Source organism: Cannabis sativa, unplaced genomic scaffold, assembly GCF_029168945.1.
Source record: "Cannabis sativa cultivar Pink pepper isolate KNU-18-1 unplaced genomic scaffold, ASM2916894v1 Contig2, whole genome shotgun sequence".
Classification (NCBI taxonomy): Eukaryota; Viridiplantae; Streptophyta; class Magnoliopsida; order Rosales; family Cannabaceae; genus Cannabis; species Cannabis sativa.
The window spans coordinates 940,290-1,011,184 of NW_026870038.1; the positions used below are offsets into that span (position 1 = coordinate 940,290).

General features: G+C 32.9%; 7 protein-coding genes across 20 annotated transcripts in view; 5 read left to right on the forward strand and 2 right to left on the reverse strand.

Annotated features, from left to right (window-relative positions):
* The first annotated feature begins 1,717 nt into the window (after positions 1-1,717).
* On the forward strand, positions 1,718-2,818 carry LOC133033070 (uncharacterized). Its single transcript, XM_061107628.1, has 2 exons — positions 1,718-2,471; positions 2,610-2,818. Exons 1-2 carry the CDS (start codon positions 1,718-1,720, stop codon positions 2,816-2,818), a joined length of 963 nt encoding a protein of 320 aa, XP_060963611.1.
* Positions 2,819-21,195: 18,377 nt separating this feature from the next.
* On the forward strand, positions 21,196-24,217 carry LOC133033037 (6-phosphogluconate dehydrogenase, decarboxylating 1-like). 10 transcript variants are annotated; one of them, XR_009685503.1, is made up of 5 exons: positions 21,196-21,625; positions 22,325-22,816; positions 22,898-22,998; positions 23,584-23,631; positions 23,925-24,217. XR_009685503.1 is itself a non-coding variant. In XM_061107571.1 (4 exons), the coding sequence occupies exons 2-4, from the start codon at positions 22,333-22,335 to the stop codon at positions 22,939-22,941; spliced, it is 294 nt and encodes a 97-aa protein (XP_060963554.1). In that variant the 5' UTR covers positions 21,197-21,625; positions 22,325-22,332; the 3' UTR covers positions 22,942-23,392. The 10 variants fall into 10 exon arrangements, 2 of the variants coding, with proteins under 2 accessions (XP_060963554.1, XP_060963555.1); XR_009685500.1 differs by having other exon boundaries at positions 21,197-21,625; positions 22,325-22,812; positions 22,898-23,197; XR_009685501.1 differs by having other exon boundaries at positions 21,199-21,625; positions 22,325-22,812.
* Positions 24,218-29,141: 4,924 nt separating this feature from the next.
* LOC133033066 (WAT1-related protein At1g25270-like) lies at positions 29,142-33,003 on the reverse strand. Its single transcript, XM_061107623.1, has 7 exons — positions 32,801-33,003; positions 32,019-32,081; positions 31,278-31,391; positions 30,969-31,203; positions 29,962-30,120; positions 29,724-29,875; positions 29,142-29,593 (listed from the first exon to the last, which is right to left on the reverse strand). The coding sequence occupies exons 1-7, from the start codon at positions 33,001-33,003 to the stop codon at positions 29,473-29,475; spliced, it is 1,047 nt and encodes a 348-aa protein (XP_060963606.1). The 3' UTR covers positions 29,142-29,472.
* Positions 33,004-34,227: 1,224 nt separating this feature from the next.
* On the forward strand, positions 34,228-34,655 carry LOC133033056 (transcription repressor OFP4-like). Its single transcript, XM_061107602.1, has one exon. It carries the CDS (start codon positions 34,244-34,246, stop codon positions 34,640-34,642), a length of 399 nt encoding a protein of 132 aa, XP_060963585.1. The 5' UTR covers positions 34,228-34,243; the 3' UTR covers positions 34,643-34,655.
* A 165-nt stretch (positions 34,656-34,820) lies between these two features.
* Positions 34,821-40,982, reverse strand: LOC133033055 (WAT1-related protein At1g09380-like). The gene is made up of 7 exons (XM_061107600.1): positions 40,395-40,982; positions 40,225-40,290; positions 37,784-37,900; positions 37,443-37,683; positions 36,224-36,382; positions 35,669-35,820; positions 34,821-35,116 (listed from the first exon to the last, which is right to left on the reverse strand). Exons 1-7 carry the CDS (start codon positions 40,586-40,588, stop codon positions 34,867-34,869), a joined length of 1,179 nt encoding a protein of 392 aa, XP_060963583.1. The 5' UTR covers positions 40,589-40,982; the 3' UTR covers positions 34,821-34,866.
* Positions 40,983-59,242: 18,260 nt separating this feature from the next.
* Positions 59,243-62,210, forward strand: LOC115716185 (protein OSB1, mitochondrial). The gene is made up of 4 exons (XM_030644928.2): positions 59,243-59,711; positions 60,153-60,291; positions 61,392-61,473; positions 61,620-62,210. The coding sequence occupies exons 1-4, from the start codon at positions 59,383-59,385 to the stop codon at positions 61,898-61,900; spliced, it is 831 nt and encodes a 276-aa protein (XP_030500788.2). The 5' UTR covers positions 59,243-59,382; the 3' UTR covers positions 61,901-62,210.
* A 1,015-nt stretch (positions 62,211-63,225) lies between these two features.
* Positions 63,226-70,895, forward strand: part of LOC133033057 (probable LRR receptor-like serine/threonine-protein kinase At1g07650) — a 9,524-nt gene continuing 1,854 nt past the window's right edge. Inside the window, exons 1-22 of one of the 5 annotated variants that reach the window (XR_009685509.1) lie at positions 63,226-63,446; positions 63,542-63,710; positions 63,865-63,936; positions 64,477-64,545; positions 64,637-64,708; positions 64,791-64,862; positions 64,961-65,032; positions 65,120-65,191; positions 65,798-65,869; positions 65,964-66,035; positions 66,117-66,188; positions 66,367-66,435; positions 67,119-67,184; positions 68,069-68,134; positions 68,218-68,253; positions 68,342-68,376; positions 68,451-68,830; positions 69,575-69,770; positions 69,880-70,020; positions 70,107-70,225; positions 70,506-70,716; positions 70,815-70,895. The exon at positions 70,815-70,895 is cut by the window's right edge and continues 258 nt beyond it. Coding sequence is in view for 4 of the 5 variants with exons in the window: in XM_061107603.1 (XP_060963586.1) it covers positions 63,299-63,446; positions 63,542-63,710; positions 63,865-63,936; positions 64,477-64,545; positions 64,637-64,708; positions 64,791-64,862; positions 64,961-65,032; positions 65,120-65,191; positions 65,798-65,869; positions 65,964-66,035; positions 66,117-66,188; positions 66,367-66,435; positions 67,119-67,184; positions 68,069-68,134; positions 68,218-68,253; positions 68,342-68,376; positions 68,451-68,830; positions 69,575-69,770; positions 69,880-70,020; positions 70,107-70,225; positions 70,506-70,716; positions 70,815-70,895 (2,362 nt within the window). In the remaining variant the exon portion in view is untranslated. Of the gene's footprint in view, positions 63,447-63,541; positions 63,711-63,864; positions 63,937-64,476; positions 64,546-64,636; positions 64,709-64,790; positions 64,863-64,960; positions 65,033-65,119; positions 65,192-65,797; positions 65,870-65,963; positions 66,036-66,116; positions 66,189-66,366; positions 66,436-67,118; positions 67,185-68,068; positions 68,135-68,217; positions 68,254-68,341; positions 68,377-68,445; positions 68,831-69,574; positions 69,771-69,879; positions 70,021-70,106; positions 70,226-70,505; positions 70,717-70,814 lie in introns of all 5 variants that reach the window. The other 4 variants (XM_061107603.1, XM_061107606.1, XM_061107605.1 and 1 more) reach the window with 4 other exon arrangements.

Here is a 70,895-nt window from a genome sequence, read left to right on the forward strand (position 1 = left end):
GTAATCTTGTTTGTTGTTGTTATATTTAGTTTAGAATGTTGTTTTGATGCTTGATCTGTGGATTGTTCTGTTATTTTACTGTTTTTTGTGTTAAAATGTTTGCTGCCTGTGAAAACTGGATTTTTCCTAGTTTTTAGAATTTTTTTCGTCTGGCCCGATGGGGTCCGATGCTGGTCCGATCGGGGGCCCGATGCCCTGTCAATATAGTTGAAAGGGGTGAAGGCCCAATGGGCCCGATATAGGCCCGATGGTGTGCCCGATGGTACCCTAAAATTTTTCATTTTTGTGCCGGGGTCTAATGGGCTCGATGGGAGGCCTGATGGTACCCATAAAAATTTCATTTTTTTTTGTTTTTTTGGGGTCTGGGCCTGATGGGGGGCCCGATGGTACACATAAAATTTGATTTTTTTGGTTTTTTGGGGTCGGGCTCGATGGTACCCAAAAAAATTCATTTTCTCGGAGTTCGGGGTTGGTTCCGATGGGCCCGATGGTACCCCAAAAAAATTTCATTTTTTCATTTTTCGGGATCGGGTATGATGGGCCCGATGTGTGCCCGATGGTGGGTTCGATGGGACTCCAAAAATTGGTTTTTGTTTAATTTTTGGGATCCGGCATAATTTTGTCCGATGGTAGTGTCCGATTTTGTCCGATTATTTTCATATTTATTGAAATGAAAGATTTTGGGTAACTTTTCGGTGAGATTTTTGTTTTAAATTATAATTGTATTTTTTTAAAATGTATGTGATAGGTTCAACTGTTAATGCGTGTGTTATGTATAATGGTGTTTGGAAGCTTGATGGTAGAGATTGGGTTTATAAACGGGGCAAAAATTTGATATTTGACATTGATCCGAACCTAAGCTACTCAGGTTTGATTGATGTTTTGTACGAAGAACTTGATGTTGACAAAGTGGAGTATGACTTGAAATTGGAAGTAGATTACAAGTACAGGAAAGGCTATGAGTATCGCCCTGGAGTTATTGGAAATGATAAGCGTGCAAGGTACTTTTTATCTACACTTGCGAAGAAGCCAGATGAATTTACTCCTTTGTTTGTGACTTTGTTAAAGAAGAATGTTTGTGTCGATCCTAGTCCCACACCAAGTTCTGTTAAGGATAATCGTAGCGAGGTTGGGAGTTTTGTTCCAGAAACAAATCCAGAGGTGTTTGTTGCGGATGTATTACCTGAATTAAACACTATGATGTCGAGTGCTGATATTGTAGCACAAATGCCCTTCATTGATGGTTTTATTTCATGGTCCAGACCCTGAATGTTATGTTGAGGGCAATGATGGCGTAAGAGACGACCAAGGTACAGAGGCCCCTGTTGCTGTAGCTTTGAACTTGACTCTATTATCGTACCAAATACCACCAAGGCCACCGACACGGAAAAGAATACCTCGTAGAGAAAATTGTCAAACACCTGGTACTAGTAGTAGTCGTCCAGGCGAAACTAGTAATGCTAGAAGAACTACTGACAGTACAGGTCCTAATAATAGTAGAGAGACTAACGATATTAGTGGTCCTACTGATGCTCGAGGGACCAATGTGACTGGATTGAGCGATCCATTTTCTTCTTCGACAAGTTACGGTAAATTCAAGGAGAAAATGTATACAAGAGAAGACATCGAGGATCATAGTCATTATATATCTACGGGTGGCACAGCAGGCGGGGAGTTACATGTGGGAAATTTTTTTAGAGACAAAGAGCATTGAAAGATGGTTGTTGGCTTGTATGCAATGAAGAAAGGGTTTGACTACAACGTTAGGAAGTCCGGTACTGATATTTGGTACGTCACATGTAAGGATACAGATTGTGGGTGGAGATTAAGAGCGAAGAAGTACGTACTTTCTAACATGTTTGAGGTGAGTACATTTCATAATGTACATACATGTTCTCTTAATCTTCGAGGAAAAGATAACCGTCAAACATCACCTTTGATTGTTGCCCATCTAATTAAGGATAAGTTCGCAACTGACGGCTCAGATCACTTGGCCTATGATATAAGAAAAAGTATGCACAAGGATTACGGGATCCAAATGAGTTATGAAAAGGCATGGAGGTGCAGAGAGAAGGCACTACACCTAGCTCGGGGTACACTTGAAGATTCGTACTCGAAATTACCTAGTTACTTGCACATGCTACAGTTGAGAAATCCAGGTACAATCACGGATTTTGTGGTAGAAGATGGTCGCTTCAAGTATTGTTTCTTCTCTCTGGGTCCTTGTATTCGGAGGTTTCGATTTTGTCGACCTGTTGTATGCGTTGATGGGTCTTTCTTGAAGACTAGGTATGGTGGGCAAATGTTGTGTGCAGTGGCACTAGATGCAGGGAGTCATATCTTTCCTATAGCTTTTGCTATAGTTAACAGTGAAAACCACAATTCCTGGACCTATTTTATGAGAAAATTGAAAGAGATTGGTGATATTGAGAACTTAGCATTTGTTTCAAATAGGCATCAAAGCATTGTTCGTGCTTTGGATATTGTGTTCCCTGATGCACACCACGGTGCATGCTACCACCACATTATTATGAACGTCAACCACAAGTTCAAGACTGACGTCTTCACGAATGACATTTACACGTGTGCCTACACGTATTCAAGATTAGAGTTTCATAGAGAATTTGAGAATATTCGGGCAATGAATGTTGCGGTTGCACAATATCTTGAGGAAATTGGATTTGAAAAATGGGTTCGGTCGTACTTTCCAGGGGTACGTTACAATGTAATGACGAGCAACTGGGCTGAGAGCTTCAACAACACAACTAAGAACGCAAGAGGCTTCCTGATTAAAGTATTCTACTATCAAACAGTCTGACTTTGCCTTCTCTTCAACCTCAGCCTCAGTAGGTCCACGTAACATGTTAAGCCCAGTCACCAGGGCAAACTCAGCGCGGGCGAATCGACATCTCTTCTTTGCAATGTAAAAATGCACCTCATCATCCTTATTTGATTTGATCTTATGCATGAAGAGCTGATGGATAAGTGCACCCAAAAATGCTAATGACTCTCTCACAAAAAAATGCTTGAAAGGAGAGGGATTCCTCCTTCACCCTTTCCAATAACTGCATTTCCATAAACTTAGCTTTCACTTTGGGGTAATACCAACTACTGCCCCGCCAAGTCACACGACCAGTGTAATGTTTTGACACTGGAAGTAAAAGCCGTGAAACTTTGGAAGACTGCAAAAAATACCAGAAAAAATAGCTGCAAGTAAAAATTTGGTTTTCTATATTTTTTTTTTATTAATTATTGCAAGTATGAATGGATTATTTATTTGAAAGTCAATTCTAGAACTCCATAATATTCAATAAACTTTTATGTTTTAATATAAATAATAAAATTGCAAATTACAACCCCATAAAATAAAACATTATCTATTCAAGAAATTTATTTTGACCTAGTAACAACTTACTAACTAATCAAAATATTAAGTATAATCACTAAGTGTTATAAATTATCAAAGTCATGTCTCAACCCACCAGTATATATTTTTAATTAAACAAAAAAAAATATTAATTAAAAATCGAATATAACAAAAAAAATTAACAATACACAACATAATCGAGCAATAAAAAAAAATTAAAAATTACTGAGGGTATTGGGCCATATATCAGGCCCTATCGAGCCCTGGGCCAACACTAATTAAATAAGAAAATTTTACATATGAACACTTTAAAATGTAAATATTTACAAATATATAAGACACATTTTATTATACTCATATTTTAATATTAAATAGTCTAACTAACCAATTTTATAATAACTATCATACCATTAATTACCATTAATTACTTTTACTATAGTAATATTTTTTTTCCTAAAGTATCAATAACGTGATTTTTAAAACTTTTACTTTATTTTCAGTTTTAGTTTTATCTTTTTATATTAAGTATTATCTAAATATTTTCTTTAGAAGATTTTTTTCTTTTTCATTTTATTTAAAAGTTGAATCAAATCGGCTGTTTAATATGATTTTTTTGTTTAATAATATATGTGGTCTTATTTTTATCTACTTGTTAGTATTATATTATGATACTTATTAGTATGATATGTAATTTGGTACTAATTGGTATCTAAAGTAATGATATGCAATTATATATTTCATGGTGTCATATTGTACTAATTGGTATCTAAGTATTTGGGTGAACTACTTATTGTTATCCAAATAATAATAATAAAAAGAACTACAAATTAGTATCTATTTGCATGCTTAAGTTTCATTACTACTAAATTGTATCTAAAATAATTACTTATTTGTTATCTTTTTTTTTTTGAATTGATATTGAGGAGAGTTGGTATTACAATAATGTATTATAATATAACTGTAATGATAATTTTTAAATCTAATGTAATATGATATTAATTGTAAGATACTAATATTAGCAAAATTATATATATAAAGAAAGTAGTTTTAAAGTGTGTAATATTTTATTTAACTTTATAGCTAAATTTCGTCATATATAATAATAAATTTAGGATTTGGGCATATAAGAAAAGTAGTCATATATAATAACCATCGGACCCTATCGGTCTGAGCATCGGACCCATCGGGCCCGATTCTATTTGAGACTAAATGAGACCATCAGACTTCTATCGGTCCGAGCATCGGACCCATCGGGCCCGATTCTATTTGAGACTAAATGTGACCATCGGACCCCCTATCGGTCCGAGCATCGAACCCATCGGGCCCGATTTCCATTTTGAACAAACCGACACCATTGGACCCCCTATCGGTCCATCGAACCCCATCGGGTCTTCCTCTTCCCCAAGAAAAATAATACCCATTTCTTAGATCCGACAAAAATTTCTCTAAATCTAACAAAATCTTAAGTTTCACAAACACAATCACAAACAAACTCAATCTTTAACACTTTCTCACAAAAAAAAAATTAAAAAATTAAAACATACTTTGGCCTTGGACATTGTGTGGGAGGTGGTGTTGGGTCTCCGTCGACGTCTCGGTAGGAGTGGGCTGCTGTGGGTCTTCGTCGGACTGGTCTCGGTCAGAGGTGGGGGTCGACTCGTGGTGGGAGGTGGCATTGGCCGTTCGGTTCGTGCAAGGTGCGAAGTGGGAGCAAGATGAGATGAGAGATTTGGTTGAGATGAGAGAGAAAGGGTTAGAAATTATGAGAAGGGTATTTTAGGGTTTTTGTAAAAGTGTCCTATTTTTAAAATTACCTTAATTATTAGTTCTCCTAACCAATTATCCCTTATAAAATGCATAGAAATTCAAATTTTCCTTTTCATTAGAAAACATACTGGAATAAAAAAAATCATTCATAAATGAGTAAATGACAGTAATATATATCGGGAAATTTGAATTTCTATGCTTACATTACTTTAAAATTTCTTTCCTAAACTTATACTTAACAATATTTTTAATATACGACAACTTTATTGTTTTCCCCAAAATACCCTCCCCCAATTACATCAACTCCTCTCTTCCCATCTTTTCCCCTATACGTAAATCGGACCCATCGGACCCTCCTATATCGGGCCATCGGGCCCATCGGGTTGTCATCTTCAACCTCCAGCCATGCCCCCACCCCATCGGACCCGACCATCGGACGGGCATCGGGCCCCATCGGGCTCGATTAAAAAAATTCCATTTTCGACAAATCTCTTCCTAATCTTCCTAAATCTAACCTTAACTAACACATTTCACACAAAATTGCAACATATTATTCTATTTCATGAATTTAAGCACAAAAAATTAAAGGAAAAAATTGAAAAAAAAATTATCTTAGACATTTTGCGTGGTCTGGGCGGTCGGCGTGGGTGATATGGGATGAGGGGGCGGTCGGCCGTGCGTCACGTAGGGCGGTCGGCCGTGGGTGGTCTGCCGTGGGTGGGTGGTCTGCGTGTGTGGGTGCGGCACCGAGCGAGAGAGAGAGAGAGAGAGAGAGAGAGAGAGAGAGAGAGAGAGAGAGAGAGAGAGAGAGAGAGAGAGAGAGAGAGAGAGAGAGAGAGAGAGAGAGAGAGAGAGAGAGAGAGAGAGAGAGAGAGAGAGAGAGGGCAGCAGGTTTCAAATGGGGGGGGGGTATTGTGGGAATTAAGTAAATGTTATCCCATTTTACCAATACCCCCTGTTTTAAGTTTAGGGAAAAAAATATCCCCTAATGCATGCATAGAAATTCAAATTTCACTATATATCTACCCTATCATATTTACAGATAATACCAATATATTTCTGACACTTTTATTTATATTGAGTAATGAGATAAACTATTTCAGGTAAAAATAACGGCTATTTTCATCTAAAAAATAAATTTCTCTATCCTATTTTGCTCTACAGCTAATAACAATATATTTCTAGTAAAATTCCTCCTAATTATTGCAAATTAAATATATATTCCTATCTCTTACCTTATATATTAGGCAAAAAGAATTAATTAAAATTTGAAAGGTAAATTTGAATATCTATGCATTAATTGTGGGATAATTTTTTCCCTAATTGAATACATATGAAAATTAAAAATATGTGACAATTTTATCTAAAACCCAATACTGCCCCTCCCATAACTCAACCCCATCTCTCTCTCTCTTCCTCATCTCTCTCTCAACCGACCGAACCACAACCCCCGATCCCCCTCACCACCGCCCAAAGCGCCGGCCCCTCACCACTGCCTAAAACGCCGGCCCCTCACCACCGTCCACAACACCGTAAACACACATCGACGGAGACCCAAAGCACCATCCACGAACCGAACCCACGCACGCACGCACACCATCTTGATCGAACCCACGCACGCACGCCGGCCGAACACCACCGGAGAAGAAAAAGGTCCGATGCTGTGCAAAAATTTCAATTTTTTTGGGTTTTAAAGGTCGGGTCCGATGGGCCCATCGGATCCCATCGGAAGGGCATCGGACCCATCGGACGGGACATCGGGCCCCCGACTTCAAAAACCCAAAAAAACCCATCGGGCCCACGGACGGGCATCGAGCCCATCGGACCCGATTTCAAAAACCCAAAAACATGCCCTATCGGGCGAGCATCGGGCCCCATCGGACCCAACCCCTTAAAAGCCCAGAAAAATTAAAAAAAAAAAAGAGTTTTTGAGAATGTTATTTTTGGGGTTTTGGAAAAGTAGTCATATATTTTCAATGTAAAAAAGTATTAGTTTAGGGAAAAAATATTAGGTATATGTAAGTATAGAAAATCAAATTTCCCATGCGAAAATCCCCAAGTGCATCAATTATATATGTTATTATACCAAAAAAAAAGATCTTTCACTTTTATCAAAACAAAATTCAAACCTTAAACATTCCAATTGAGGAATTGTACAAGCTGGATTATATGTGTACTTACCTAAAGAAGAATAATTTTTTGCCATTAAAATTTAAAATCTCCTCTTTTTATAATATATAAAGTGCATCTGATTTTTAGCTATAACATTGGAAGGGTTGGTTAGTACTTTTGTGACAGTCAGTAGTCCCGTGATCTGTAAGGGGAAATACCGGGTAAGCTGTGCAATCTCACATCGTATGGGGAAGGTCAAGTGAGATGATTCTGAGACTATGTAGGTATGAGACTACATAGTTGAAGAGAGCTTAAATGGATTGATTGGTACTACCTATATCAACAAGGTGCATCTTGTTTTCTGGTAGCCCATCTCGAAAGAACTCCACAGTTAAGCGTACTTGGCCTGGAGCAATTTCAAGGATGGGTGACCTCTTGGAAAGTTTTTCCAGGATGCGTGTGAGTGAGGACAAAGCACGCTGAAAACACTCGTGTTGGTCTGTATGGTCAGTCATCAGTCCATGAAGTAGCTAGAGTGACGTACTCGTGTATAAGAGCCATTCATTCCGTGGGTGTAAGGGCCCAATGGAAGCTTGAAGCGGGGACGTTACAACTTTATTGGCTTTAGTAGAAGTAATGAGACTAGTGAGAATAGTGCCTATGAAATTGCCACTCTTAACAAGTATACATAACATTATCTATATTTGTATACATATAAAAAGTGTTATAATAGCTTATATCTCTCTCTTCTCATTCTATATAGCCATGTTTCATTCTCAACTTTGTTTGACTTATCATCACACCCTTCTACACCCAACCACTAACCAACCCTTTTCTTCTTCTTCTTCTTATTATTATTATTAAGAAGAAAAGGGAAATAATCGAAAATGGGGTTGGGAAAGAAATGGTTTTTATGGTCACAAGTGGTGATTGGAATGTTATTGGTACAAGCATTCTTAACTGGAATGCAAATTCTATCAAGAGTCATTCTTGGTGAAGGAACTTTTGTGTTTGCTTTGATGACATATCGTTATTTGGTTGTTGCACTTTGTGGTGCTCCTTTGGCTTTCTACTTCGAAAGGTTCTTCTTTTACTTCTTTCCCCTTTCAATTTCAAAATGTGTTTTCTTTTGTATATAGGGTCGTTCCTAGGCATAAGCGGGTTAGGCCCGTGCCTAGGGCCCACACTTTTCGGGGGCCCAAAATAAAAAGATAAAAAAAAATTAGACTTTTATTTAAATAAAATTTAAGTGTATTATAAGCAACAAATATTTATAGCATAGTTGGTTGAGGTGGATGACATAATGTCCAAGGTCATGGATTTTAATCCCATAATACTCTTTTGTTATATTTTTTTTTATATATTTTTGAGGGCTCTAAAATTTAATTCGTCTTGGGCTCATATATTTTCAAGGCTCTATTCGTTTGTATATATGTATATATATATATTTATATATGTGTGTGAATTGTTTGTTGTTGTTGCAGAGTTAGTGAAGTAAAGAAGTGTAGTAAGAAGGTTTGGTTTTGGTTTTGGCTATTTTGGAATGCTTTAGCAGGGTAAGCCAATTTTGTTTTGGTATTGATTTTTGATACATTTTCATATGATTTGCTTTTAAATTTATCTTGTTTGCCACTTATTTTGATCAAATTAATAATATTCTCGTTTGATTCAAAAAAATTGATTGTGATTTTTCACTAGTTTTGATTTTGATCTTGTAGGAATTTTTAAGATAGGATTTTACTATCTTGTCCCCTACACCAACAAACAAACAAATCAATTTCCCAGGGTCAATTTCGACCTTTCCCTGTTTCCCTGACTTTTCAAAGTCAGAGGTCAATACGACCTTGTTTTGCCTTTGAACAAAACCTAAGAAGGGATCGAGAACCTTCTCATTCAATCCCTCTCTCTCTGAAATGCTAGAAACCTTAGCAGAGAGATTCTCAAGAGAAACTCGAACCCTAACCCTTTGTAAACCCAGAAAATCAAGCCCAAACACAACACACAGATCAGATCTACAATGATCTGATCTGTACACAACCACACACACAAATAGAAACAGTTTAGAGTTAGAAAACACCAGAAATTTTCCCAAAGTTCACCAATAAATTGGCTACGTCTCCGTTTGAGCTGCTCCTCAAAAATGAGAGCTCGATTCCACTAGATCTTGCTGTTCAGAAGTACATCAGAGGAGATTCCAAGTCACAGGTAATTTCTTCGACTGGTAATCTCAGTTTAATACAAGTTTTAGTGTTTATTCTCTCTTCCTAACAAAGTCTAACTCTCTATTTGTTTTCTCGTGCATGCGAGGTACTTTTCATCTCCTTCTTCAAGTTCAGAACCTCTGGATCTTGAAGTAATCACTCAACCGTGTTTATCTGAGTTTGAGTGCAGGTATATATAGATCTAGGGTTCCTTGTTTTTATTTCTGCATGTGTTTAATTTGTTAGTTACAGAAATTAGTTAGGTGTGGATTTAACCAAATCCATTCTAACTAATTTCTGTTAGGGAAGTAGAGGTCGAAGGCCAACTTAGGGCTTTACTTGTATTTACTATTCTGTCCTTGTGTTGTTTTGTATTAAGTCTTAATATCGGTGTAAGTGGAGGTTTATTCCAACAATTTCCACCTAAACCTTCACTGAGCTGATAATTTAGTGGTCGAGTCATTTCTGAGGGTCATAGCTCTGTGATCCAAAGGATCACATTATCCTTGATCCAACCCTATTAAGTTTAAACAATGTTTAAACTTAGATAGGGTGATCACCTTAGTCCCCATGTCTGCAGGGTTTTCTTCTGTAGGTACTTTGTCAATATTTATGTGTCCCTGTGTCACTTTGTCTCTGATGAAGTGGTACTTTATCTCTATGTGCTTGGTTCTGTCATGGAACATAGGGTTTCTGCATAGATGCACACAACTCTGGCTGTCAGAGTAAATAACTGGTTTTGAGTCTAGTAGTTTTAGCTCTTCTAGGACTCCTTTAACCCATATACTTTCTTTAATAGCTTCTGTAGTTGCAATGTACTCTGATTCAGTTGTGGATAATGCCACAACAGGTTGTAATTGGACTTTCCAACTTACACAATTCCCCCTTAGTAATAGTATGTAGGCTGATGTAGATTTCCTACTATCTCTGTCCGCAGCATAGTCTGCATCACTGAAGCATTCTATTGCTGTGCTTCCTTGTTGTTTCTTGTACTTGAGTCCTAGCTTAGTTGTCCCAATTAGATACCTTAGTAACCATTTCATAGCAAGCCAGTGTGTCTTACCAGGATTTGTCATGAATCTGCTAAGTACACTAATAGCATAAGCAAGGTCAGGTCTAGTGCTTACCATTAGGTACATAACAGATCCAATAGCATTAGCATAGGGAATTTTACTCATTTCCTCCTTCTCAGCTTTGCTCTCAGGGCATTGCTTCTTAGATAGTGTAAACTGTGTAGTTATAGGTTGGCTAGCAATTTTAGATCCCTTCATTGAGAATTTCTCAATTATCTTGTGTATGTAGTCTTCCTGAGTTAGGCTAAGTGTTCCTTCTGCTCTGTTTCTCTTAATAGAGATTCCCAAAATCTTAGTAGCTTCCCCTAGGTCTTTCATTTCAAACTCAGTCTTGAGTAGGCCCTTCATTGTGTTTACTCTTGCTCTTTCCTTACTGATTATAAGCATATCATTTACATACAGAAGTAGATATATGACTTTATTAATATCAGTTCCTTTGTAGTACAAACAATGGTCATAGTAACTCCTAGAAAACCCTATTTTTAGCATAAATCCATCAAACCTTTTATTCCATTGCCTAGGTGACTCTTTTAACCCATACAGTGACTTAACTAGCTTACAGACAAAGTTTTCCTTCCCATTTTCAATATAGCCTTTAGGTTGCCTCATATAGATCTCCTCCTCTAGTTCACCATGTAGGAAAGCAGTAGTAACATCCATTTGGTCTATTTCTAGGTTGTATTGAGTTGCTAGACTTAGCATTATCCTTATAGTCTTGTATTTTGCAACTGGTGCAAATACTTCATTAAAATCTATACCCTCTTTTTGTGTAAACCCTTTGGCCACTAACCTGGCCTTATATCTTATAGGTGCATTCTTAGTTCTGCCTTCTTTCTCCTTGAATAGCCATTTGCAATCAACTATGCTCTTGTCTTTAGGTTTAGGTACCACAATCCAGGTTCTGTTTTTCTTAAGAGATTCCATCTCTTCATCCATTGCACCTTTCCATTTCCTGGAATTTGGTCCTTTAATGGCCTCTTCATATGATTGAGGTTCATTATTGACCATTTCCAACTCACTCATAAAGGCATATGCAATGTCTTCATCCCATATATTAAAGCTGTACTTAGGATTAGGTCTTGGTACCCTTCTACCTCTGTCCCTGACCAATTGGTAATCCCCCAAGTCTTCTTGAGTCCCTTCATCAATAAGGCCAGTATTATCATCATCAGGTTCCACCTGAACCTGGTCCCCAGGTTCCACCTGAACCTGATCTCCCTGGTTCTGTTCAGGTGTGTTCACTGTTTGTTCCACCTGAATAGATCCAGTTCATTCATTTGCAGTGTTACCTGCATTTTCAGTGTCTTTTGTACCTGCACTAGGGTTAGAAGAAATAGGCAAACATGGAAAAATATCTTCCTTAAATATTACATCCCTGCTATTGATGGTTTTAAATCCTCTTTGTTCCCAAACCCAAAGCCTATATCCCTTAACTCCTTCTGGATACCCCAGAAAAACACATTTCATAGCCCTATGTTCTAATTTTCCAACACTTTGGTGTGCATATGCTGCACAACCAAATACTCTAAGATTAGATAGGTTAGGAGGTTTACCAGACCATTTTTCCTCTGGAGTTTTGAATCCATTTGCACTGGATGGACTCCTGTTGATTAAGTACACAGCTGTTAAAGCTGCTTCTCCCCAGAAACCTTGTGATAGTCCAGATTGCAACAGTAAGCATCTCACTTTGTTGAGAATGGTTCTGTTCATTCTCTCTGCAACTCCATTCTGTTGGGGTGTAATTCTAACTGTCCTGTGTCTCTGTATGCCATTTTCTTTACAATAATTGTTAAACTCTTCATTACAAAATTCTAATCCATTGTCAGTCCTTAGAGTTTTTAATTTTTCATTTGTTAAATTTTCCACAAGTGTTTTCCACTGTGTAAACTTAGAAAAAGCCTCATTTTTATGTTTTAACAGAAAAATCCAAACTTTCCTTGAAAAATCATCAACAATAGATAGAAAATATACACAGCCACCATGAGTACTTGTTTTCTCTGGTCCCCATAGATCAGAGTGAACATACTCTAGTATTTTCTTAGTGTTGTGTGTGCCAGTGGAAAATTTCAATCTATGATGTTTTCCAAGCACACAACACTCACAGAAATCTAGTTTACATACCTTGTCTTTACCTAGCAGATTCTGTTCACTCATTAGTTGCAGTCCCTTTTCACTTATGTGTCCTAGCCTTTTGTGCCATAGCATTGCATTTGAGTCATCACTGTTGCTGTGAGCAGTGTAGTTACAAGGTACAACAGGTGTGCCTTTTAAGTAGTATAAACCTCCATCTTTGTGTCCTTTCATGATAGTTAGGGCTCCTTTGCTTATTTTCATTTGGCCAGATTCAATCTTGCTAACAATGCCTTGGTCATCTAGAACACTTAGTGAAATTAGATTCCTGGCTAGGTTAGGAACATATCTAACTTCACTTAGAGTTCTGACCATTCCATCATGCATTTTAAAACTAATAGATCCAGAGCCTTGTATATCACAAGTCTGATTGTTTCCAAGTATAACTCTGCCCCCATTTGATTTCCTGAAATCAAACATGAAAGTTTTATTATTAGTCATGTGGAAAGTGCAACCAGAGTCAAGGATCCATTCATCTTTGATGGATGGTCCAACTTGGTACACTTCACCACTTTCATAACCATCAGTAATATTAGCATCATGCATATCAGATTTAGGTTTAGAGTTAGAGTATATAGAATCTCCCTGTCCATGTGGTTTTTGTTTGTTAAGAAATAACAATCTCTTTTAAAATGCCCTGGTTTACCACAGTTGTAACAACCATTAGTTTCATCAGAGTTTCTAGGGTTAGAACTTGATCTGCCTCTTTGAAATCCTCCCTGTTTGTTTGAACCTCTGCCCTGACTTCTACCTCTGTTATTCCAAGGTTTTCTTGGACCTGGTCTGCCCCTACTCAGGTTGACTTCACCATTTGAATGTCCACCTTTCTCTGTCCTCATCTCTAAGTCTTTAGATTTGAGTGCTGAAATCACCTCCTCTAGGGTTATAGATGTCCTACCATACTTTATTGCAGTTTTAACTTCTCTGTAGGATTCAGGTAGTGAGTTTAGGATAATTATAGCCTGGTTTTCATCACTTAGTGCCTCATTTTCCCCAGAATTTGCAAGTTCAATGTGCATCCTTAAGAATTCATCCAAATTTTGATCAAGAGATTTGGATGAACTCATTTTAAAACCAAAGATCCTTTCCTTCAAGAAAATCTTGTTGGTTAGTGATTTCTGTTGAAACTGTTCTTCCAGTTTCTTCCAAATCTGGGCAGGAGTTTCTTCCTTGTCAATTAGCCTGATAATGGCATCTGATAAGTTAAATATCATGATACCAGTTGCAGTTTCCAAGTATTCTTCTTGTTGAATCTTGGTAGTCCCTTCTGGCCATTCTATAGGGTCATTAAGTACTCTTAATAGTTTCTGTTGGGCCAAGAGTGACTTAATCTTTCTCCTCCAAATCCTGTAATCACCAGAACCATCAAATTTGTCAATGTCAACCTTTAAATTTCTCATAATTAATGAAGTTAAATAAAACCAGATAAAATAGGTAATAATAAGCAATTTAGTTATAAAGATTATTAGAAAATGTCCCAGAAATCCTTTGTTAAAGATTTCAGATTGATCTGGTTGAGTTCTTGAATTTCTTGTTTGTGTTTCTTGATTTCTTGCTTGAGTTTTTCTCCTTCTTGATAAGTTTGAATGTTGATCTTTTCCAGCTTTAACCAAGCTCTGATACCATTGTAGGAATTTTTAAGATAGGATTTTACTATCTTGCCCCCTACACCAACAAACAAACAAATCAATTTCCCAAGGTCAATTTCGACCTTTCCCTGTTTCCCTGACTTTTCAAAGTCAGAGGTCAATACGACCTCGTTTTGTCTTTGAACAAAACCTAAGAAGGGATCGAGAACCTTCTCATTCAATCCCTCTCTCTCTGAAATGCTAGAAACCCTAGCAGAGAGATTCTCAAAGAGAAACTCGAACCCTAACCTTTGCAAACCCAGAAAATCAAGCCCAAACACAACACACAGATCAGATCTACAATGATCTGATCTGTACACAACCACACACACAAATAGAAACAGTTTAGAGTTAGAAAACACCAAAAATTTTCCCGAAGTTCACCAATAAATTGGCTACGTCTCCGTTTGAGCTGCTCCTCAAAGATGAGAGCTCGATTCCACTAGATCTTGCTGTTCAGAAGTACATCAGAGGAGATTCCAAGTCACAGGTAATTTCTTCGACTGGTAATCTCTATTTAATACAAGTTTTAGTGTTTAATCTCTCTCCCTAACAAAGTCTAACTCTCTGTTTGTTTTCTTGTGCATGCGAGGTCCTTTTCATCTCCTTCTTCAAGTTCAGAACTCCTGGATCTTGAAGTAATCACTCAACCGTATTGATCTGAGTTTGAGTGCAGGTATATATAGATCTAGGGTTCCTTGTTTTATTTCTGCATGTGTTTAATTAGTTAGTTACAGAAATTAGTTAGGTGTGGATTTAACCAAATCCATTCTAACTAATTTCTGTTAGGGAAGTAGAGGCCGAAGGCCAACTTAGGGCTTTACTTGTATTTACAGTTCTGTCCTTGTGTTGTTTTGTATTGAGTCTTAATATCAGTGTAAGTGGAGGTTTATTCCAACAGATCTCACAACACATGTTAGCTGCAAAAATATTGAGAATATATTGTTTTTGATTTGATTAATGTGCTCATCAGATTGAATTGCTCTTCAAAAAGCAATCATATCAATCTCATTACATATATATACAAAATGTATTATTTGTTGTGACTAGATAAATAGATATTATTGTGTTCAAAAAGCAATGATATCAACCTCATTTATTAGGTATTTTAATGAAATTATGTAACCTTAAGTAAGGTTAACACACACAATTAACTTTCATCTTACAATTAATGCTATATTCTCTCTCTTGATTCAATAACAAATATTCAGTATTTAGTAAGATACTATACTTCCCTCTTTACATCAATTGTGCCTACAGTTGAGAATATTGAAGATTTGGTGCAATCAGTGGGACAAGTAGTTACAGATGAGATGAATGAAACATTGGTAAAGCCTTTTTCTCTTAAGGAAATTGAAGAAGCAGTGTTTAGTATGCCAGCAGATTAAAGCCCGGGGCCAGATGGGATGAGTGCAATGTTTTACCAAAAGCATTGGGACATTGTTGGACCTTTAGTATCTAAAACAATTCTTGATTGTTTATCGGGAGTAGCTGATATGACACTTATTAATGATTCTTTGATTACTCTTATTCCTAAAGTCAAGAATCCTGATTCGATTAGTGATTTTAGACCGATTAGTTTATGTAATGTTTCATATAAAATAATCGCTAAAATGCTAATTAATAGGTTCAAGATTCTTTTACCATTAGTTATAAGTGGGAACCAAAGTGCCTTCGTTCCTGGAAGACTCATTACCGATAGTGTTCTCATTGCTTATGAATGCCTGCACAACCTAAAAGCGAGGAAAGATGGTAGGCGATGTTATGTGGCTATGATGTTATGTTGAAGATGGGTTTTAAGGCAGAATGGGTTCATATTATTATGAAGTGCGTTTCAACTGTATCCTACTCCTTCCAATTTAATGGTACCATTTATGGAAAATTCATTCCAAATAGAGGGTTAAGACAAGGTGATTCATTATCTCCTTATCTTTTCCTCATTTGTGCAGAAGGTCTCTCGGCTTTAATTAAGCAGGCAGAAAGCAAGAAAGAAATATTTGGTCTAAAAGTGGCGAGAGAAGCTCCCTCTATTAATCATCTATTCTTCGCTGACGATAGTTTACTCTTCTTGGCGGCTAATGAGGGATCATTGCATTCAATCCAACAAATTTTTGGAGTTTATTCAAGGTGCTCAGGATAGGTAAAAAGTTGGTAGTATGGGTAATTGGAATTTTAATTCATTATTATATTAATTACCAAATGTTATTTGCTTTAAAAGTTGGATAAGTAACTTTATGCTTTGATTCTTTCTTTCGAATTTATAGGTAATAAATTTCAATAAATCTATTCTCTGTTTTTCGTCAAATACAAAGGAAGAAATGAGGAAACTGTATTCAGAAGCCTTAAATATGCAGACAACGGAGGCCATTGAAAAATATTTGGGTTTACCTATGATAGGTGGAAAGAACAAAACTGAGATTTTTAGACCAATAAAGGATAAAATATGGGCAAAACTTCATGAGTATCAGGCAAAACTTTTTTCACAAGGGGGTAAGGAAGTACTGGTCAAAGCTGTTATCCAAGCAATGCCCACCTACCAAATGTCATGTTTTAAAATTCCAGAGGTATCGGGGAAGAGATAGAAAAATTGATAGCAAGATACTGGTGGGGATCAGTTGACAACAAACATAAAATTCATTGGAGAGCTTGGCATAAGATTTGTAAACCAAAGAGTGATGGAGGTTTAGGTTTTAGACGGTTCAGCCAGTATAATCAAGCTCTTTTGGCAAAACAGGCATGGATGATCTTAATGAACCCCAAATCAATATTGGCTCAAGTTTTGAAAGCACGATATTTCAGGCTCACAAATATTCTAGAGGCAGAAAAGGGATCATATCCGTCACCAACTTGGCAAGGAATTCTATGGGGTAGAGATTTGTTATTAAAGGGTCTTAGACGGAGTATAGGAAATGGTAAAGATACAAGGACATTCAGAGACCCATGGTTACCAAGACCACCTTCTTTCCTTCCTAGCTCAGCTCAAGCGTATGAGGTGGCAAGAGTGTCAGATCTTATTGGGTCGCCTGGATGTTGGAATTTTACCGTAATACATCAGCACTTTAATCCTCCAGATGCAGAATGTATTTCATCCATCCCGTTGAGTCCATTCAATCATGAAGATGCGTGGTTTTGACATTATACTAATCATGGTAATTATTCTGTAGGCAGTGGATATAACACTGCAATGACTTTGGATAAGTCATTACCCTCATCAGCTAGTGATGTGTTCTTAACATGGTAGAAGCAATTCTGGGGATTAAAAATACCCAGGAAAATTTTACATTTTGCGTGGAGGGGTTTCCATGAAATCTTGCCAACGCGCATTGGATTGGAAAAAAGAAAAATAGTTTCTAATAATTCATGTGAGTTATGTGGATTTGGAGGAGAGTCTAATGCTCATGCTATTTTCTGGTGTCCCTTTGCACAAGAAATTTGGAAACTTCTGGAGTTTACATTTCTACATGAGGTGAGAGAGGTAATTGATTTTAAAAATGTGATATTATATGCTGCCGAGGTGGTAGAAAAGGATTTGTTTGAGAAAACTAATATTAGTGCTTGGGTCATATGGACGGAGAGAAACAAAATTACTCATGGTCAACATTTAGGACAACCACAACAGATTGTTAATTGGAGTGACAGTTATTATGGAACTGTTGTATCTGCTCGTGATGGAGCCAAGGTTAGTAGCCTTCCTATTCAAAGAAATAGAAATAATTCAAAAGTTCTACATAGGGATCCTCAAGAAGAACAGAGACATACAATACTTATGGTTGATGCAGCAGTACTGAATAATACAAGTTCAGTTGGCTTAGGGGCTATTATCCTTTCAGAAGATAGAAGGGTGAGGGCAGCAGTTTGCAAGCCTCTCAAAGGTAGACAGTTCTTTATCTTTAAGGAAATTTTTTCGATTTGTATTAACCTTAAATTTTATAGCATAGTGTTTGGAACAAGTTTCCAAACGTTATACATGGGGCGGTTTTATGTTTGAATAATATTAGGTTTGGTTCTATATGTTTCAGATGATGTAGGGTCTTTTTATATCTTAATTGCTAAAAGGGCTAGGTCTGATGTAACAAGTTTTAAAATATGCTTCTAGCTAAGTGATTGAGCAGTACTTGGTGGTGTTTATATAATGTGGATAGGTATTTTTAGACTGATTAGTTAATCATTGGTAGGCTAGTTTTGGAGTGCACTTGTATCAGGCTTGAATGTATCAAGACTTATATGTTTTTGCCCTTTTTGGGGAAAATGTTTATTTTATGTTTTATGGTGTTCTTTCACTAGCCAAAGGGTTATCCCTTTGGCTAGTTTTTTCCTTTTATTCTTTTTTAGCATTGTTGATTTTATCGTTTTGGGGTTGCGTCTCTTGTGGTAGTTTGCCTTTAACTTTGACTCATAATTCTCATTTTGGTGTTTTCTGGGTTGTTATGTCTTCAGGAAGTATCTTTGTTTTACAAGCGGAGACCTTGGCACTTTTGTTTGGACTTAATTGGGCTCTTTCATGCGGAATCCAAATTAAAGAGGTTTTTTCCGATTCTCTGTCTCTAGTCACAGCTATAAACAAAGGAAAGGTTTTTTTCAACGAGCTGGGTGTGCTTTTTGAGGATGTCATAGCTTTATTGTCTAAACTCCCGGGAGCAGTTTTGTCCCATGTGGCTCGAAATACGAATTCTGCAGCACATGGTTTGGCAAAACATGCTCTTCGGTTAGACAATGAGCTATCCTGGTTCGAGGAGGTGCCGCCGCCGATTGTGGATTGCTGCTTTGTTAATCATGTGTGATCTGGATCACCGCGTCAAAAAAAAATATTCAGTATTTAGTATATTTCTATTTTTTTAACAAATATTGTATCTATATTAATTAATTTAACAACTTTATTTGGTAGGTACACAATTCTTCTTAATATGCAATCTGCCCCAGCTACCCGCAGACGGTCTCGGTTTAGATTTGAGAAAATGTGGCTTCATGATCAAGACAATGTTGATATTATCTCTAATTGTTGGTCTCAGAATTCTAGGGGAGATGTTATCTCAGATTTTTTGGGTAAATTGAAGACTTGTGCGGATCAACTACAGACCTGGCATGTTCATAAATATGGTAAATTGAAGACTGATATTTCCCAAGCCCAAAAGAAGGTTCATAATCTTCATTCGGCCCCTGCTAGACAGCAGTCTCTTCACCATTCTGATATGAATCTGCAGCACAGTCCACAAAATAATATTCAACAGGCCGAAAACATTTTGGGTGATCTTCTTGCTAAGGAGGAGCTTTATTGGCAACAACGTTCTCGGATTGACTGGTTAAAAGAGGGAGATCGCAATACCAAATTTTTCCATGCTAAAGCCAAAGCGCGGAATGTTAATAATAATATTACTTCGTTGGTGGATGATCATGGTCACACTGTCACTTCTAGGGAGGGTATTGCTGATATCATTTCTACTTATTTCACTACCATTTTTACTGCTCAAGAGGAGGATCATTGGGCTCTCTCTCATGTCCTCTCAACTATCCCCACTACTGTTCAGGATTCTCATAATGAATATTTGTCAAAGGAGTTCACTGAGGCTGATGTTCTTTCGGCTTTAAAAACAATGGGATCGGATAGAAGCCCTGGGATAGATTACATGTCAGCTATGTTTTACCAACACCATTGGCATATCGTGGGTGAATCTGTGTCGAAAATGGTTCTACATGTTCTTAACGAAGGAGGTAACCTAGCTGCTTTTAATAAGACATTATTAACGCTCATTCCTAAGGTCAAAAAACCAAGATCGATGAAAGACTTTCGGCCTATCAGCCTATGTAATGTTATCTATAAACTCATCTCTAAGATGCTTGCCCTTCGGCTTAAGGATATCCTTCCAATGGTTATCTCTGAAACTCAAAGTGCATTCCTTTTGGTTCGGTTGATCACTGACAATGTCCTCGTTGCTTTTGAAATGATTCATGGTATTAAACATCGGAAGAAAGGTAGAAAAGGGTATGCTGCTCTGAAGTTAGATATGAGTAAGGCCTTTGATAGAGTGGAATGGTCGTTTCTTGCTGCTGTTATGGGTAAGATGGGCTTTAATATTCGCTGGATTTCTCTCATTATGACATGTCTCCACACGAACACCTTCAGTTTTCTTCTTAATGGGACTGTTATGGGCTCTATATCTCCACAACGAGGCTTGCGACAAGGGGATCCCTTATCACCTTACTTTTTTTTAATTTGTTCTGAGGGTCTCTCAAGGCTGCTACAATATGAAGAAAGCATAGGGAGGTTAAAGGGATTTGCTGTGGCTCGCCGAGCTCCTTCTATTACTCATTTATTTTTTGCTGATGATAGTCTCCTATTTTGCCAAGCAGATGATCGGTCATGTGGAGCTATTAAGAGAGCTCTGGATATTTATCATTGAGCCTCGGGACAACAACTTAATTTAGTCAAATCTATATTGTCTTTCTCCCCTAATACCCCTGCTGCCGTCAAGGACTCTTTCCAACATATTCTTGGGATTCCGATTAGTGAATGCCATGAGAAATATTTGGGGCTGCCTGCTTATACGGAAAGATATAAGAAACAAATGTTTAGTGAGATTAAGGAACGTATTTGGAAGCTTATGAAAGGTTGGAATGATAAACTTTTCTCCATTGGAGGTAAGGAAGTTCTTCTCAAAGCGGTTGTGATAAACAAATGATAAACAAATGCTTTAGATGACTTGTTTAATAATAATAATAATAATAATAATAATAATTTATATATATATATATTTATATATGTGCAGGGTAGCATGTATGGGATTATTTTTATTGGGCTGAGAGATACAACAGCTACTTATGCAACAAATTTCCTCAACTTAGTTCTGATTGTCACCTTTGTCTTATCAATCCTACTCAGGTAAGATCATTACATAAATATCTGTATATATCTTTATATATTAAAAGTGCCTATCTAACGGCAATTCTTGGTTTAACAGAATATGCTTTACAAATAAAAGAATATTCTGTTAAATTTAACCCCAAAAACAATCGTCCACCATTTTTTGAATCGTGACTGTCAAATCTACATATTCTCTCTTTGAAAACTCTCTCTCTGAAAACTCTTTTGTTTCTCTTAAAATTCTCACAATCCAAAATCCCAGACATCGGTCTGGCTTTGATCCGGGGATTAAATTGAATCGTCGATCCTTTTCTACAGTTCCTCGGGAAAAGCCTTCGCCTCTTTCTCTTTTTGCGTTTGGATTTTGGTGTGATTGAATAGTGGTTTGTGTTTGACAACCAAGAAAACAGGTGAAGCGGGATTCTGTAAAAACGACGACGGCGACGACGGATCTGTTGGTGGAGAGTCGGAGTAGCTCTGACTGTCTGGTAGGCCTGGAGTGCTTGCCTCTGATTGTTGTAATTGTATTTAGGTTGACGCGTTTGAGCACTGCAAAATTATTTATTTATAATCAATTTGCGTGTTCTTTTCTTCATTGTGATTTATTTGATTTTAAAATTATTTGACAAAATTTTACTTCTTGGGATTGGGATATCATCAGATGATTATCTCCCTTGAAATGTTAGCTTTGTCATGAATACTTGGTCTATTTTGACCAACCTTTTGACAAGTTTCAATTACGATCAAATTATGTTAATATTATTTGGACTTGTAGATAGAAAAACGGCTTCACCTACCTTAATTTTTTTAGTATTCTTTAATTAAGTGTGTAGGTCCACTAATCTTGTTTAGGGTTCCTACTGATCTTTACCTTGCAATTGTTAGCTCTTTTTGCATCTTAAAGATTGTGGAGTTCTGCTAAAATTCTGTAGAAAACAAATATATTTTATTTTAGTGAAAAACCATGATGTTGTTATATTGATTTATTATATTAGTTGGACTTCAATTAGATGAAATTCATTGTTTCAGTTTCTATTTTCGCTCTTTGAAACTCAATTTGGTATGGACATGAAAATTTGACTTTTGTTTGATATCATCTAATTATTTTTGTAAGTTTTTATGGTTCCTAGATTTCTTTGTAGCCATGAGAAACATTTGTCTTACTAGCAAGTTCAAATTCTGTGCAGGGAAAACTATGGCACCCCCCTCAACACCTACTCGAATAGGCCTTGTTGGTTTGGCTGTCATGGGCCAGAATTTGGCACTCAACATTGCAGAAAAAGGATTTCCAATTTCTGTTTATAACAGAACTACCTCCAAAGTTGATGAGACTGTTGAAAGAGCAAAACTAGAAGGTGACCTTCCTGTGTACGAGTTCCATGACCCCGAATCTTTCGTTAACTCAATTCAAAAGCCACGAGTCATTATCATGCTTGTCAAGGCTGGGGCACCTGTTGACCAGACTATAAAGACCCTCTCTGCTTATGCATATTTTGTAACAGTGAAGCATTCGCATTTTCATCTTTCAAGTTTTTAAGGAAATAGCATCACAAAATAATTAAATTTTAATGGCAGGGTATCATTTGCAGATTCACAACAAGATTATGATTCATCTGTACTGTTGAACGACCATTTTGATAGCCCACTTGGTTCTCCAGGCACCAGTGATGTGTTGGTGGGTACACAAAACAAAAGTTTTTTTTTTAATTGTTACTCTTTTTGGCCTGATGGTAACAATTGCTTCATCTTTTTTTGTGCAGCATCAATACTGGAATTGTTGAAACTTATTACGGACTCTGGTTGAGTACCTCCTCAGCCTATTATATTTCTTTTTAATGGTGCTGAGGAACCTTTTATGCTGGTAAGATGTTTTATTGGATCAATTCCACAACTGAAACTATGACTCACCCTTATAAGTTGTAACTTTATGCTCATTGTACATATCATAATGTCTGATGGTAATTATGATGATTTCTCACATGGTTTTATGATGACTCATAAGTGGCGTGAGACCATTGACGCTTTTATAAATGTGGAAGCATTTGGGATAGGCGGACCAGGTAGAACACCATCAAATCAATACCATTCTCAATAATTGTAAAATATAAAAGTGTGCACATAGTTCGTTCCTACTACATGTGCATAATTAATTCATTGGGTGTCCTATATTTCTCTTCTTTAAATTGAGTGTTTGTAATAAGAATACAGAAACCACTTTCCATTTCTAATGCAATGTCAATCATATTGATATTGGATTTGGACAGGTTAAACCTGGTTTCTCTTCATACTTTATTTGTATCAATTGTTTCATTCTGCATATGATTAATAATTTGGATAATGTTAGGGAAAGTGGAATGAAATAGTGAAACAACTGATTTTTCTTAGAAAGGTCAACAACTTTTAGATGCTGCATCATTTTTTTTTACTTTTATTACTAAAATTGCAGATTTAGTTTGTCAATCTGGGATGACTGCTTCTCGTGTCAACTTAAAAGGTATTTTATTTCTTTTTACAGTATTTTCATTGACAATTCTTCAATTGCCATGTGTTAAAGAATTTATTATATTTGAATGGTTTGTTTACTAATACTTCTGAAAAATAAAAGATTTTTAATTTTTTTTTCTTCTAATAGCGGCTATCTAAGGGTTATTTATGAGAAATGAATCATAAAGTTTTGAAATTGACTTTTTGTGGAAATCTGTATCTATGAACCTAATCAGTCTTTATTGTGCTTAATTTTGTTATATGTTGGAATTTGTTGTTAACTGCTCTTCTTTTATTGATTAGTTGTGTCTGGTGGAGAGCATGTTGATGTGAATATAGGAGCAAAAGTGACACCAAAAGTGCAGTCACTTATTCTAAATTCTTATAAGTTATCAGCATATTAATGATTTCTGTGCTATCATTTTTGTGGAGCGTGTCGTCTCTCCTCATTTTTTAATGCTTAATGTTTATGTATTTCTTAGTGTTAATGTATGTTCAACTACTTCTAATGTTGACTTGAGCCTTTGGGTAAACTTATTTACTAGGTAATTTTAGTAAAGCCAATATTGCAAAGCTTCCACTTGGTAATTACTAAACGAGTTTGTCTCTTTGCCTAATATTCAGTTCCATGTAATTATTATTTGTAAGAAGAATCCATAAATATAATGATATACAATTTACTTTTATAAAACAAATGTTCATATAATCATGCATTTAGTTACCAACCTCTAAAAAACAAAAAAAAAACAAAAAAACTTTAAATAAAACTAATATTTACGTGGCTCGGCAGGTAATATTCATCTAGTATATATATATATATATATGTATAATGTGTAATTAATTAAGACTTTGGTTTTGTGTAGGTTAGAGAGGTTGAATCTACATACAAAAGGAGGTAAAATGAAATGTATTGGGGCATTAATGTGTGTAAGTGGAGCACTTACAAGTGGTCTTTACAAAGGAAAATCGTACCACATGATAAGTCATCATCATCATAATCATACTTCAAATCATTCCCATATCACTTACAATTGGCCACTTGGCACTCTCATGTTGGTTGGTGGTTGCTTCTCCTATTCTGCATTGTTCCTCGTACAAGTATGCACTTTTATTATGCACTTTTATTATTAAGAGGATTGCTATTAGTCATGGTGCCTAGCACCTTCTCGACATGTCACGTTGTGATTGGCTAGCAATACTTACTAAAAAGTGTTATATTAAATTATGTGGGACCCGATACTTAGTTAGACCAATAGCGATATGGTGCCCTTTAGTATTTCTCTATTATTAAATATGGTGTCGTTTAGTAAAACTTTTGTTTTTTAATTTTTAATCATAAAATAAAAGTAAAAATTTTGTTTTTGAAAAATAAAAATGCATTCGGTAACCATTTTTATTTTTCAATTTTAAAAACAAAAATAAAAATAAAAATGTGTACTGTAAAATTTATTTTTATTTTTTGATTTTATTTCAGGCGAGTCTAAGTTCGGGATCGGATTTTAGGTCAGAGGTCGGGTTCAACGCCAAGGCCGTGGGGAGGAATTTAGGTCCGAGTTTGGTTAGAATCTAAAATATTAATTAAGAAAAAAAAAACTGTTTAAAAAAAAATTAAAAGTGATTTTGTTTTGTTTTTAAAGTTTTGATTTTTAATCAAAAAATTAAAAAGTGAAAACAGGTTTATAGAACATGTTTTTGAAAAATATTTTTATTTTTTTAATTTTAAAAACAAAAACTGATTAAAAAAGTGTTACTAAATGCAGCCTATATAAACTAAATAATTAAACCACGCTTGTTGCTTAATATTTTTATTAATATTAATTAAGTGGTATAACAATAGGAAATATGATATTGTGATATTATAATTTAAAAAAAGTAACATGTTAGAATTTTAAAAATACAATTTAGTATTTTACAAAATATATAGAAACTAGAAAGATATGGTTATTTTTAACAAATAAAAAAATAGAATTAACATAGAAATTATGTGTATCAATTTAAAATTAATTAGAAGAAAAAGATAACAATTCAACCAAAATTTAGAAAAAGAAAAAAAAACTATTAATTAGCTACTTGTGAACAAATTTTAACTATAAATATTAATTTTAAAAATATTAAATCATTAGATTTTGGCCCGATAGCAAATAATAAAAGAGAAATTTGAATTTTTATGCTTAATTTAACTACTTAATTAAAGAAAATATCAAAAAATATTTCTTTTTACACTATATCAAAAATATATTTATATGAAAAAATATTTAAGTCACGTTCAACTTTTTTTTATCACTTTTTTGTCAAAAATCTTTTTTTTATTATTTTTTTTTTCAGTTGATGGACCAATCTCAGCCCATATAATGTAAAAATGAGAAATTTTTCTAATTAATTAAAAAAATTAATCATAAAAATTCAAAATTTCCTAATATCACCCATTAAGAGAAGAGAGATTGAAAAAAAAAATGACATATAAATTGTCACATGACAAATTGTGTGTTTTTCATTATATATATTGATTGATATATATATATTTATATGTTTTTTTCATTAATAAGAAGAATACTTACTTACAATTGACTCTAAATTATGTTTTTATGTGTTACAAAACACAGGTTAAGTTGAAGCAAATATTTCCATATAAATATTGGGCAACTCTATTGACATGTCTTACTGAGTTGTGCAATCTGTGGTAATTGGTTTGTGTATAGATAGAAGTGTAGGTTCATGGAGATTAGGCTGGAATTTACAACTCCTTACAATAGTTTACTCAGTAAGCTTATTTATTAATTCATGTCCTAATTTGATTTTGACTTTTTGGTGTGAAATCTGCCTAATAACATTATTATATAATCTAATTTTATAGGGGGCACTTGGTACAGCCGCCACATTTTGCCTACTGACGTGGGCAATCTCAATTAAAGGAGCCACTTATCTCTCGATGTTCAACTCACTCGGTCTCATTTTTGTATTCCTATCTGAGGCTGTTATACTCGGTGTGGCCATAACAGCAGGAATGTAAGTATTTTTATCGTGTCTTATTTTGTGTCTTAATAGATTTATTGTGTTTTTAAACAGAATATACCAAATTAAAAGTTAAATTTTTACAAAGATTTATATTACTATATATTTTAAGAGTTACATCCTTTCAAAAATAATAATAAATAAAAGACATCTACTCATGATAGACACTATTTGGAAAGCCTAAACCTCATAAGTTTATATATAAATACCTGATTTTTTGTACATGGCTTTAGGATTTTAGGTGGATGGAGACCCATATATTTATGTAATAAGAATGTGAATTAAATTCTAATATTTCTTAAAGTCACTTTAAATAACCATGGTGTGAAAATTATAGAGTAAATAATTTTTACCTATTATATAAATATCTATACAACACATTTTGTTATGTGGTAACAATTTTATTATATTTTAGTATATTTGTTTATATCTTTTCAATAGAGGTGCATCCTCTCATAAAAGATGTAATCATTCACAATAGAAGTGCAACAATTTATATACAAACACCCTATTTCATAAAAAAGTTAATTTATTATAATACAATCATAAAAATAGTAAGAACCAAGACACAATAATTTGTTATCTATACATATTAATAAGTGACTTATTTCAATACACTATTATAAAGTTTAGGGGAATTACCTCATATATTATTTTTTTAACTTTTTTTTAAAAAAAATTTACAATTTGAGTTTTTAAAGTGGTTGCAGCGCTAGTTGCAATAGGAGTTTTTGTACGATTTTTTTGTTACAATTTAGGTTGCAGCGCTAGTTGAAATAGAGGTTTCTATGTAAAATTCTGTAAAAATGTAAAAAAAAAATTATTTTGAAGTATAAAAATGAAAAAGTCTCTAAAGTTTAATTGGTGAAACTAATAATCACATTTTGTTGGATTTATAAGTAGCATGTGTGAGTTTTATATTGTATAATATGTGTTTTATATGTATTGTGCCTAGAGTTGTCACTATAGTATTTATATATATATTTATACATACATATTCATATACTAGTAAAAAGTTACGTGCGAGGCACGTATACTAAATTTTATGCTAGGTATTTTTTATTATATTAAAAAGTAATACACTTAAAAATGTTTATCTCATCTTGGTTCAACCCAATTTTATGTTGTTCCCATAGGATTGTGTGTTAGATATATGAGCTTAGAAGAATAGTATTCGTTAGAATGGGTGCCAGCAATGGCGGTGCTGATGTGAGTTTTATCTTCTGGGAAAAATTTAGCTACTCCGATATTACAATTACACCTAGCCTTTCAAAATGAGCGTCATCAAAAATTCAAGGATTATAAATTGAAAAGGATATCTTGTTACTTTTAGTGTGCCCAACAAACTCTCTAATGGATGACATTATATTTCGCATATCTCAAAGCTGTTTAAAAGTAAAGCAATATAGCAAGGGAATAGAAGATTTACTCAAATAAATAATTACTTGAGCAACAAAGGATAACTCGCTAATAGAACACTGAATATTACACCCAAATAAACAAAAAGTGAGGAATCGCAGCAGAGAGGCCATGAATCACGGCATAGAAGATGAGGCAATAATTCAATAGCAATATAGGGTTTGAGGGTTTGATATTTAGAAAAAGAAATTATAAATGATTATCCTAAATAATCACGATTGGTTGCTCATCCTTTTGGGGTTAGTTATTTTATTGAGAATTTTCAGAGATTGTGTTTCCGGTTAGGTTTATACGATTAAAATTTAAAAGTAATATTAATGTATTTGAAAATTAATATTAAAATACATCTTCATAAAAAAAATTATTATTTTTGAATAGAAAATTATTTTAAAAAAAAGTTACCCATAAATTTCTCATAAACCCGATTAAAATTTAAAAGTAATATTAATTTATTTAAAAATTAATATTAAAATACATCTTAATAAAAAAAATATATTATTTTTGAATAGAAAATTATTTTAAAAAAAAAGTTATCCATGAATTTCTCATAAACACAAGAATTCAGTTATATAGGCACACTTTATATAGAATAGATATCACATTTTTTCATATACCCAATTAAACACTAAGTGTGCAAATATTTGCAGGTTGATTGGAATGATATTAATCATATTTGGATTGTATTCATTCTTGTGGGGAAAAAAGAAAGAGAACAAAAGCTTAGTTCATGATGAGAACTTAGAAGGAGAAGAAAAGAGTACTACTCATCAAATTCAAACATTGCCAACAACTTCACCACCAATTACTACTCCAAAACAGTGATATAAATAAAATTAACATAAAACTAAAATATATCTATGTAGTTAAGCTAAACTTGTTAGTGTTTTCAGTTTGTCTTTAGAATTGTAAAGAGAAATGTAATTTAATTTTGGATTTTATACATTTTAATATACACAATCTTATACATTATTATCATCTTGAGTAATTTGCGACATAAATATTTAAGTTTAACTCTCAGTTGAAAATACTTAAGTTTAATTTTTGGCAGTTATAATACCTAAGTTATATTTCTGGAACTTCTATAAGTACCTGGCTATTAATTATTAAGTAAATTGCCATGTGGCAATCTCTGATTGGTCCACATTATTATTTTTTTCTTGAAATTAAATATACCAATAAGAAAATGACACGTGGATAATTATTTAACAATTAAGATTAAGTACCTATGAAGTTCCAAAAATATAACTTAGGTATTTATTTGAAACTGAAAGTTAAACTTAGGTATTTATGCCGCAAATTACTCTTATCTATTATACTCAAAAATAAAAGTAGTTATTAATTGATGGTAAAGTTCAGGTTTCAAACTGAGAAATGCATCAATGATATTGAATCATCAATGGTATTTATGTGTAATTTTTCACTAATTAAGCTCATGATTGGCACTAGAATTGGCTGCTTCTTCTTTCACCCTTTGCATCTCTTTTCTTTTTCCCCACAGAAAAGAGTACAATCCAAAAATTATAAGTACAACACCTATTAACCTGCAACATTCACATTATTAAAATTACAGCTTAATTATAATATATAATTATTACTAGGTGTTTTTTTCTTTAATAAGTTATATTATTATATATATATATATATATATATATATATATATACTATACTTACGTTCCAACAGTGATGGGTTCACCAAGTGTGAGAGCTTCTAAAAATGCCACAAAAATTAGAGCAAGAGGATTGAACATTGGTGGATATGTTGGGCCTTGAACTGATATGGCCCATGAAAGTAAGCACAAATTCACTGCTGTTGCTAATATTCCCTATTAATTAATTAATAAAAAAACATTAATTAATACAATAATAAACACATTATTAATTGATTACATTATTAAAAGAGCTTAATTACCGAGTAGATTATAGTAACCAATTGAAGATTCCAGCCTAAACTCCAAGCTATTGAGTCTGTGTTCAACAATAGGCCTAAGATCACTGATTGAAATGAAGACAAAATACATGTCAACATAGTTGACAAGTATACAAATGGTAATTGTTTTTGTAATTTTACCTGCAAATCCAAAATATAACAAACAAAATTAGGAGTAATTGGTAAAAACAATGTCTCAAGCATTTGAGGGACCGAAATATAAATAAATTTGAAATAATGTATTTTTAAGCATGTTTTTAAGGGGGAAACTTACAAAAATATTAGAATTTGGGTTAACTTTTATAAAAATACTGTCACACAAATTTTTTTTCAAAAATACTGTATAGTTTTTATAAAACTCCAGTAAAACACAAAGCAGAATAACTCAAAACAACAGTAGAACAACTAAAAAACACCAGTAGAACACCAGTAAAAACTTAACACAGTATACTGTAGCATAAAACTTATAAAAAAATATACTGAAAAAGAAAAAAAAAAATCATCTGCTAGTATTTTTGTAAAAAAAATAACAAAAGTTAGCATAACATGTAAATTTCCCTTTTAGGATGGGGCATGAGTTAGGGTGGAATTTAAAATAAGGTCTTTTCAATGGGGGTGTGTTGAGACGAATTTCGAAACAAGGCCTAGGCCCGGTCTAAATCACTCTAAGAACAAATTACAAATTATATGGGTTTTTATACAAACTCCATAAAAATGTGGCATTTTTAAAAAGGAAAAAAATAGTCATTTTTATATGAAAAATATGGAAATTAAAAAGTAGAGATAATCATTTGTTATAAGAGGGTAATCAGTTAGGTTATACTATTTTTGTAATATTTTTTTTTAACTTTTTCTTAAATTTTTCTAAAAAATTAAAATATATATATATATTTATAGATAGATATATTTAGAGGCTTGTACCTTAAACCCATGAAAATAAAAATTAGAAAAATGAAAATTCTAAGAATAGGGGAATGAGAATTTAGTACTTGGACTATGAACCATGATGAATAAGCAAGGGTGCTGGCAAGCAACATGATTGTGCCACGTGTCCAATGATGATGAGGTGTGATGATGATGGGACTATGATGATCTGAATGATGATTAGATATAAAAAATTCATTTCCTTTGTAAAGGGCAGTGAGTAGAGCTCCACCCACACACAATAAAGCCCCAATTGTCTTTACTTTCCCTTCTTTGCTTCCCAATCTAAGTCTCTCCATTCTTACCACAAACAAATTTTTAATTAAACAGCATTAATTAATACAAATCTATAATTTCTTAATTAATTACATTACCTTATGATGACAGAAACAACAAATGTGACTATAGGAATAAGGTTGAGGAAGTTGGTTGCATATGTAGCTGTTGTGTCTTTTAAACCATAGTAGAACAAACTTGTGGTTCCCAACCTGCAATTCATATATATACATTTATATATATTTTTAATAAATTAATAATACTTATTTGATATCTTATATTTTAAAAGCATATATATATATAAATTTAATACTCTCAACTCAAAATTTTTTAATAAAATTTTATTAATAAAATTAAATTATCTTCAATTTTATAAATTCTAAATTTAAATTCGTTTGGTCAAATTAATAAAATTATATTAATTAAATTTTATTTAAAGATACTTACAATTTGAAAATATAACATACTAAAGGGATATGATTTTGTCCCGTCATTGTACTTTCACGGATTGTAATCCGTGATGTACGACAGCCGTCAGATGAGGGAGTTATTTGATCTAACGGCTGAGATTGATCTAGGGGTAATTAGGGTTAAAAAGTAGAAACGTACCCTGACAATCATTTAATGCACGTACCCTGAGACCCATCTAATGTACCACAGAATACATTACGTGAAAGTACATCACGAGACAAAATCATATCTCATAAAATATTATTAAAAATAAAAGATACTAAATATGACTTAGTAATAAATAAATGATTATATTCCCTTTATAAATAAAATAATAATAATTAGAATTAATGAAGATATATTAGAAAACAAATATTAATTAGTCTTACACGTTTAAGGCATTGACAAAGAGCCAAAACCAAACTTGCCAACTAAACTTCATTACATGACCTCTGCCAAATTAACACAAACAAAAAATATGTCAATTTCACAAATCACATACACAAATAATAGTAATTAAATATTATTTTAGACCATTTTTAATATATACTCCAAAATTTTATTAAGAAGGTTTCCATTCAATTTTTATACATGTATAGTTTTTTCTTTTTTTTTCATATTCAAAAAAGTATATCTTTTAAATATTAATAAATATAAAAATATATGAATAAACGTCTTAGAATTCTTTTTAAAATAATTATGAAATTAAGATAATTATAAAAACATGATAAAATATATATCTTATTGTAATTAACACAAAAATTATGAAAAACATTGAAAGAAAAAGTTTAGAACGAATTAAAAAGATTAATATATATTCATTATAAAAAATAAATGAATGAATTAAAAAAATACTTTTAACTTAAATATATATATTATTATAAAAAATTAATGTAAGGCCTTTAAAAGTGAAAATATAATAATCCTGCAGTTACATATTTGTCTTTATTGATTTGCTTATTGATAAAAGAATAAATTTAATTAATTCGAGTTTCAGTATTATAAGATCTATAAAGATAAGAGATTTGTATTCCAGAAAAATCGAATAAATATTTAAGAAATCAAAGACATAAACTTGAGCAGTTTGTAATCCGAGACACTCATTCAATATTATTTCAAAAAAATATTATTTCAAAGAAAACAAAAAAGATCGAAAGAAAGAAAGAAAAACCTTATTTCAAAGTAATAGGCAAGAGGAGCGACACTAATAGCAGCGACGACATTTCGATAAGTAATGAGAGCAAAGACAAAAGTACCCTTGACAAGAATGATTCTAGACAACAATTGCATTCCTGTGTAGACTATTTGCACCATCAACATTGCCAAAACTACTTGTGACCATTTGAACCATTTTCTAATAAACCCTATTTCCATACACACTTGATGATGATGATGATCTTTCTAATAAGACTTGATGATGATGATGAAGATTAATTCTAAAATTTTCTAATATTATTCCAATATAACGTATTTATAACCTAATTCTAGTACTTTACTATATATATAGATTGCAATTAATAAATAATGAAATAAAAGTGCATTTATATATTTTTACTTAAAAAAAAATTAGTAATCTTTGTGGAAAGTATGGCTATGGAATGTTTGTTTATTCAACAAAAATTAGATATAGTTTCCTAGTCAATTGTAATAATGTTAGGTACGTAGTAATTAAATAAATATTCATCTTTTTGGACATTTAAATTTCAAATATATATATTTAATCTACTTTCCAATTCATTGATATTAATCTTCATGCTAGCTGGATTAAATATAAAATAGGGAAAGAAATTAATAAAAATTATACTAATATTATATCTATCAATAAATATTTAGGAGAAAAAAAATATTTATGAGTTAATTAATAAGAGACAACATTTCTTTCACCTTATCTCTTTTCTTTACAATATCTTCTTGATTTAATATTCAAATCAAATATATGTATATATACATATATATTCAAATCTTTTTGAATTGAATGATTTAATTCCTAATTAATTTATTCACATTGAAAAATCTTTGTATTATTGTTAATGCATGCATGCAATTTGCAAACCAGTGGACACACTCAATCATTTAGACAGTGATTGGCTATTACTGGATCCTCATAGTGTTATCATGTTCGTTCGCACACTGAAAAATACTTACCACACATTAATATCTTATTTATTGAAAATAAAAAAAAAAAATTACAAAAAATAAGTGTAATGTGAAAATGTCTCCATCATTATTCATAAGATAATAAGAATAATTTAAGTTTTATACCGTTAATAAATTAATTCAACAAGTGTGTTTAAAAATGAAGAAATAATAGTACAATATTCAAACCAATTAAAGGAAATTAAAAAAAAAAAAAAAGTTCAATAATCTTAGTTATGAATTATATAAACATTATTTTGCTACTCCAAAATAAAAAATACATGAGATAGATTGTAACAATTTTGAATATGTGACTCATTCAAATTTTGTGTAATAAATGACTCAAAATATAAGGCTCCTCTTATTAACAACCCTTCACAAGAATTCTCAGCTAAAACATTAAAAGCTTGAACAATAAAACTAGCTATATATAATAAGTAAGATTCATTTCATCTTGGCTACAACAATTCATGATCATATGGATGCAACCAAAGAAAAAGAAGAAGAAGAAGAAGATGATGATGAGAAGGCACGGGAAATGTCAATGACACTGCGAACGAGATCAATGACGAAAAGGAGGACACAGAATAATAAGAAAGAAAGTTTCTCAGCAAGATTGCCTGATGATGTGAGCGGTGTTTTTTCAGAGAGTACATGTGTGGTCAAATTAAGTACAAATACATCTTTAGATATAAGAGAATCAATACTTGAAAATATGATGATGATGATGAAGAAAAATGAAGAATTTGGTAGTGAATTTGATTGGAATGATTTGGAGGAGTTGATTTATTGTTATATTGCTCTCAACTCACCTGATATTCATACTATTATCATTAATGCTTTTCTTGATTTGAAACATTTTCTCATCAATGAATAAGTATTGTTATTATAGATACACCTTAAAATATTCAACACTATATAAGTAATAACATTGTACGAGTAATGTTTAGTACTTTTTTATGTTACTGAAAAACTTGATAATTAAATTACATTTTTCTAGATATATGAAGTAGCCAAAAAGCAAAATTTAAAACTCCAATTAGCTATAGCTAGTAAGTGATTAAGATCACATTTTATCTAACATAATTTGTTTTTTCAATATTATTTTTGTTGTATTATTTGTTTTGGTGAAGTAGTTGGCACAACATTAATGGTAGTGAGCTCCAACCCAGTTGGAATGATGTGATGATTAATAGTAACATTATTATTATTATTATTATTCTTTATTAACATCTTTGTTGCTCCTTCTCCTTCTAAGTTGTTCTCATCATGAACTAAGCTTTTGTTCTCCTTTTTATTTCCCAACAAAAAGGAATACAATCCAAATATGATCAACATCATCCCAATCAAACTGCAAAAATATACATACATACATACACTTAGTGTTTAATTTGGTATATATATATGGAAAAAAAAAAATGAAGAAGAAAATTTGATTTTTTGCAAATAGTGCTATTTTGATAAAAAAATTATAAATTTGTTCTCATTTTGTATTGGAATGGTTTTTCTTTTTATTTGAAAATAAAATAATCATTGCACTAAAATGGTAGAAAAATTCATTCCATTGGAATGACATATATTTTAAAATGCAACCAAATAAAGGAATGAAAATTAATTCATTTTCATATTTCATTACCTCCAACCAAACACAACTAGTATCATGATCAGGCCCGACCCTGGGCACAAGCGGACTAGGCCTGTGCCTAGGGCCCACATAGTCCAGGGGCCCGAAAAGAAAACTCTTCTTTTAAATTTACAGTTTACTGATTTTGAAAGATACTATCTTTTTCCTAAATAAGAACCCAAAAATATTTTTTTCTATGGTCCACTATATTTTAAAATAGGTAGTGATCATGATATCTATATGAATTGAAAAAATATATTATATATTTATAATACTTACGTTCCAGTTGTTATAGATACACTAAGTATGATAGCCTCAGATAAAGATACGAAAATTAGAGTGAGTGGGTTGAACATGGACGGATAAGTGGCCCCTTTAAGTGAAATTGCCCATGTCACTAAGCAGAACGTAGCAGCTGTTGCAAGTGATCCCTATACCAAATTTCATACCAAAAGATAATCAAGTTCAAAAAGAAAATAGTATATACCTCCTAAATGAATATTTCGGTGAATTACTCATCTGTTTTAGTATTTAAGAATAATTGTTAATCTATTTTTTTTTTTATATAATTATGCATGTTGTACTTATTTAAGAACACATGTAGATTTTTTTAAAAATTTTGAATAATTTACAATATTGAAAAACAACACTTTAAACTTTATTTTCGTCATTATAAACTATTTAGAATTTTCTAAAAATTTACAAATAATCTCAAATAACTAATATATACGATGATATAAAAAAACAACTCTTCTAAATATCAAAATAGTTATAAAAAATCTATTGAAACACTCTTTTAAAGTTGTACTACAATTTTCATCTAAATAAACTTACTGAGTAAATTATAGTAATGAGTTGTAGATTCCAGCCTAATGTCCATGAGCCTACACTTGTATCTATACATAAACCAATTATAGCTGATTGCACAGCTCCTATAAGGCATGTCAAAAGAATTGCCCAATATCTATATGGAAATATTCTCTTCAACTTAACCTGTACTTTGTAACACATAATAAAAACATATATAAAGTCAATTAGTAAGTAAATATCTTATTCAGACTTCAGAAGAAAAAGGCAAAAATGTTAGGAAAATGTTCAATCTTGACTGTAAGATGTACAAGTGCATGTGCATATGTGCAAAATAATGGGATCAAATGGGAATAATAGGTATACAATGACAAAACAATTGTTAAGTTGAAATTATGTATGTACCAAATGAACATATGTATATAATAAAAATTAAATAATTTATAAATCTCAGATCTTATTTCAATGATTGAGAATATTATTAAGGCAACATTATGTATAGGATAAATATTATTTTAGTTTCTGTCTTTCGTAAAGATTACAAATTAATTAGATTTTTTGTTTTGCTAAATGATAAAATAGATTTTGTATTTTTTAAAATAGTACAAATAGAATCATGAGCTGATTTATTAAAATAAACTGATTTAGATGTGTTATGATAAAATTAGTTACATTTTCTATATATGTACGCTCATGCTAAAATATTGTTAAAAATTGAGTTCAGGATCACATCTGTGCCAATTTAGAAAATACAAGGTTCATTTTGTTATTTAACAAAATAAATAGTCAAATCAGTAACTTTTACAAAATACAATGTCTAAAATAATATTTACCATTATATATAGTTAAATACATAACATCTTATATATCCAAAGTATATTTGCAGCATAAGTACTTAAAATTTTATATATGTAACTTATATATATAAATTTAATAATTTTTTTAACGACATTAAAATTGTAATTTTAAATACAAATTTCGTTAATGTCCTATATTTGTAACCAAACTAAATTTTTTAATTTGTTAAAAGAAGATTAAGAATAACTAATTCTACAAATATGTTCTGTTTAAGACACTAATTAAGTCCATACTGATGAAACTTAATAAAAATTACAATTTTACTAACACTCTCCAAAATATATGTATAACTAGAATCAAGTAATTAACATAAACAATTAGGAATGCTTCAATCTTAATAGTGAGGTGTAAAAGCATAAATATATATATAAATAGTGAAGGTGCATACTTGTATAAGGAACCATGCAGAGCAAGAGAAACAGCTACCAACCAACATGAGAGTGCCAAGTGGCCAATTGGTATGAGTTGTGTGAGGAATGGTATGAGAGTCATTTGTAGTATGGTGATGACTTATAATGTAGTATGATTTTCCTTTGTAAAGACTAGTTATAAGAGCTCCACTTACACACATTAATGCTCCAATACATTTCACTTTACCTTCTTTTGTATGTAGATTCAACCTCTCTAATCTACACTAAACAAAATCAGATTCTTAATTAATTTATTATTAGTAATTCATATAGTATTATGTGATTAATTATTAACATATATGTAAAAAAAAAATCTTACTTGAGTAAAGTTGATAAAACAAATGTGACAATAGGAACTAAATTGAGGAAATTTGTTGCATAAGTAGCTGTTGTATTTCTCAGCCCATAATAAAACAATCCCATAGCACCTGTTATCCTACATATACATAATTTTATACTTTATTAGAGTTATATTAGAGTTGCTATTATTTAATTATTAATTTAAATAATAATAATAATAATTAAATTTAATACAATTTAATTATATTTTTTTCAATATATAAAATTTAATATAATTTATTTAGATATTTTAAATAAAGTAACTAATAGATTTGTTATAAAGTATGATTAATTAATTAATTAAATTAATATTTGATTTAAATTTAAATTAAGATTTATATAAAAAAAAATAATTATTTAATTTTATTGATAATTTTAAATTAAATTTAAATCTTTAAAACTTTTTAAAAAATAATAATTAATTGATTAAGAGAAAAATAAATAATAATAAAAATTATAAAATCAACAAAACTATTGAATCACATGTAATATAAGATATATTATTATTCAACAAAACTCAAAAAGAAAAAAAGAATGAAAAAAATCTAAAAGTTGAAAGTGACAAAAAAAGAGCATTGAGCTGTCATTTTGTCAAGTAATGTTAATTTTATTTTTCTTAATATATGTTAGATATATAGATACATGTATATTGTATATTATTATCATAGGATTAGGATCTAATATCATAAACATGTTACATGAAAGACTTTTAATCGATTTGAAGACAAGGAAGGAACACCCTTAATTTAAAAACCACTTTTGGCCAAATAACAGCTTCAAAAATGTCTGTACTCATCACAATTGATTCCTTTACCAATTAATATAATTTCTTTTCAGCAAAAAAACAAATTAAGCTTTCCCAAAAAAGAGAAATAATAATTCAATCAATGAAAGTAGTTGATTGACAACCATGTTCATATTAATAAGAAAGAAATTAATAAAATAAAATAAAATCTAAACTACTTTTATGATGAGTACTAGAATTGGTACATATATATAAATTTTATCATTAATCTGGTCCTTAAAAAAAAATAATTTTTTTAATTTTTTTTTATGAAAATAAATAGTATTTTTAAACATTATTGAAAAATATATATTTATTAAAAGTTTTTTTTTTTTATTTGGACCCTTAATAGGAGCTGAGACCTTAAGCCGCAGTTTCCCTAATAAACTGCCTTGACCTAAGGCTAGCTCTTGAGTTTACATCATTGATGAGATATGAATATAGAACATTGTGCTTAGTAATAGTATCACGATAAAATATCACTATATAATTAATTAACCATTTTTTATAATATTTATTAAAATAAAACAAGTAGGACATAATATTGAGTTGCACTAATAATCATATTATACTTCACAAGGGTACTAGGCACTATATGTGCCTTTTAATATTTCCCATGTATATAAATATATATACATATACAACATATGTAACTTTTTATTTACATTTACATTAATTTTTATTAGTTTTGATAAAATATGGGTTGATTGGATAGTTTTGTGTTAGTGGTCAATATTTAATGAGCTTAACATCTCTGTGTATAAAGTATAGCTAAAACAGAAGTGTGAACTTTTTTAGTTAACAAAAGTTTTTGATAAACAGACTCAATCCAATTAGAGTTACCTAGCTAAGTCCCCTCTCTAACTTTATAAATACATATTGTCTTATCATAATTGTATATTTTTTTAATAATCAGATAAATAAAATTAGTTCTAATTTACAATTTTAGTGAAGAAAACTTAGTTAATATTTCACTATCAAATTTACTATGAATCAATTAAATATACATACTTACTTATCATCTAATTATTATATACAAATTTTATATGTTGCTGATTTTGATTTTCTAACAACAAAATCATATAATTATAATAAACAGAGCACATAGGATAGAATTGAAAACCATTTTGGTATGCAATGCATACAATACATTACATAATATGATCTGTTTACCTAGTCACAAGTCACAACACATAATACAATTTGTGTATATGTAATGAGATTGATATGATTGCTTTTTGAAGAGCCAATTCAATGTGATGAACACATTAATTAAATCAAAAACAATAGTGAGATGGCATTTCAGATATGATATTAATTGCTTTTCTGAATTACATTGAAAAGGATCATTAAAAAGGAAATAGGCTTTAAATACAAATATATAAATATATATAAAAAAGGTGACTTTTTTACCCGTATTATTTATCTATGAAAAAGTGGATAACAATTCTCAATATCAATATTTTTGCAGCTAACATGTGTTGTGTTTGTGTCTGCATATTATTATAATTTTCATAATCAAAACTAGTGAAAAACCAGAATCAAAGATTCCATTTTGAATTGATTTGATGAAACAAGAACAATTGAGAAACAAATCAAATGATCATCATATGAAAAATGGTATGAAATTGGCTTACCCTGCTAAGGCATTGCAGAATAGCCAAAACCAAACATTCTTATTACACTTGTTCACTTCACTAACTCTGCAACAACAACACACATATATACACACATATATATATATATAGAGATGAAAACTTATATAAGAAGAAGAAAGAAGAAAGAAGTAAGAAGTCAAAGGAAGAACCTTTCGAAATAGAAGGCCAAAGGAGCAACACAAAGAGCAGCAACCAAATGACGATATGTCATCAAAGCAAACACAAAAGTTCCTTCAACAAGAATGATTCTCGATAGAATTTGCATACCAGTTGCAAATGCTTGAACCAATAACATTCCAATCACCACTTGTGACCATAAAAACCATTTCTTTCCCAACCCCATTTTCAATTACTCCCTTTCTTCTTCTCCAATTCTTCTCTTAATAATAATAAGAAGAAGAAGAAAGAAAGGAGAAAGGGGTTGGTTAGTTGGTTGGGTGTGAAAGAGTGATTATGATTTATGATGATGAGTCAAAGTGAGAATGAAAAAGAGTAATAAATGCTTAGAACTAGAGAGATTAGCTATATATAGAGAGAGAGATATGTATGTTTGGAACTTTTTAGAGAGAAAGTGAATAGGAGAGTGTTCTAGAGTTTGTGATATAGAGAGAGTCTCACATGGGATATGAGCTTTTGTTTACAAGGGTATATAAGTGTAATTTTAGCTTGACCCACCACACACGCATTATCCAATCAAGGTGATCTTTTGTCACAAATGTCTTAAAAAAAGCGACCTATTCCGCAACTCAACTCAGAGATAGCAATTCACCAGTTCTTTATAGAATTTTCGCTTTTTGAATTTTGACATGTACCAAATCATGCTCCCAAATTTTTTTAAACCATTAAAAATTCTCCCAAACTATATATTGAGATTGTTGGATTCAAGAATTTTTGTTCAGTTTCATTAACATGGTGATTGTCCATGTCTAAAAGAAAGCGACCTACTCTGCGACTCAACTTAAAAATTTCATTCGATAATATCGCTCCTATTTTATTTTTAGTAACAGTGTTTACAACATATCTTTATATATTAAAGGTGTCTATCTAACGGCAATTCTTGGTTTAACGATTCTTTTTTTTATTTAGCCTTACACGATTAACTTAACAGACTGTTAACGTTAAACGTTAACAAAATAAATAAACCCAATAATTAAACCCAAAAAATTAAACAATCTTTTTCAAAATTAAAAAAAATATCTTACCCACATATCTCTCTAACAAATTACACGGCTTCATTCCAATTTCAAAAAATAAACCCAATAATTAAACCCATAAAATTAAATAATATTTACGATTAACTTACATATTAGATAATTATGTTATTTATATTATACATATTATTCATTAAAAATAATCGTATTCTAACTAATTATTTGTATAGATTTTTTAAATAATAATATAATTAAATATATAATTTAGAAAAACTAAAATATCTATCTATATATACACCAATATCATTTAAACCCAATTATTTTTAATCATTCACTTCCCATCTCTTCTTCTCACTCTTCCTCTATTAATTATTTTTTATATTGTTCTTGTATTTTCCTTGATAATGTATTAGTTTATATTTAACCTAATTATTTTTTATCATTCACTCTTCCATCTCTTCTTCTCACTCTTCCTCTATCAATTATTTTTTTATATTGTTCTTGTATTGTCCTTCGTGTTGATAATGTATTAGTCTCTTCTTCTCACTCTTCCTCTATTAATTATTTTTTATATTGTTCTTGTATTGTTCTTGATAATGTATTAGTTTATGTTTATATTTAACCTAATTATTTTTTATCATTCACTCTTCCATCGATCTTCTCACTCTTCCTCTATCAATTATTTTTTATATTGTTCTTGTATTGTCCTTCGTGTTGATAATGTATTAGTTTATGTTTATAATATAAATTTTCCAAGAATGACATATATAGTTTTTATATATAAGTGAATATTATTACTTTTTGCAAGTTATGATTTGTAAATATAATTTTTCTAATACTTTTTCTTTTTCTCTCTAGGCCCATTCATGGAGGCAATATAAACACACCGAATTATTGCCCTACTCCCCAAAGAGATGGATGAAAATTCCACCTTATTACTTTTTCATCGATGCAAGTTATGATTTGTAAATATAATTTTTTTAATACTTTTTCTTTTTCTCTCTAGGCCCATTCATGGAGGCAATATTTCTAATTCAACACATCGAATTATTGCCCTACTCCCCAAAGAGATGTTGCATATTCTTAATATTCTCTAACAATTAATACACGATGTTAAAGAACAACTTGCATATTCTTAATGTTGTAATAACTTTAAAACATTTTTTTAAAATCAGTTTTGCATATTAATTAGTTAATGTACAATAATATTATATATATATATATCAATTAAGTTAAAGATTAATTAAATAGTTTAAAATATGAGTCTGATAATTATTAAAATTTTATACCTAATATCGAACACAGAGCAAATTTATATGTTATTTTTTAGTTTGAAAAATTAAACTTGATAAGTGAGGCATTTTGAGTCCTAATATAAATTTAATTATTTTGGTTGTATAAATATAAATATGTAGCATTACAACATAAAGAGGCGTTTTTTTTTATTTGTAAAATAAATAATTTTTTTATTAATATAAAGATAAATATTAATAAAAAAAATATTTGTAATATATTTTTACACATGTAAATAATTATGTTTTCTTTCATTAGTTATATATATATATATATTCACGAACTGATATTTTGGTTGATATTAGTTAGAATTTTTTTTAAAAAAAGATTTATTCAAGTTCTCAAATATTTGTAACAAACTTGAAGATTTTTTTTTTTTTTATCTTTTTTAGATATTATTAATTAGTTAATTTACAATATTAATAATTAATATTTTTAAAGAAAAAATATTTATTTTCCTTATTCCACTTTATGTTATTTTATTTTAAAAAATTAAATTTATCAATTAATTATCAACATTTTAATTAAATAGTTTAAATAATAATTCTTATTTTTTTTTAGAAAAGTTATCTATAACAAAACGAAGCTTATCTATAATAATATTTTAACCAAAAAAACTTCATTGTCGTCAATTTTTTTTTAAAAAAATGTATACAACAAACATATTTTCTATACTATAATTTTATATTAATATTTTTAGATATTAATAAATTAATATATATATTAAAACTATAAAAGTTAAACTTCTTAATATACATTATTATTATTTTTCTTATTTGCTGAAGTTTTATTTTTTTAATAAATAAAATTATTAATAATAACAAGTAATTAGATAATATAATTTTATTATAGCTATATTTTAATTTAGAATGACTTTCTAATTAGTAATTTTTTATATATTATTTTAATAGTAACTTTTTATTAATAATTATTATTTATTATTAACATAGTACTAAGAAAAATAAATTAGCCGCGCGAAGAGCGGCTACATTACCTAGTATAGGTAAAAGATATGTATGTGTGTGTTTGTATAATCACTAGTCACTTTAGTTTTGAGAATCAATCTCAACCATTAATTTTGATACCATTTGATTTGGCTTGAACTCTTCAAAGAATTAAAGCTTGGTAAGAGATAGGTTGTGTTTTTTATGAGCGTTGTTATTAGGTACTTGACGTTGTGCATTGTGTCCAATACTGTTACGTTATGAGTGGTTAGTCGTTCGACAGTTTCTTATAGGATTTTCACTCTTTGAACTTTGACACGTACTAAATCATGTTACATCAACTTTTTAAACCATTAAAATTTCTCCCAAACAATATACTGAGATTGTTAGATTTAAGAATTTTTTGTTCAATCTCTCTAACGTGGTGATTGTCCATGTACCAAATTGTGCCCCAAACTTTGATATATACAAAATTGTGCCCCCAAACTTTGATATGTATCAAATTTTATTTCTTGAACTCTCGTTCACATCAAGTATCCATTAGTAAATTTGGATGGAAAAATCCAACGATCGTAATTATTATCAGTAATTTTGGATAAATGGCATGTGGACCCTCACAGAGACCCATTACGGGAACTGGATCCATTCACTTGCCCAGTGCAGATAACTTATTTAGTCTATCAATTATGAAGGGGATAAATACGAACGAACAGTCCGACACTAGTATCACTTCCTAGGCGGATCCAAATAATGGGTCTCATATACTAATTCCACACTTTGCAAATAAGAAATATGAACTCAAGGAGGAGATCCTCAAGGGTCATCTGGATACATAATATGAAAAGGCATCATAGATCACACAGTATCCTGAAATTTGCCCATGTGGCATTCTCTAACACGATCTTGAGAAATCAAGCGGCCTATCCCTTGTGTCAGGTCTTGGAAAGACGCACAACAAAAGAGAAATTGCGTTCTTGGGTGGACACCCATTACATTAGACATTCCTTGCTCCCAACGACTGATGCCCCAACTGTCACTGTCAATAGTACAACCATGTACAAAAGGCAACTCATTTTAACTTGGGTATCACCTACCTGCCCCAATAGCACCAAATCCACCCCAGTTAATCACAAAACAATGTCAACATATCATCTCCATACTGACTCAACAGCTACAACCATCCACTTCAACTCCTCTAGAGACAAATGTTGCTGTGACGAACTTCTATGGTAACATGAATTCATTCCCTTACAATTTTTGGATCATTGATAGTGGGACAACCCCCCATGTTTGTTGTGATGTTAGGTGTTTTCCTTTCTTTATCAATAAAAAATATGTTGCAGCAGACACTTTACCAAATGGCGGTTCTGTTAAAATTGAAAAGGTAGGGACTGTCATCCTCAATTCCAAAGTCATTCTCACCAATGTTTTGTTTGTTCATCAGTTTCAATTCAATTTACTATATGTAAGCTCACTTCTTGATGAAAATAACCATGCTTTACATTTCACTCCTAACAATTGTTCAATTCAAGACATCTCTCAGACATTGAAGAGAACTGCTAATAGGCTTGGAAATCTCTACTAAATTCAGCAAGAGATTTCTTCAAATCCCACTACTCATGCTCTTACTTGTAATACACAGACAGGGTCGGCCCTGAAACAAAGTGGGCCATAGGAAAAAAAAAAAAATTGGGCCCTTATGTTAGAAAAAAATGTGGTATTTTTCAAAATCGGTAAAAAAATGTATAATTTTAAAAGAGAAAAAAAAAAATTTGGGCCCCTGGGCTGGGTGGGCCCTAGGCACAGGCCTAGCCCGCCTATGCCCAGGGCCGGGCCTGTACACAGATAACTAAAAACCAATGACATACTCGTCTTGATCACTCATCTGTAATTATCACAAATAAACTCAATTAAAGAGAAGGCTGTTTGGAAGGAAGTTGAGGTTTGAGTTGGAGGGTCGTAGAGTCTAATTGGTGATGAGAAAATGGCTTTTCCTACTTGGTGTTTTAGATCGAAAGCTTGTGATTCATCTAGGATTTGAAGTTGAGAACTTTTTTAGAATTTAGCACTGCCCAGAAATTTAATGTCTTCAAAAATTCTTAGGTTTTTGATGGAATTGAAATTTGAGAAAAAGAGGTGTTTTGTTACCATAGTTGAAGGTCCATTGTTAGTACTATTGACTTGTGAAGATTATTCTTATAAACAAGTGGGAAGAGCTCATTTTGGATTTAAGGTTGGAGATGAAGAAAGTTTGAAGCTTTTAGATGAATTGAGTGTAAAGATCGAATCTTTGTGGTTTGTGAGTTGAGCTAAAGATAGGAAGATGGCAATAATATCTTGTGTTGAATTAAGTGAGATAATGATTGGTTGTGAATTTGTTTTGTGAGTATGTGAGAAAAGAAAGAAATAAAGAAGGTATTTTAAACTATGAAAATAGAATAAATATTATTTTAGACTATATATTTTACAAAAATTATCGATTGGACCATCTGTTTTGTTTTATGATAAATATGACTATATATTCTGTATTTGTTCGTGATAAGAATTGTATTCAAGTTAGTTATATTAAAAAGATTGTTGAAAATTAAGCTCATGATATTATTTTGAGAAATACAGTGTCTATTTTCTCTTTTAACAAAATAGATACTTGGCATTGAACAATTCCCGGAACTCTTCCCAGGTCATTCTGGTCACATCTCTGGTGAGGGATACCATTTCCCACCAAATCAGGGCATCCTCCTGAAATTGGAACGTGGCACATGCCACCCTATCATTTCCAGCTACTCCCATAAAATTCAATATTTTCTCAATAACGGTCAACCACTGCTCCGCCTTTAAAACATCAGGGCCTCCTGCAAATACGAGGCGCTTGCTTTACGAACCTCTCATATAAAGGCTCCATGCGGTTACCGGCAACATGTTGCTCGGTAGCACCGCAGTGGTCAGCAGGAACCGCAAGCAATGTACGACAGTGGGGGAGGCTCAACAAGGGCATCCCATTGCCTGAGTCGTCGGATCTCTTCTTCTTGTTGCTCAATTCTAGTTTGCATCTCAGCAAACCTTTGTTCCCAATCAACAGGGGCCTGAGGTGGATTCTCCTGTCCACCTCTCGGGACTCGACTGCGGCCTCTACCGCGCCCACGGGGGTTTTGGGGATTTCTACCACCCCGACCACCTCCGGTCTCAACCAATTCACCCTGCCTTCTAACGTTTCGCTGGTCGTCCATTATTTAGGACTTAGCCTGCGAACCCACAAGGCACGTAGGTCAGACAGTGGTCAAAATATTTTCAAGACCGCTATTAAGATTTAAAACATCTTATTTAATCATATTTATACAACACAACATATCTTAAAATAGTTTGCAAAGAAATAAAGCTTACGGAACCGTGAGTTGAACTCGACACTGGCCTTGATTGTACATATCTTGACGGTCTTCAGTGAACAACCCGGTGGCTCTGATACCAAACTGTAACGCCCGTATTTTATAATAATAATAATAACTCGAAAAATTAATTAATTTTTCTTAATAATTTATATATTAATAATCACATGGATCGGGATCCCGAGTAACAAAATACTAGTTAAAAGTATTTTACTAATATGTACATATATATATTTTTTTTTAAACTTTAGCGGACAAGCATCCTCAAAATACAGACTCCAATATGCTAATAAACCGAAACCCTCCAGGTTGCACTGCCGCAATATGTACAATCATGCCGAGTTCCACCTCACTGTTCCTCCAGCTTTGCTTTTCCTTTACCTACACAAGGTAGCAAACTGATGAGTCAACAGACTCAGTAAGATATGCAAGAAATATATAAAAGTAAGACTTATTTGCCGGCTTTTATGATCAAGCTGCCCTGAGCTTAACAACGAAGCTCACCAAATGGTTAAGAACGTTCTTAAGGGTAGTACGACTACTATACCAAATGCACTAGAGTACCAACTCTGTACTTGTGTTGGTAGAGCCCTAACTGTACTCCCAGGAATTACTAAGTGTTGTACCACGAACACGACGTACCCTGGGTACTCGTGTTGGTAACACTGTAACCACATTAATATTCAAAACAAGCATAAACATTCATATATATATATTATTACGCTATCTTACCTCGTTCCTTGCTCAAGTGTGCCGGTCAGCCTGAGTGGAAGTGCAGCTCGACGTTTTACAGGGCCCTAAACCATAATGTTTAAAATCCGATGAGAGACTCGCTAAAACATTTATCGGGGATTTAAAATAGAAACTAAACTTAACCCTATCGATAAAAAGGATGCCAACACTCTAATTTACTTAAAAACGGGAAAAACTAGGGCTCGGGAAAAAGCCCCAACCGGCAGGCCGGTTCCCAACCGGAAGTCCGGTTCCTGGGACCAACCGGTCGACCGGTTGCAACAGGGCCCCAGGAACCGAAATTCCGGTTCTGAGCTGGGAACCCAAAAAATTCTTCCCCTTAATTCAAAACAACCCCAAACTTCACAATAACTTCCAGAACACCTGTAAACATCATACTAGATCAATCCCAATCAATAAAACTCAACAATTCACACAGATTTTCAATCTACCATTAAAGAGCTAGGTTTGAGTTCTTAAACTCAAACTTTGCCCAAACCTCAATTCAATCCATAAATTCAGTTCAAATTAACTCAACCAACATCAAACAACCTCCAGAATACCAAATCAAACCATCTTAGTTCATACAGCAACATATCACTCAAATTTCTTCAAAATAACTAACTTAGGTTAAGGAAAACTTAAGGAAAAAGAATAGGGGAAGTTACCTTGAATTGGAACCTTAGAACTCAATTAAAATTCTTGATATTCAGCTGAAAACTCACAGCCCCTTGCTGCCTAGAAAAATCGAGAGAGAGAGAGGAAGAAGAAGGTTGAGGGAAAAGTGATGACTTCTCTAGTATTTTCTAGTTTTTCTTTTTTTCAAGAATAAAGGTTAAAGACTCTTTTCTATAAATGTAATGTTTTAAAATCAGAATAAAAAAAATAAAATAAAATGAAAGAATAAAGATTAATAACTATCCTTTAATTAATTACCAATAACTTAGCAAAAGGGTTTCTAAGGCATTTTAATCACCAAAATATCCCAACTAATAACCAATACTATTAAACCTACTATAATGCCCCGGAATAAAACAATGCTATAACATACAACATACAACTCTCTAAAGGCCCAACGCCGCTGTCCACCGCTTCCGAACACCAACACAACAATTGAGAAATTTACATGAATAGCATAATAAATATATATATGAACTCAAATAAATTCCCATAATCGTATTATTTATTAATAATAAAATCTCATACGTAAACCCTAATTATTATTTAATAATTCAAAGTATTATTCATATGCGGTCTTTACAATTATCCCCCCGTTAAAAGGATTTCGCCCCCGAAATCTACCTGAATAACTCAGGATGCTGGGCCCTCATATCAGATTCCAATTCCCAAGTGGCTTCTTCCACTTTACTGTTTCTCCAAAGTACCTTGACCAATGATATGGTTTTGGTTCGGAGAACCTTTTTCTTTTTATCCAGAATTTGCACCGGTTGTTCGTCATATGATAAATCAGGTTGCAATTCCAATGCTTCGTAACTCAGAACATGCATTGGATCAGACACGTACTTCCTCAGCATGGAAACATGAAACACGTTATGCACTGCTGATAAGGAAGGAGGTAGGGCTAACCGATAAGCAACTTGTCCAACCTTCTCCAGAATTTCAAAAGGTCCAATAAACCTAGGGCTCAATTTACCTTTCTTTCCAAAGCGTCTGATTCCCTTCATCGGGGATACTCGTAGAAAGACATGATCACCAGGTTGGAATGTAACATCCCGTCGCTTAGGATCTGCATAACTTTTCTGCCTGCTTTGAGAAGCAAGCATTCGAGCTTTGATCTTGTCTATTGCTTCATTCGTTTTCTGGACTAATTCAGGGCCCAAGTATTTCCGTTCTCCTGTTTCGTCCCAATGAATTGGGGAACGACACTTTCTTCCATAGAGCAGCTCATAGGGAGCCATTCCTATGGTACTTTGGTAGCTATTATTATAGGAGAATTCAATCAGAGGCAAATACTTACTCCATGACCCTCCAAAATCCATGACACAAGCTCGTAACAAGTCTTCAAGTATCTGGATGGTTCGTTCAGATTGCCCATCTGTTTGAGGATGAAAGGCTGTGCTGAATTTCAAATTAGTTCCCATAGCCTTTTGCAAACTCACCCAAAACTTTGAGGTAAATTTAGGATCCCTATCTGAAACGATTGACTTCGGTACTCCATGAAGACGGACAATTTCTTTCACATATAAATCAGCATATTGATCCACTGTATAGGTTACCTTAACAGGTAAGAAGTGTGCTGACTTTGTAAAACGATCCACCACGACCCAAACTGAGTCGTACATTCCTGTGGTTCTAGGCAAGCCAACTACAAAGTCCATTGCAATGTCTTCCCACTTCCACTCTGGAAGTGTTAATGGCTGAAGTAACCCCGCCGGTCGTTGATGCTCAGCTTTGATTTGTTGACAGGTTAAGCATTTAGTGACATAGTCCACTACATCCCTCTTCATCCCATACCACCAGAAATAGGGCTTCAAATCTTGATACATTTTGGTGGTTCCTGGATGTAATGAGTAAGGGGTAGTATGAGCTTCTTCTAAAATTTCCTTTTTAAGCTCACTGAAATCAGGGACGCACACCCGTGCTTTGAACAACAACATCCCATTGTCAGAAATGGAGAAGTCCTTAGCTTTGCCTGCTAAGACATCTTCTCGAATTTTAGTCAATTCTGAATCTTCTAACTGAGCCATTCTGATTCTTTCCAACAAATCTGACTGAAGTGTCAGATTAAATAATTTCTCAGTTACCAACTCAATGTTTGCTCTAGTCATTTCCGAGGCTAGCTGAGAGGAAATCATAATCATGTTGGATATCTGATCAGGTCCTTTTCTGCTTAAGGCATCAGCCACAACATTTGCCTTTCCAGGATGATACAGGATTTCACAGTCATAGTCCTTTACCAATTCTAACCACCTTCTCTGTCTCATATTCAAATCCTTCTGAGTGAAGAAATACTTGAGACTCTTGTGGTCAGTATAGATCTCACACCTTTCACCATACAAGTAATGTCGCCAAATTTTCAAGGCGAACACCACTGCTGCAAGTTCTAGGTCGTGAGTTGGGTAGCGCTGCTCATAATCTTTCAGTTGCCGAGAAGCATATGCTATGACTTTATCTGCTTGCATTAACACACAGCCTAAACCCTGCCTTGAAGCGTCACAATATACCACAAACTTTTCTTGATCAGATGGCAAGGCCAGAACAGGAGCTGTAATCAATCGTTGCTTCAGCTCTTGAAAACTCTTTTCACATTTATCTGACCATATAAATCGCTGATTTTTCCTAGTTAGCTCGGATAACGGCATGGCAATTTTGGAAAATCCTTCCACAAAACGCCGATAATAACCCGCTAATCCGAGAAAACTTCGAATTTCAGTGACTGTTTTAGGTCTAGGCTAATTCTTCACCGCTTCAATCTTCCCTGGATCAACCATAATTCCATCTTTCCCAACAATATGCCCCAGAAAAGACACTTGTGACAGCCAAAACTCACACTTTTTGAACTTTGCATAGAGTTTATGGTCTCTAAGCCGCTGCAGAACCATTCGAAGATGTTGCTCATGCTCTGCTTCTGACCGAGAGTACACAAGAATATCATCGATAAATACAATTACAAAATTATCGAGGAAATCCTTAAATACCCTATTCATGAGATCCATAAAAGCTGCCGGTGCATTTGTTAACCCAAAAGACATAACCAGGAATTCATAGTGACCATACCTGGTTCGGAAAGCTGTCTTCGGGATATCCTCTTCTCGAATTCTCAATTGATGATACCCAGACCTCAAGTCAATCTTAGAGAATACAGTCTTGCCCTGAAGTTGGTCAAACAAATCATCAATTCTGGGCAGAGGATATTTATTCTTAATGGTTAACTTATTCAGCTCCCGGTAATCAATACACATACGAAGAGTTCCATCTTTCTTCTTCACGAATAGCACAGGGGCTCCCCAAGGTGACACACTAGGCCGAGTAAACCCTAGATCCAACATCCCTTGGAGTTGTATCTTTAGTTCTTTTAATTCAGCAGGTGTCGTTCGGTAGGGTGCCTTTGAAACAGGTTCTGCTCCAGGAATTAAATCAATGATGAAATCTATCTCCCGCTGAGGTGGTAATCCCGGCAATTCCTCTGGAAATACATCCAGGAATTCCTTAACCACTTTAACTTCTTCTGGTCCAAGTAACACAGGTTTATTGGAATCCACTACCACTGCCAGAAATCCAACACATCCATCTCGTAATAAATCTCTAGCTTTCAACGCTGAGATTCTTGGGACACGAGAACCTTGGACCAAACCAACAAAAACAAAAGGTTCCTCATTTTCCGGCTCAAAAGTTACCATTTTCCGTTTACAATCAATACTAGCAGAGTATTTGGACAAAAAGTCCATACCAAGTATAATATCGAATTCGGCCAATGGTAACTCCACGAGATCAGCACTCAATTCTCTATCTTCAATTCTAATTATTACTGACCTAATCCACTTTCTTGAAATAATTAATTCTCCATTAGGCAACAGGGTTCCAAACCCCGTCTCAAGAATATCGCTAGGTCTATCAAACTGATCAAGAAGTCTTGATGACACATAAGACCGAGTAGCACCCGAATCAAATAAAACAGTATAAGCAAAACCATTGATTAGAAGCTGACCTGCAACTACTGAAGGACTGGCAGCAGCATCTGCCTGAGTTATAGCAAAGACACGAGCAGGTGCAGGTACAGGTTTGACCTCGGGCTTCGGTTCCTCTTTCTTCAACTGAGGACAGTCTTTCCTGAGATGTCCCACCGAACCACACTGAAAACAGGCTCTCCGGTTACAAACCCCGGGATGATGCTTCTTGCAACGCGGGCACTCAGGATAAGAATAAGTCTGACGTCCTCCTCTATTCTGGTTTCCTCGAAACCTTTTTCCTTGCCCTGAACTTCCCGAAGATGGAAAAGTTCTTTTCTTCTGTTCAAAGGTAGAACCCCCACTCTCTTTCTCAGGACCTGACATAGGGAGAGTAGTGATCCCACCAACACCAGAAGACTCTCGGGTTTCTTGTAAAAATCTAACTGCTCCTTCAGCTCGAAGAGCCTTATCAACCATTTCTGCATAAGTTGTGGTATCATTCGTTGTAATAACCAGGTCATGTCTGATTTTGGCATTCAAATTTCACCAAATACTTTTCTTTCTTGCTGAAATCTGTTGGTACGATTCCGGAGGCCAACTTGGCCAAGCGATCAAACTTGGTGGTATATTCGGTCACTGACATACCCTCGCCTTGTACCAACTCAACAAATTCCTTCCGCTTTGCACTGCGGACCGCCTCGTTGTAATACTTGGCATTGAACAATTCCCGGAACTCTTCCCAGGTCATTCTGGTCACATCTCTGGTGAGGGATACCATTTCCCACCAAATTAGGGCATCCTCCTGAAATTGGAACGTGGCACATGCCACCCTATCATTTCCAGCTACTCCCATAAAATTCAATATTTTCTCAATAACGGTCAACCACTGCTCCACCTTTAAAACATCAGGGCCTCCCAGAAATACTGGAGGCGCTTGCTTTCTGAACCTCTCATATAAAGGCTCCATGCGGTTACCAGCAACATGTTGCTCAAATTCGGCACCGCAGAGCTGCGGGACCGCAATGGGCCTTGCCGGGTGAGTGCTCAACAGGGGCATCCCGTTGCCTGAGTCGTCGGATCTCTTCTTCTTGTTGCTCAATTCTAGTTTGCATCTCAGCAAACCTTTGTTCCCAATCAACAGGGGCCTGAGGTGGATTCTCCTGTCCACCTCTCGGGACTCGACCGCGACCTCTACCGCGCCCACGGGGGTTTTGGGGATTTCTACCACCCCGACCACCTCCGGTCTCAACCAATTCACCCTGCCTTCTAACGTTTCGCTGGTCGTCCATTATTTAGGACTTAGCCTGCGAACCCACAAGGCACGTAGGTCAGACAGTGGTCAAAATATTTTCAAGACCGCTATTAAGATTTAAAACATCTTATTTAATCATATTTATACAACACAACATATCTTAAAATAGTTTGCAAAGAAATAAAGCTTACGGAACCGTGAGTTGAACTCGACACTGGCCTTGATTGTACATATCTTGACGGTCTTCAGTGAACAACCCGGTGGCTCTGATACCAAACTGTAACGCCCGTATTTTATAATAATAATAATAACTCGAAAAATTAATTAATTTTTCTTAATAATTTATATATTAATAATCACATGGATCGGGATCCCGAGTAACAAAATACTAGTTAAAAGTATTTTACTAATATGTACATATTTTTTTTTTTTTAAACTTTAGCGGACAAGCATCCTCAAAATACAGACTCCAATATGCTAATAAACCGAAACCCTCCAGGGTTGCCTTCGCAATATGTACAATCATGCCGAGTTCCACCTCACTGTTCCTCCAGCCTTTGCTTTTCCTTTACCTACACAAGGTAGCAAACCGATGAGTCAACGTACTCGCAAGATATGCAAGAAATATATAAAAGTAGCACGCTGCCAGCTTTATGATCAAGCTGCCCTGAGCTTAACAACGAAGCTCACCAAATGGTTAAGAACGTTCTTAAGGGTAGTACGACTACTATACCAAATGCACTAGAGTACCAACTCTGTACTTGTGTTGGTAGAGCCCTAACTGTACTCCCAGGAATTACTAAGTGTTGTACCACGAACACGACGTACCCTGGGTACTCGTGTTGGTAACACTGTAACCACATTAATATTCAAAACAAGCATAAACATTCATATATATATATTATTACGCTATCTTACCTCGTTCCTTGCTCAAGTGTGCCGGTCAGCCTGAGTGGAAGTGCAGCTCGACGTTTTACAGGGCCCTAAACCATAATGTTTAAAATCCGATGAGAGACTCGCTAAAACATTTATCGGGGATTTAAAATAGAAACTAAACTTAACCCTATCGATAAAAAGGATGCCAACACTCTAATTTACTTAAAAACGGGAAAAACTAGGGCTCGGGAAAAAGCCCCAACCGGCCAGGCGGTTCCCAACCGAAGTCCGGTTCCTGGGACCAACCGGTCGACCGGTTGCAACAGGGCCCCAGGAACCGAAATTCCGGTTCTGAGCTGGGAACCCAAAAAATTCTTCCCCTTAATTCAAAACAACCCCAAACTTCACAATAACTTCCAGAACACCTGTAAACATCATACTAGATCAATCCCAATCAATAAAACTCAGCAATTCACACAGATTTTCAATCTACCATTAAAGAGCTAGGTTTGAGTTCTTAAACTCAAACTTTGCCCAAACTTCAATTCAATCCATAAATTCAGTTCAAATTAACTCAACCAACATCAAACAACCTCCAGAATACCAAATCAAACCATCTTAGTTCATACAGCAACATATCACTCAAATTTCTTCAAAATAACTAACTTAGGTTAAGGAAAACTTAAGGAAAAAGAATAGGGGAAGTTACCTTGAATTGGAACCTTAGAATTCAATTAAAATTCTTGATATTCAGCAGAAAACTCACAGCCCCTTGCTGCCTAGAAAAATCGAGAGAGAGAGAGGAAGAAGAAGGTTGAGGGAAAAATGGTGACTTTTCTAGTATTTTCTAGTTTTAGTTTTTAAAAAATATAAAGATTAAAGACTCTTCTATATACATGCAATGTTTTAAAATCAGAATAAATATAATAATGTAAAATAAAAGAATAAAGATTAATAACTATCCTTTAATTAATTACCAATAATTTAGCAAAAAGGGTTTCTAAAGCATTTTAATCATCAAAATATCCCAACTAATAACCAATACCATTAAACCTACTATAATGCCCCGGAATAAAACAATGCTATAACATACAACACACAACTCTCTAAAGGCCCAACGCCGCTGTCCACCGCTTCCGAACACCAACACAACAATTGAGAAATTTACATGAATAGCATAATAAATATATATATGAACTCAAATAAATTCCCATAATCGTATTATTTATTAATAATAAAATCTCATACATAAACCCTAATTATTTAATAATTCAAAGTATTATTCATAGGCGGTCTTTACAGTAAAGTTTATATAATCATTAATAGATAGGAAATAAAAAATAGAACTTTAATTTAATTGAAAGAAAGATTGATACTCTCTTGAGGAATGCATTTTTATTATCTAATAGAATATAAGTAAAGTAGGCAAAGATTACAAACGAAATTGTCATCTCAAGACACTTGGGAAATTGACCATTAATTCAGTTGGGTCCATTCACATAACATGTTGTTGTGTTTATTGTTTTTATGTGTACATGTTTTTTGGTTAGTTTTAGTTCTTTTCAATGGGGGACCACCATTTCTGTATTAGAACATTATTAAAACGAACTCATATTAGTTGAAGATCTAGCAAAAGAATTATACTATTTATATTAAGGTGCATGAGGTTCCATCTTAAAATTAATTTGTAAATATTAGAATATAAAAGTGTATGGTTAAGAAAGTATGAATATGTAAGTGTATGATAAGGTGAATGAAGTTCAATTTTAAAATTAATTGTTAATGAAAAGAGTAGCTTATTCATTTTATATATTCTATTATTTTTCTACACATTAGTAATATGAAACTTTCTAACAGAACAAAACAAATAGAACAATTAAATTACTCCATTGTCAAAGTATAGTTAGTATCAATCAATCTATTTAAGTTATTTCTACTATGTAATCTTATAGTATCTTAGAATTATCACATTTGATTTTATTCCGTTTACAGATTATGAGACTACTAATGGTTACAATTACTCCTTGTTGGGTTCGACGTTTTTGTCAACCACACTTTTATTGTTTGTCAATTACTCCTTGATTGTTATTTCCACTATAGAAGTCAGATTCATTTATTGTTTTGAGGATACATCTCGTATGATGTATTATAGAGTTTCATAGTAGGCCTAGAGTTCAGAATTACAGTTTCATTAGGCCATTAAGAAAATTTTGCGATAAATTCAGCTACAATATTTATGGCTAATAACTCTAAGAGTACTGGTCGAAGCTAGCATATCGACATTAAGTATTTAGCCATAAAAAGGCGTGATAAGTGGTCATTAATCACGCAAACTAAATTGGGTGATCGCATAGATCCTTGACTAAAGGCATGCCGCAACACAAATTCAAGGATCATAAAGTAAATATGGGATTCAGTTAACCCATATGCAGTTTTTTTTATTTGTACAAACAAAAAAAATTATTTAATGAAACTCTAATTTCGATATTTTCTCATATTTATGTGCACCTTAATTTCATCTGAGAAAATTATCGTAAGAGGACCTGAATAAACATAAGGGTTAGGGTTTATTCACTTAAGTACATTGCCACATAAAGTACATTGTTATATAATAAATATATCGTAATACATGGAAGATAATACTCGACTTATAATGAGGACATGTCGCTATGATTCGTATGTTTATTATATAATGAGGAACGTTTGGGTTTGAATGTTTTAGTTTAAATGCTGACCAAGTGGGAGAATATTAGAATATTTCTAATTAAGGAAATAAAATAATATTATTGATTCTGATAAATGAATATTTTATATTCATTGAATCTGGACAGAATCAATTACGTAATATTCTATATATGGTCAGATTTCTATATTCATTACCTGATTTGATTTCCTGAATTAATTGTCAAAATATTCTGACAATTAATGTGGCACAGATACTGATGGAGTATCTCACCTATAAATATAGGGTATCGGTCCCCGAGCTCCTCACTCATTCTGTTCATAACAGCAAAATCCATCTAAAGAGAGTAGAGAGAGCGAGGAAGCCCGATTACCCACATCAACCAGTTTTCCTTGCAGATCAAAGCTTATGTGGGTTTGAAGCTCAAGAATCAATGGCTGGAGGTATTTCGATTCTTATTCATAGTGTATATATGTTTGATTTAATTCCGCATTTTATACATAAACATATATATTCCAGTTTATACATAATAAATTTCTAACACAAGGCTCTAATATTATTTTGTAACGTTCCTGTTTCAAGCTTCCGGTAATCTAATGAAAACTTGAAGCGATAGTATTACACCAAATCCTGCCGCGACCTAAAAAAAAATAACAAAAAGAATTATAAAAATACAAATTTACAATTTTTGTTAATATTTTTATAGGTTCAAAATTATTTTATTACAAAAATACAAAACATTATTTTTTTTTATTATTATTATTTGTACATGTTGTTATTCATAAGTTACATAAAAATATAATTAAAAAATATATGTAAGAAAGAAAATTATAATCCGTAAAATTAGAGATATTTACGGCGGAACTCTTCTGATATTTACAATTATTATATATAACCCTTAATTTACGATTTTATTACAATTATACTTTTTTTTAGTTGTTAAGTTTCAATTAAGCCCGTTAAATGCCAGCTCAAAAACACGTGACGATATATTTATTGAGCTTGTTTAATACATAGTCTACTAATATATCGCTAAGTGTTTCTAAGTTGACACTTGATGGCTAAAAAGGAATACGACTACAATAAAATCTTAAAATTTTACAGTTATTTTTTTTATTAGAGTTGTTAAGAATCATGAGTTTTCATCTCAAAATCAATTGGTAATGAGTGGAGTAACCCATGTTTTTAAATATGACTCAATATTTTTACATTTAATCCATGTAAGATAATATTTTTTAATAAAAATTAGGCTAATTAGCAATTTTTCCCCCGAACTTTGACATATACCAAATCATGTCCCCTGAACTTTTTTGGTCGTTAAAAATTCTCCCTGAACTATTGAGATTGTTAAATTTAAGGACTTTTGTCTAATTTCATTCAATTTTACTGTTTCAAGTACTAAATCATGCTCCCCAGACTTTGATATCTACCAAATCATATCCCTCAAACTTTTATATGTATTAAATCATGCCCCATGAACTTTTATCCATGTTAGAATTTTTTTACTAAAATTAGATAAAAGTCTTTAAATTTAACAATCTTAATAGTTCAAGGGAAATTTTTAACGGCCAAAAAAGTTCAGAAGACATGATTTAGTACATGTCAAAGTTCAGAAGGAAAAATTACTAATTAGCCTAAAAAATTATATGTATAACAATTGTAAATATTAAAAAAATTTCCCCACAACTATGCTGTAAAATTATTATATAAAAATATATTATTTTGTGTAAAAATAGTTGTTGGAAACCAAAATCCCAAAACCCTTGAAATACAAGGGAAATTTACATGGTATACTAACTTTTGTCATTTTTTTACAAAAATACTGTCAGGCGGTATTTTTTACTTTTTTACTGTATTTTTCTATAAGTTTTATACTGCAGTATACTGTGTTAAGTTTTCATTGGTGTTCTACTGGTGTTTTACTGGTGTTCTACTGTTGTTTTGAGTTGTTCTGCTCTGTGTTTTACTGGTGTTTTATAAAAACACAATATTTTTGAAAAAATTTCCGTGTGACAGTATTTTTGTAAAAATTAACCCAACTTCCAGTATTTTTATAAGTTTCCCAAATACAATCAATGCTACCAAAAACCCAGAAGAGAACAACAACCCAATCCGCCATTGATGACAGTACCAACACCTCCATCCAAGCTTTTCTTTCCAACTAGTCTGTTCTTCTGTCTATTCACTTAGTTATGATGATTGCACTTCGTCTTCGTTATCCCACCAAGGTTCGGAGTCTATTATCACCATTTCAGAGTTTCAAATTGATCCCCTTCTCTTCATCTACGGCCTCTGCTAACCCTACCTCTTCCAACTCAACCGAAAGCTGTATCGGACTCTACAACCACATCCTCAAATCTCAACGCCCTTCTTCGATCACATGGCGGAAGGAGTTTTCCAATTCCGCCAGCTTTATTGGCACTGTGACTCAACCGGTTAAGGTGTTTAGCTCTGACGATCGATTTTGTGCTTACACTGTTCTGAACGTCAGTAGCTCCAATCAATCAAATGCTCCTCTTTGGTAATTTTCTACTGTGCTGTTATTTGTTACTAAAAAATGGTGATTTTTACTCTTTGATTCTCTCATGGCTTAGCTTTATGTATTTTTGTGTGTTTCTAATGAAGAAGAAAGAAAAGAACACTTTTTTTTAGAGGGTATCAACTCAAATTTTTTGAAGGCTAATAAGGATTTTTTCCCGCCTAGTTATTCAGATTGTTGGATTAGAAGGATTTCTGTCCAATTCTGTTCATAGAAGTTTGGAGCATGGACAATCAACACGTTAAGCGTTTGTTAGTAAATTTGAACGGAATTGGACAAAAAGTCTTGAATTCAACAATCGCAATAGTTCTGGGAGAAAAATTCTCCATAGCCTTTTTTGATATATGGTTCATTTTTAATATCTGAATCTATTTAGTATTGTATGATCAATTTGGCTGTATTTCATATATGATTTGTGAACAGGGTAGTGTTGAACATGAGGGATGAGATGGGAAAACTATGTCTTAATCATTTGAAACCGAATGATATCATTTATGTTTCTGGTCCTTTAAGGACTTACACAAAGGCTGATCAGAGTGGCAACCTCAGTCTACGCTACAAGGTTAGAATCCTCCTAAGGAGTTTTAATACTTGTTTGCTTCATTTTTTTTAAGGGGGTACTAATAGAGTATTTGTGGAAAGTAGTTAAATAGTTCCTTTGTCATCCTTTTACTCTCATTGAAGCTTTTAAAGAATCAATCATTTCAGCAATTATTTTGAGGTTAGATTGTTATTAAGTAAGAATATTTGGTTGATTTTCCGTTGTGAAAACCAACAACATCATGAACTGAATAAAACACAAGCTAAAAGTAAGAATCAAAACTTCTAGAACAGAGATAATCGAATGCTAGAATGTAAACTCAGCACACAAGGATTAATGAGGTTCGAGCCTAGTGCAGTGCTCTACTTCCTCGGGGAGGAACACTCGTAATCTCTTTATTGATCTTCAATGAAATAAATTACAAGATCTTTCAGCTAAAGACTTTGCTCTCAAGTGTTTCTTCTTACAAAACTCTCTCTTTACAAATAATGAATTGACTAAACTTAAAAAACACAGGAAAGACAAGCCTTATAAAGGGATCAAGACCTAACCGATTTTTTTTTGTTGAAGAAAGGCGATAGATATTTCCTTTTCCCTTTCATAATTTTCTTAAATTAGAATAGGGAAAACAAATGCTCTAACTACTAGATAACGAATTACAAATTACAAAAATGAAAAACTGTGCAGAATAATGAGAAAGTAGCACAACGAATGGCACTTTGGAATGATTTTTGCCCACCATCAAAAGGAGCACCGGTTAACTTAAGAGAAACAATTAAACGGCTTTCACTAGTGACACTGATTCTTGTTCCTACTGCTTGCAAAAATTCACCGATCCCACATCACCTGAAATATGGCAGGTCTGTGTTTTAACCATTGAACCATATCCCTATCCAATTGAGAATTACTTAAAACAGCATCTAGCATAGGGCTGCCGAGAATCTTTGGGGCGCTCTTGAACGACCATATTCTGTCCTTGGGCCAAGGTCTCTGCGGCTGCTTCTCCATCCTTGACAGCATAGAATGAGTCCAACCGAGCCAATAGAATGAGCCCAAGTGTCAAGTCTTAAATGTATAGTTATTTGTAACCAATCTGAAATTCTCCAAATTATGCTCTTCAGGTTATAGTTAAGGAGTTGAATTATGTGATGCAAAGATGTGGTTCAGCTAGTCGAAAGAACGAAGAACAAGAATCCGACGAAGGTCAATCCCTCTGCTCTGTTTGATCTTATTCTCTATATGTTTAAAGTTTGACCTGATTGCCATACATGTTATGATTGAAAATGTAAGTACAAATACAAGGAGATTGATTTTATTTTTTTTGTCCGTTTCGTTTGTGAAAATTTCAGGCCAAACTGTTCTTGAGAAGTACAAAAACCGTCTACACTTGTGGCAAGTGTTTTTCGCCAACCCATATGAATGGTGGGACAATCGAAAACACAAAATAAGCAATCCTTTACTCCCTGATTTTAAGCACAAGGATACTGGTGAATCTCTTTGGTTAGGCCGGAATGATCCTCCATGGATTAAGAAACAGCTTGAAAAAGTTGACTCGGCTATGGCAGAACATGGTCCAGTTGATAGAATAGGACGCCGAGCTCGTGTTTCTGAGTGGGAGTATGATGCGTAGCCGTAAGGACGAGGTGTTGAAAAAGAAAGAGTGGTAGCATTACAGCCCGGCCTAAGTGCATGAAGTTTATGTCCTTGCTTACTCCATTGATGAAGGCAAACTAGCTATCACAGTACAGTATTTTAAACACTGTAAATATTTGACAGGTTTTTGTTTATACTGTAAATTCCTTGTATACTTTTTCTTTTTTTCTTTCTTGTAATTTAAGTTCTTTGTGTACTAATTATACTTGAGACATGGAGAAGAGTGTATTACTGATAGAAACAAATAACTAAACATTTTTTTTTTTTTCTTTTTCAATTACAAGAAAGTTTGAATCATCTCACCTTTAAAGGGATAATTAGATTTTTGACAATAGAGGAGAACAAGTTTTCATTTTTTTTTTTTTTGACAGACTATTGGAACATTATTTTTGACATGTTAGATTACCATGAATTTCTCAAAATATTCGCAAGATATTTTAAATAACTATGATGTATATTGTTCCATAACAAAAATAAAATTTAAACAATTTAAATATCAAAAACACGAGATCTCTGACTAAGTAAGAATACTCTAAGTTGTCGGAGGAATTTAGATTACACTAAATCATCTCAATTATGGAAAAATTGTTTAATCACTTAGAATAGCGAGTACTCAATGAAAATAGTAAAAATATATGTATTAAAATAACTAATAAAAGATACAAAAGTTATAGTGGTTCAGCTCGAGATTTGAGCTTACTCCACTATTGAAAGAGTACTCTTTTTTTTCTTGCATTATTTTCAGCCCATTTAATAGAGGTGGATTCACCTAGCGTTCCTTTGGTTGGAAGGAATGAAAATATAAAAATTATAATAAAAATAGGAATGAGAATAGAAATAAAATAGAATAAAATTTAAAATGCATAAAAAAATTGATAAAAAAATTATTAAATTTTTTCTCATCATACATTGGAATAGTTTTTCCTTCCATTTCAAAATAAAATTGTCATTCTACCAAAATGGTAGAAAGGTCATTCCAACACTTTAATATGCAACTAAACAAAGAAATGAAATGAAAATTATTTTCTTTCCTTTCCATTCCATTTCATTACCTCCAACCAAACACTAGTAGGGAATGTTACAATGTTTGGAATTACAGAAACTATAAAAGTTTATGAAATGTTTGAATTTAATGTGGTTGAATTCTTGACCATTCACATCTTTTTCATTGATACCACTGTGTTTATCTGATATTGCCAGGGTCTCTATAGTGAAGTCATTCTCACAAGGGGGGTACTGGGGCTGTACTAGGACTGTGTTGTGGGGGCACTGGGGCAGACCATCGTTACTGCACCAGAGCCAGAGCCACCTATCATATGACAAATCTTATCTTTTTAAAAACTTAATCTGTTAATGCATAACCATTTCAGGTGGAATGAAGATGATGAAGATCATTTTCTTTAGCCATGAACATGGCCATGGCCATGTCATTGTTATGTTACTTCTGCTTGTGTGTATGGAATTGGGAGTGGTACCACCAACCACATCCACATCTCAAACTACAACTCTTCCCCACTATGAAGGTACATACATACATACATACATACATACATAGCCAAGTTTTGCTAGTGCAAAAATTGGTATTATTATTTATTTTTTATTGAAATGATTGATGCAGTACAAGCCATTAAAGAGATAGCTAAAGAGCTGAATAAAAATGACTGGAACTTCAGTGATCCATGCAGTAATGAAACCACCATTGATAGGCCGCGGATCAGTGATAAGTACAGCAATACCATCATCTGCAATTGCTCAATCTCTGCCAATTTCTGCCATATTCAAAGCATGTAATACACTTTGTTAATTTTCTTTGCCTTTGTTTTTGCTTAATTAGCCTTCTAGACTTGTCACAACACACACACACTCATACTTTGTTGTCTTTAATGTTAATTTTCTTTGATGGTTTCAACTGATCTCTTTTCTCATATTTCGATTTTGCAGCTCTTTCATCGGTCAGTACCTTGATGGCGTGTTGCCACCCTCATTGGCGAAGCTGCCTTATCTTAAGAAAGTGTAAGAAATAACGAGAAAACCAACTTCATGACAACTACTAATAAAATGAAACAACCAAAAAAGAATATCGACGTATTTTTGTAAATAAAAATGTTCAAACTATAAAAATTTAAGAGCATATTTGGTATTGTTTTCTGTTTTTTGTTTTCAAAAAATTGTTTTTGAAAATGAGAACAAAAAATAATTTTTGAAGTTTTTAAAAACAAGTCATGTTTGGTTAGTGTTTTTAAAAAACAATACTGACCAAAAGTGAATTGGTTTTTAAAACAGAAAACAACGTTTTGTTGTTTTCAAAATTCTTGTTTTTTGTAACTTTGTTTTCTAAAAACTGTTTTCAAAAAACAAGGCCAAACAAGCCAAATTGTTTTTTCTGTTTTTAAAAACAAAAAACAGTTTTTTAGTTATGATGCCAAACATGCACTAATTTTCTCTGCGCGTGTTAACTTATTTTTGTAATTCTATTCAAATTTTAAGTGTATTATGTAAAAAAATTTACTTACTATCTCAAATCTGTCACTATTATTTTTTACTTGTTTACAGTATTTTGGAGCAGAACTACCTCACCGGTCCAATACCTCATGAATGGGCTTCTACAAAGTTTGAACACTTGTAATTTTTCTTTGCTCACTTCATTCATAGTCTAAGATAGCTTAAAATTCTCATAGCAAATGTGTTAATGGAAGGAAGCAATCCAATGCAGGGTCATCAGTGCCAACAATTTATCAGGACCAATACCTGGATTTTTGGGCAACATAACAACTCTCTATGATTTGTATTCCCATAACCAAACCTCTCTCTTATCATGTTATTTTTTAATCATGAATGATCATTTTAAGATATTTTTTCCATTTAAGGTCTTTGGAGAGCAACATGTTTTCTGGAGCAGTTCCTAGAGAGTTTGGAAAATTGGTGAACATGGAAAAACTGTCAGTTTTTTTTTTTTTAGTTATAATTTTCTTCACTAATTTTCATCTTACTTATGTTAATGGCTGTTAAAGAATGTCTTTGTTGTGAATAAGTGCAGCTATCTTAGTTCTAATAGTCTCAATGGAGCATTGCCTTGGACACTAAGTAATCTGACCAAATTACAAATTTTGTAAGTGCAAAATCATGGGATTTATGTCTCACTCAATATTTCAATATGATTGTTAAGAATCATGGGATTTGTTTTGGTCATGTTTAGGAAGATTAGCAGCAACAAATTCACCGGAAGAATCCCCGATTTAGTCAAGAGTTGGAGACAACTTAAAGTTTTGTGAGATATTTTTCTCATACATAATACTTTTTAAGGATATTTGCGGCGAAATCTCCTTAACATTTGCAATTGTTACACATAAGATCCTAATTAAGAAGTGGTGGCAAAAGTACCTAATCTTACGATTTTGTTTTTGTCGTACCTTTAAGTATCAACTAAGCTTGTTAAGTTCCAACTCAAAAACACATGACAACATATTATTGGACTACGTATTAAATAATTATTATTTATCCTATTTTTTAATTTAAAAAAAATATACAAATATGAATAAAAAAGCTAAATCACTTTTTCTTTAATTAAAAAAATAAAACGTTTTTTTTTATAGAGAATTATAAAAGAATTTTTTTATTTAATACGTAGTTTAATAATATGTTACCACATGTTTCTTAGTTGGTACTTAACGAGCTTAGTTGGAACTTAAAGGTATAACTGCAACAAAATCGTAAAATAAGATACTTTTGTCTGTCACTTTTTTTTTTATTAAGGTCATATGTGTAACAACTTTAAATGTTAAGGGGATTTCGTTGCAAATATCCCTACTTTTTAGGTCTCTTAAATGTAAAATTCTTGTTGACATTTTGTATGAATAAATGATTTCATTGACAGAGAAATGCAAGCAAGTGGTTTTGAAGGGCCAATTCCTTCAAACCTTTTTGTCTTGAATAACTTAACACAATTGTGAGTAACAAGAGTAGCTAAGCTAGTTCATCTCAAAATCTTTGTGTGCTTTTTCATAATTCATGTGTTGAGATATTTCAATTTCAATTTGTAGAAGGATTAGTGACTTAAACGGCGGCGTTTCAGAGTTTCCAAACTTGAGGAACATGAAAAGCATGGAGAGATTGTGAGACATCTTGATGTTTTAGCATGAAATCTATTTTTTATGATACGAAACCGTGACAATCGAAATATGTTGAGATTGCAGGATGTTGAGAAGCTGTAATATAAGAGGGAGAATTCCAGACTACTTATCTAACTTGACAGAGCTAAAAACTCTGTAATTCTTCTTTATTCATCAATATTTTTGTGTTGTATAATTCTTATTGATTTGATGGAATATAATGTATACAACATAGATAACTTTGTACTTAAACCGAAAAACAAGCTTCTTCTAGGTAGCCCTCATGTTTCCTTTGAACAAGTATTTCTTTTTCTTTCTTTCTCTTATGTTGCAGAGATCTTAGCTTTAATAGATTGGAAGGCACCATTCCAAACCTTGAAGATCTACTGCACTTGGCCGGAATGTAAGTAATGTATGTTAGATAATCGTAAAACAACAGGATACAACTAAGTTTTCGTCTCTAGATCTCTAAATCAGAATGTATTTATAGAGTTAAGGAGGGGACATAGCAACAAAACCCTAGTTGGTGGACTGAGCTTCCTCATCAAAGAATTCAGTTAACTAGAAAAACTCACACTTCTAACTATTGATGACTAACTATATGGGCTAAAATGACAAAGAGCTATTCATCAACCCATATTTTGACAAAACATTTAAAACAATTTCTAGGTCATGTTATGGTTGGAGGTAATGAAATGGAATGGAAATCATTTTTATTCCATTCATTTGTTTGATTGTATTTCCAATAGAATAATTTTTCCATCATTTTGGTGGAATGACTATTCCATTTTGAAATGGAAGGAATGACCATTCTAATGTAAGATGAGAAAAATAACTTTTTTACTAATTTTTTTTTTATGCATTTCAAATTTAATTTCATTACTATTCTTATGTTTTCATTTATTCCAATAACTATCCGAATGTTTCGGATCAGTAATGATCCGTCGGATCGGATCACTGACCCGACCCGAATGAATGGATCTTTTTGCCATGCCTAGTTGGACTCAAATTGTGTTTGTAGAAAATACAAGTGAAAAAGTAACATTTTTTCTATTGTTAATGTTATTACATTTTCCTACTAAACAGATATCTGACAAGCAACCAGCTCATTGGACCTATTCCATATTGGATCGAAATGAGAGATAATCGCTAGTATGTTTTCCATCCAATCCTATCAGAAATTATTATTTTTCTTGTTTTGATCTCTTTTCATATTTGTTATCATCATTATTTTTCTTGTAAATTACAAGATTTTCTATGATTAGAAGTGAACTTTGTGAAATGTTTATGCTGCTAATTAATCTAATCAAGAAGATATGACTTTGAAAGTCACCAAAACATAATCATGGACAACATTATTGTCAGCAATTTGAGATCAAAGAACACGAAATATGTTAGTTGTGACAGTTAGAGTTAGGTATCTTTAGTTAACTTCTTTTAATTTTAGTTAGTTTCATAGTTAGTTCTAGTTAACTTCTTTTAGTTCTAGTTAATTTGATTTCAAGGGTACCGAATCCTATTGGACTTTAGGTGGCGTTTGGTTGGAGGTAATGAAATAGAATGGAAGGGAAACAATATTTATTCTATTCATTTGTTTGGTTGCATTTTAAAGTATTAGAATGTGGCTCCAATGGAATGACTTTTCCATTTTGAAATAGAAGGAATGACAATTCCAATCCAAGATGAGAAAAATTTTAATAATTTTTTTATCAATTGTTTTTATTCATTTTAAATTTGATTGCATTCCACTCCTATTCCTATTTCTATTCTCATTCTCATTCCTATTCTCATGTTTTGGTTCCTTCCAACCAAACGCCACCTAAGTGTCTATATGAAGTGCCTGATTCAACTTGAAACATAAGACTATTAACTCATTTGTAAAGAGTTAAAAAACCATTAATAGAGAGCTTGAGATTGTTTTGATTCAAAGGCATAGATTCTGGTTATGGTTGCGAGGCATTCGAGTTAGAAGCTAAACAAAATAAGTATTTTCGACTTAAAATTTACCAAGTGAAGAATTTCCATTTCATTTGCAGCATCATAGATCTTTCATACAACAATTTTTCCAAGACTTCTATCCCGCCAACTTGTCGAGAAACCTTGTAAGAGCCTCTCTCTTTTAACATTTTCTATTTGATGAGATTTGATTATTTAGTTTCTAAAAATTTGTTGTTAATTTCATCAGAAATCTGTTTCAAAGCTTTTCAGACAAGAAAAACCAGTAAGCTTCAAAAAAAACTACAATGACATGAGTAATTCTTTCACCAACAAAAGTTTCACATTAGTCTAATAATAATGCTTCTTTATAGATTACTAAGCAAATGCTTGAGTCCATGTTCAAAAGGTAATCAAATCACTCTTTACATTTTCATACAATATTATTCCCATCTCCAAATGGAGACTTGTGTTTTAGTGCAGACCAATACTCGTTGCATATAAACTGTGGTGGGAAACAAATGGCCATTGGTAACATCAAGTATGAACAAGATGAAGATCCAGGAGGTGCTGCAAAATTCGTACACAGCGCGTCTGGCGATTGGGGATTTAGCAGCACTGGTGATTTTTGGGATGTTTCTAGTACAACAAAGGATTACATAGCAAATAATGTATCAATTCTTAGAATGAACACTTCTGAGTTGTATACAACTGCAAGGCTGTCTCCTCTTTCGTTAACATATTATGCTCGTTGCTTAGCAAATGGAAACTACACAGTGAAACTTCACTTTGCAGAGATAGTATTCAGAGACTACAAATCTTATTCCAGTACTGGAAAGCGATTTTTCGATGTTTATATCCAGGTAGCTACTCAGACATAGTTTTCAGTGCATTATGTTGATTTAGTACACCATTTAGATCAACTTCTTTGCCTTACCAAGCAAATTTCAGTATTTATTTCTTACCATCAGAAGTAAGGGTGGTAATCTGGGTCAGACACGATAACACGTCTCGAAACCCGTACAAAATAAATGGATTTGGGTTTGCCTTAAATGAGTTTGGGGGATTTTTGGGTTGACACGGCTAACCTGTTTTTTAAAGGGATCATTTTCGGGTTGACATACTTAACCTGAAAAGACACAATAGTGACCTATGTAAGTAAGAGTATGCACTCTTGAATTTATTATATTTATTACATGTAAATTATATCTTTCAGTTAAATAGGACATAAACATGTCAAATTGTCAATAAATGTATCATAACAAGATTGTAAACATGTTAAAACTTGTTTATGAGTTGATAAGTTAACTAAAATTAAGCATGATTCTTTATATAATTGAATTAAGCTAATCGGGTCAAGTCAACCCGTTTATAAACAAGTTGAGTTTGGATTTTAGTTTTTGACACAATTAATAAATTGGTCGGGTTTGGGTTTGGCATTTGCTTGTAATACCTAAGCCTCTAAACAATACGAACACGAATTGTCACTCCTAATTAGAAGAAAGTTTGACATTTTACATACTTTTTCATTGTTGCTTTACATGCTAAGCATAATAGTCTAGTGTTTTTGTTCCTACATTTTTGTTTATATAAAAGTTTCATTGCAGGGAACAAGGGTGTTGAAGGATTTCAATATCGAAAAGGAAGCGAAAGGAGTTAACAAAGAAGTTATTAAGATCTTTAAAGCATTGGTTGTGAACAAAATTTTAGAAATCCGTTTCCAATGGGGTGGGAAAGGGACAACAAATGTTCCAAAGAGAGGAATTTACGGTTCTCTTGTTTCGGCTATTTCAATGAAGTCTGGTTAGTACTTTTTATTGCCATGTTATATAGTTAATCAACTGAGAAACTCACCTCTATCCTTTGATAATCACCATTACTATTTTTATACATGTTTGGTTGATATTTGCAGATTTCAAACCTCCTGATGAAAGCAAAACCAAGAAACTCATTGTCGTCGGCATTGTTTCTTCATTCTTCCTTGTGTTGATGATGGCCTTAGGAATTCTTTGGTGGAAAGGTTACTTAAGAGGCAAGCCATCAAGAGAGCAAGGTAGGTGTTGTGTACTGTTAATACCTTTTTGTTTTCAATGCACAAGAGTTGTTGGTGAATAAGCAATCTCCATTGGTGTTTGACAGTTCTCAAAGGATTGGACTTGAAAACTGGTATCCTTACATTTGATCAAATTAAAGCAGCCACTAATAACTTTGATGCTGCTAACAAGATTGGGGAAGGAGGATTTGGATCAGTATACAAGGTATGGACCTATTTTCTTAACTTGGATCATTATACACTCAACTCGGGGGACTTTGAGATCCCCATAGGGCCACATTTCGGGCCCTCGAAAATACTCTTGCAAAAATGAAAAAGACCATGGCCTCGGCGTAACCACCTAAGCAATCTATGAACATTCGCTCCACTCCAACCAAGCTTTAATTTTGTCAAGACATTAAACTTGATATAATAGGCCTTTAGTCTTCAAAGGTAAAAACATACTCAAGATGTTTAATATGACACAAATGTTGTTTTTATTGCAGGGTGTGTTATTAGATGGTACTATTATTGCAGTTAAACAATTATCATCAAAATCTAAGCAAGGAAATCAAGAATTTGTGAATGAAATAGGCATGATTTCGGCTTTACAACACCCGAATCTTGTCAAATTACACGGCTGTTGTGCCGAAGGAAAGCATTTGCTGTTGGTATACGAATACATGGAGAACAACAGCCTTGCACATTCATTATTTGGTGAGCTTAACTCATTAATTAATACTTCACTTCACTAGCATTTCTCAAGTTATATTTTGCTAAAATTTTCATTGTCTTTCCTTGAAAAATATGGTTAGGAGAAAGTAAACTGAAATTAGACTGGTCAACAAGACACAATATTTGTCTTGGCATTGCAAGGGGTCTAGCTTTCCTGCAAG

Coding starts and splice junctions, on each gene's coding strand:
- LOC133033055 (XM_061107600.1), bottom strand. CDS start 40,588: ATGGGGTTGGGAAAGAAATGGTTTTTATGGTCACAAGTGGTGATTGGA. Junction 40,291..40,394: donor TTGGCCTTCTATTTCGAAAG/GTTCTTCCTTTG, acceptor TTGTTGTTGCAG/AGTTAGTGAAGTGAACAAGT. Junction 36,383..37,442: donor CTGCATGGTTCCTTATACAA/GTATGCACCTTC, acceptor TACAAAGTACAG/GTTAAGTTGAAGAGAATATT.
- LOC133033037 (XM_061107571.1), top strand. CDS start 22,333: ATGGCACCCCCCTCAACACCTACTCGAATAGGCCTTGTTGGTTTGGCT. Junction 22,493..22,726: donor TGAAAGAGCAAAACTAGAAG/GTGACCTTCCTG, acceptor TATCATTTGCAG/ATTCACAACAAGATTATGAT. Junction 22,817..22,897: donor CACCAGTGATGTGTTGGTGG/GTACACAAAACA, acceptor TTTTTTGTGCAG/CATCAATACTGGAATTGTTG.
- LOC133033056 (XM_061107602.1), top strand. CDS start 34,244: ATGGATGCAACCAAAGAAAAAGAAGAAGAAGAAGAAGATGATGATGAG.
- LOC133033070 (XM_061107628.1), top strand. CDS start 1,718: ATGGTTGTTGGCTTGTATGCAATGAAGAAAGGGTTTGACTACAACGTT. Junction 2,472..2,609: donor TAGGCATCAAAGCATTGTTC/GTGCTTTGGATA, acceptor ATTCAAGATTAG/AGTTTCATAGAGAATTTGAG.
- LOC133033066 (XM_061107623.1), bottom strand. CDS start 33,003: ATGGAAATAGGGTTTATTAGAAAATGGTTCAAATGGTCACAAGTAGTT. Junction 31,204..31,277: donor GTTGTTTCTGTCATCATAAG/GTAATGTAATTA, acceptor GTTTGTGGTAAG/AATGGAGAGACTTAGATTGG. Junction 29,594..29,723: donor GAACCCATCACTGTTGGAAC/GTAAGTATAGTA, acceptor TGAATGTTGCAG/GTTAATAGGTGTTGTACTTA.
- LOC115716185 (XM_030644928.2), top strand. CDS start 59,383: ATGATGATTGCACTTCGTCTTCGTTATCCCACCAAGGTTCGGAGTCTA. Junction 60,292..61,391: donor ACCTCAGTCTACGCTACAAG/GTTAGAATCCTC, acceptor TATGCTCTTCAG/GTTATAGTTAAGGAGTTGAA. Junction 61,474..61,619: donor AGAACAAGAATCCGACGAAG/GTCAATCCCTCT, acceptor TGAAAATTTCAG/GCCAAACTGTTCTTGAGAAG.